The 72,089-nt window shown below is 45.5% G+C and overlaps 3 protein-coding genes and 1 non-coding gene across 4 annotated transcripts; 1 reads left to right on the top strand and 3 right to left on the bottom strand.

The window, feature by feature from the left end:
- Positions 1–15,107: 15,107 nt before the first annotated feature.
- Positions 15,108–16,394, top strand: LOC109735415 (chitinase CLP-like). Its single transcript, XM_020294656.4, has one exon. The coding sequence runs from the start codon at positions 15,144–15,146 to the stop codon at positions 16,392–16,394; it is 1,251 nt and encodes a 416-aa protein (XP_020150245.1). The 5' UTR covers positions 15,108–15,143.
- Positions 16,395–26,736: 10,342 nt separating this feature from the next.
- On the bottom strand, positions 26,737–27,993 carry LOC109735323 (chitinase CLP-like). The gene has a single exon (XM_020294566.3). It carries the CDS (start codon positions 27,991–27,993, stop codon positions 26,737–26,739), a length of 1,257 nt encoding a protein of 418 aa, XP_020150155.1.
- Positions 27,994–39,960: 11,967 nt separating this feature from the next.
- Positions 39,961–40,034, bottom strand: TRNAR-UCG (transfer RNA arginine (anticodon UCG)). Its single transcript has one exon. It is a non-coding gene; the product is annotated as a tRNA-Arg (tRNA).
- Positions 40,035–40,581: 547 nt separating this feature from the next.
- LOC109735226 (chitinase CLP) lies at positions 40,582–41,980 on the bottom strand. Its single transcript, XM_020294465.4, has one exon. It carries the CDS (start codon positions 41,920–41,922, stop codon positions 40,696–40,698), a length of 1,227 nt encoding a protein of 408 aa, XP_020150054.1. The 5' UTR covers positions 41,923–41,980; the 3' UTR covers positions 40,582–40,695.
- Positions 41,981–72,089: the final 30,109 nt, after the last annotated feature.

Genomic DNA, 72,089 nt, shown 5'->3' with positions numbered 1-72,089 from the left:
ATATATTCAATGCTGAAATCAGCGGAGGTGGAAATCAGAAAAGAACATCAAGTGTTGATGGTGAATAAAACCACTAAGTTCAAGAAGGGCAAGGGTAAGAAGAACTTCAAGAAGGACGGGAAGGGAGTTGCCGCGCCCGGTAAGCCAGTTGCCGGGAAGAAGTCGAAGAATGGACCCAAGCCGAGACTGAGTGCTTTTATTGCAAGGGAAGTGGTCACTGGAAGCGGAAATGCCCCAAATACTTAGCGGACAAGAAGGCCGGCAACACCAAAGGTATATGTGATATACATGTAATTGATGTGTACCTTACCAGTACTCGTAGTAGCTCCTGGGTATTTGATACCGGTGCGGTTGCTCATATTTGTAACTCAAAACAGGAACTACGGAATAAACGGAGACTGGCGAAGGACGAGGTGACGATGCGCGTCGGGAATGGTTCCAAGGTCGATGTGATCGCCGTCGGCACGCTACCTCTGCATCTACCTACGGGATTAGTTTTAAACCTTAATAATTGTTATTTAGTGCCAGCTTTGAGCATGAACATTGTATCTGGGTCTCGTTTAATTCGAGATGGCTACTCATTTAAATCCGAGAATAATGGTTGTTCTATTTATTTAAGAGATATGTTTTATGGTCATGCCCCGCTGGTCAATGGTTTATTCTTGATGAATCTCGAACGTGATGCTACACATATTCATAGTGTGAATACCAAAAGATGTAAAGTTGATAACGATAGTCCCACATACTTGTGGCACTGCCGCCTTGGTCACATTGGTGTCAAGCGCATGAAGAAGCTCCATGCAGATGGACTTTTGGAGTCTCTTGATTACGAATCATTTGACACATGCGAACCATGCCTCATGGGTAAGATGACCAAGACTCCGTTCTCCGGAACAATGGAGCGAGCAACCAACTTATTGGAAATCATACATACCGATGTGTGCGGTCCAATGAGTGTTGAGGCTCGCGGAGGATATCGTTATGTTCTCACTCTCACTGATGACTTAAGTAGATATGGGTATGTCTACCTAATGAAACACAAGTCTGAAACCTTTGAAAAGTTCAAGGAATTTCAGAGTGAGGTTGAGAATCAACGTGACAGGAGAATAAAATTCTTACGATCAGATCGTGGTGGAGAATATTTAAGTCACGAATTTGGTGCGCACTTAAGGAAATGTGGAATAGTTTCACAACTCACGCCGCCTGGAACACCTCAGAGAAACGGTGTGTCCGAACATCGTAATCGCACTCTATTGGATATGGTGCGATCTATGATGTCTCTTACCGATTTACCGCTCTCATTTTGGGGCTATTCTTTAGAGACTGCCGCATTCACTTTAAATAGGGCTCCGTCGAAATCTGTTGAGACGACACCGTATGAATTATGGTTTGGGAAGAAACCTAAGCTGTCGTTTCTAAAAGTTTGGGGATGCGATGCTTATGTCAAGAAACTTCAACCTGAAAAGCTCGAACCCAAGTCGGAAAAATGCGTCTTCATAGGATACCCTAAGGAAACTATTGGGTATACCTTCTATCTCAGATCCGAAGGCAAGATCTTCGTTGCCAAGAACGGGTCCTTTCTCTGGAGAAGGAGTTTCTCTCGAAAGAATTGAGTGGGAGGAAAGTGGAACTTGATGAGGTGATAGTCACCCCTTCCGTGCCGGAAAGTAGCGCAGCGCGGGAAGATGTCCCTGTGGTGCCTACACCGACTGGAGAGGAAGTTAATGATGATGATCATGAAGCTTCGGATCAAGTTGCCACCGAACTTCGTAGGTCCACAAGGACACGTTCCGCACCAGAGTGGTATGGCAACCCTGTCCTGGAAATCATGTTGTTAGACAACGGTGAACCTTTGAACTATGAAGAAGCGATGGCGGGCCCGGATTCCGACAAATGGCTAGAAGCCATGAAATCCGAGATAGGATCCATGTATGGAAACGAAGTATGGACTTTGACTGACTTGCCCGATGATCGGCGAGCCATAGAAAATAAATGGATCTTTAAGAAGAAGACGGACGAGGATGGTAATGTGACCATCTACAAAGCTCGACTTGTCGCTAAGGGTTATCGACAAGTTCAAGGGGTTGACTATGATGAGACTTTCTCACCCGTAGCGAAGCTGAAGTCCGTCCGAATCATGTTAGCAATTGCCGCATACTATGATTATGAGATATGGCAGATGGACGTCAAAACGGCATTCCTTAACGGCTTCCTTAAGGAAGAGTTGTATATGATGCAGCCGGAAGGTTTTGTCGATCCTAAGAATGCTAACAAAGTATGCAAGCTCCAGCGCTCAATCTATGGGCTGGTGCAAGCATCTCGGAGTTGGAGCATTCGCTTTGATGAGATGATCAAAGCGTTTGGGTTTACACAGACTTATGGAGAAGCCTGTGTTTACAAGAAAGTGAGTGGGAGCTCTGTAGCATTTCTCTTATTATATGTGGATGACATATTATTGATGGGAAATGATATAGAATTCTTGGAAGGTATAAAGGCCTATTTGAATAAGTGTTTTTCAATGAAGGACCTTGGAGAAGCTGCTTATATATTAGGCATCAAGATCTATAGAGATAGATCAAGACGCCTCATTGGTCTTTCACAGAGTACATACCTTGACAAGATATTGAAGAAGTTCAATATGGATCAGTCCAAGAAGGGGTTCTTGCCTGTATTGCAAGGTGTGCAATTGAGCACAGCTCAGTGCCCGACCACGGCAGAAGATATAGAAAAGATGAGTGTCATCCCCTATGCCTCGGCCATAGGGTCTATTATGTATGCCATGCTGTGTACCAGACCTGATGTAAACCTTGTCGTAAGTTTGGTAGGAAGGTACCAAAGTAATCCCGGCATGGAACACTGGACAGCGGTCAAGAATATCCTGAAGTACCTGAAGAGGACTAAGGATATGTTTCTCGTTTATGGAGGTGACGAAGAGCTCGTCGTAAAGGGTTACGTCGACGCTAGCTTCGACACAGATCTGGATGACTCGAAGTCACAAACCGGATACGTGTATATTTTGAATGGAGGAGCAGTAAACTGGTGCAGTTGCAAGCAAAGCGTCGTGGCGGGATCTACATGTGAAGTGGAGTACATGGCAGCCTCGGAGGCAGCACAGGAAGCAGTCTGGATGAAGGAGTTCATTACCGACCTAGGGGTGATTCCCAATGCGTCGGGCCCGATGACTCTCTTCTGTGACAACACTGGAGCCATTGCCCTTGCGAAGGAGCCCAGGTTTCACAGGAAGACCAGGCATATCAAGCGACGCTTCAACTCCATTCGTGAAAGTGTTCAAAATGGACACATAAATATTTGTAAAGTACATACGGACCTGAATGTAGCAGATCCGTTGACTAAACCTCTCCCTAGAGCAAAACATGATCAACACCAGGACGCAATGGGTGTTCGATTCATCACAATGTAACTAGATTATTGACTCTAGTGCAAGTGGGTGACTGTTGGAAATATGCCCTAGAGGCAATAATAAATGGTTATTATTATATTTCTTTGTTCATGGTAATTATCTATTGTTCATGCTATAATTGTATTGTCCGGAAATCGTAATACATGTGTGAATACATAGACCACAACGTGTCCCTAGTAAGCCTCTAGTTGACTAGCTCGTTGATCAACAGATAGTCATGGTTTCCTGACTATGGACATTGGATGTCGTTGATAACGGGATCACATCATTAGGAGAATGATGTGATGGACAAGACCCAATCCTAAAGCATAGCATAAAAGATCGTGTAGTTTCGTTTGCTAGAGCTTTTCCAATGTCAGGTATCTATTCCTTAGACCATGAGATCGTGCAACTCCCGGATACCGTAGGAGTGCTTTGGGTGTGCCAAACGTCACAACGTAACTGGGTGACTATAAAGGTGCACTACGGGTATCTCCGAAAGTGTCTGTTGGGTTGGCACGGATCGAGACTGGGATTTGTCACTCCGTGTGACGGAGAGGTATCTCTGGGCCCACTCGGTAATGCATCATCATAATGAGCTCTATGTGACTAAGGCGTTAGTCGCGGGATCATGCATTGCGGTACGAGTAAAGAGACTTGCCGGTAACGAGATTGAACAAAGGTATTGGGATACCGACGATCGAATCTCGGGCAAGTAACATACCGATTGACAAAGGGAATTGTATACGGGATTAATTGAATCCTCGACATCGTGGTTCATCCGATGAGATTATCGTGGAACATGTGGGAGCCAACATGGGTATCCAGATCCCGCTGTTGGTTATTGACCGGAGAGGCGTCTCGGTCATGTCTGCATGTCTCCCGAACCTGTAGGGTCTACACACTTAAGGTTCGGTGATGCTAGGGTTATAGAGATATGTGTATGCGGAAACCCGAAAGTTGTTCGGAGTCCCGGATGAGATCCCGGACGTCACGAGGAGTTCCGGAATGGTCCGGAGGTAAAGAATTATATATAGGAAGTCAAGTTTCGGCCACCGGGAAAGTTTCGGGGGTCACCGGTATTGTACCGGGACCACCGGAAGGGTCCCGGGGGTCCACCAGGTGGGGCCACCTATCCCGGAGGGCCCCATGGGCTGAAGTGGGAGGGCAACCAGCCCTTAGTGGGCTGGGGCGCCCCCCATGGGCCTCCCCCCTGCGCCTAGGGTTGGAAACCCTAGGGTGGGAGGGCGCCCCACTTGCCTTGGGGGGCAAGGCACCCCCTTGGCCGCCCCCCCCCCCCATCTAGATGGGGTTTGGCCGGCGCCCCCCCCCCCCTCCCAGGGGGCCTATATAAAGGGGGGGAGGGAGGGCAGCAATATTACAGCCTTGGGCGCCTCCCTCCTCCCCTGCTACACCCCTCTCTCTCGTAGAAGCTCGGCGAAGCCCTGCCGGCATCCCGCTACATCCACCACCACGCCGTCGTGCTGATGGATCTCCATCAACCTCTCCTTCCCCCTTGCTGGATCAAGAAGGAGGAGACGTCGCTGCACCGTACGTGTGTTGAACGCGGAGGTGCCGTCCGTTCAGCACTCGGTCATCGGTGATTTGGATCACGGCGAGTACGACTCCGTCATCCACGTTCATTGGAACGCTTCCGCTCGCGATCTACAAGGGTATGTAGATGCACTCCTTTCCCCTCGTTGCTAGTATACTCCATAGATGCATCTTGGTGAGCGTAGGAAAATTTTGAAATTATGCTACGATTCCCAACACAAAGTGGGTCTCATCCGGCATGGTGGGTATGCCCGAGCGCGTCTGGGCGTCCCTATATCCGCCACATATGGGCTAGATGGGAATGTCGTCCAGTCCAGGCGTTTGGGCTAAATATGCATCGTCCGGTTGGGTGCCTTTTTTTTGTCCGGGCGCTATCGGGTAGCCCATCCAAGCATTAAAGGCGGGTATGAGGGGTCCGGTTGTAGATGTTCTTAACATTTGTTGTATATTGTATACTTGATCTTTTTTTCGTACGTATGCTATTTGTTTCGGAAACATTTTCATATACATGAGAAATATTTTGCTATACACATTTAATATCTTACAAATGCTAGATTAACAACTTTGAAATGCTACATAAAACATTGTTAAGAAAAGTGTTTTTATGTACACGAAAAAATTACAATATGAATAAATCAAACTAGAATATTGTTGATTCTGTGTAAGAAAAAATGTTAATCATGTGTCAGAAAATTATTTATACATTGTAAAAGTTAGTTTTACTCGGAAATTATGTATGTTAGCTTGAAAAAATGTTCCCAAGTTTCAAAATATTTGGTGTGAACATTTTCCAAAAATGTTTGTGTAATGTAAAAAATGTTTACTTAGTTAAAGAAAGTTCATCCTATTTAGAAAATGTTTAACATGTATTTGATAAGAAATCCTTGCATACTTTCTAAAAAATGTAAATAATGTATTTGAAAATTGTGAAACATTCATAAAATGTTTATTAGTATAATAAAAATACACAACATGTATGAGTAATAGTAGACATCAAAACATAAATTAATTTTTTTTAATAATGTCACAAAAAATGCGAACTTGTATAAAAAAGTTCTAAATTTATACAACAAAATTTACAATACGTATGAAAACTGTAGACATGTGTTGGAGAAAATAAAACGAAAACACAACAAGAAAACAAACAAAAACCGACAAACAAACAAAAGAAATGCTAAAAGCCGAAGAAAGAAATAAAAACAAGAACGAAAGAAAAGAGAAAAAGAGTATAACAAACAAAGAAAGAAAAACACAATAAGAAAACAGAAAAAACAAAAGTAAAATGAATAAAAAAGCAAAAAAAGAGTAAATAAAAGAAATAAATTAAATTAAAAACGAAAAGAAAACCAAACTACGCTGGTAGAAATGGACCAGCTTGCTATTGTCACATGTAGGCGATTCTTACTCGGAATCAGTTCAAGGGCTAATTCTTTTGGCGGCTTAAAAAAATAAGTTGCCTCTTCCCCAGCTTTTTTCATCAGCCATCTTCCTCATTCATTGGGGCTTCTGGACAAGTTATGGGATCACAAATATAAAAGGCTCAACAAATTTTGGGAGCAGCTTACTTTTTAAGCTGGGGAGAGGCAGCTTATTATTTAAGCCGTCAAAAAAACTGGCCCGAAGGGACGTATAACTGTGGCGGACATAGGCCTGCTCCGTAGGGACCCCGTTTGACACTTCGCACAAGAACGTGTGCTCAATTGGGCCACTTTATGTAACAACCCACTGTAGTAATGAGCGAGCGCCAACTCTGATTTCTTATGCCTAAAAAAACTCCGATTTCTTCGTTTATTATTATTTGCCTCAGATTTTTTGGTTTTTATATTATTTTTTCACATCAATAAATTCACTTATTTTCAAAATTTTAAAATTTAAACAGCCGTATGTTACTTTTTAAGAAAACAATTTTATTTTTTGAACATTTATTAAACATAGATATTGTTTTTCGAAAGTTCAGTAATATTTTGTAAAACTGTGGATAATTTCTGAAATTACGAAAAAAAATTAAGCATGGAAACCTTATAAAATTCCACACGATTTTCTTAATTTCTAAACATCTAAAATTGAAAAGAAAAGGTAAAGACCCTCTAGAATGTTCCCTAAATGGGCTGGCCTAGTCATAGGTTCGGCCGGCTATGTTCAACACGTTGACAATTTACCGCAACTAACTGCAAGTAGGGAACTGCCATTATGAGACATTCTACTATTAATAAAGAGGCAAATCAACCAGGTGTGAATGATGGATGGGTGTCGCCCTAAGATTTTGGACTAATATATACTTCAACGATAAAGTAAAACTTATATACATCGCAGGAACCTCAAATTTTATATCTCGTTTAGTGCAAGATAGAGCACCGCATCGCCTCAAGAGTTTGTTGCTACCACGTCCTACTCGACCAGCCCAATAAAGCCTTTCCAGCGGTGCTCCAACTAGCGGTTTGGGAAACCTCCCATACTCTGTTTTAGGAAGGATACACTCTGGTTTCCCCCCTTCTTTTATGGGGTTTCTTCACGGATTTCTATTTTCTGTATTTTCCATATTCATTTTATTATTATGTTTTCCTGTCTTTTTTTTACCTTTTTAGTACACGTTGAAAATTTTCCTATACAGGTTCAACTTTTTAAGATAGACACTGAACATTTTTTTGAAAACATGTTAAACATCTATAGGAATAAATGTTGAATAATAAACAAATGCATATTCAGTCTTTTTAAAATATGTTGTGAACATCTTTAAACACACATTGAACATTTTTTGAAAATTTAATGATCAAGTTTTAATATGGGCAAACATTTTGAAGCATTACAAATATATTTTAAATGTCACCAACATATTTTTGAATGGTATGACATTTATTTTCAGAAATTACACAAATAAATTTTTACATTACATGAACATATCTTTACACATGTGAACAATTTTCTAAATGCGATGATTATTTTGCATTGTATGAACTTATTTGTATAAATTATGTGAACTAATTTTACATTTCATGAACATTTATTTAAAACTTGTGTATTTTACACTAGGGAATAGAGAAAATGTAATGGAAAAAAGAAAGTAAAAAGGAGAGGAAATGAGCACTTGTTCGTGCATGTTGCTAGCGTTCTTTTTTTTTCTTATCGAAGACTTTTTCTAAGCGAAGCATGTCACTACCTATTTTTTAGCATGTCGCTACCTCAGAGGGGAGACACGTGGACTCAGGTCGTGCTGCTTGCCTGGCCCAGTACACTCGCGGTGCAGGCGATGCGTCGTTAGAAATCGCTAGGAGCAAGAATTAGACATTCCCATATGAACTTGGTCTTCTTCAAATAACAATCAGGGAAAATAAACCCAACTACAATCAAATAGTCTCTCTGTTTCTTTTTAGTCCACATGTAAGTTTTGTCTAAATTCAAACGTAGTAAAGTTTGACCAAAATTATAGGGAAAATATCAACGTTCACAATATAAATTTGATATCATTGAATTAACTTTCATATTGTATATCTCTAGTATTGTAGATTTTGATAGTTTTGTATTGAAATTTGGTACAAGTTTATGGTGTTTGACTTAAGACAAATCTTATATGCGATGTAAAAAGAAATGGAGGGAGTAGTTATGCTCGATTCCTAAGACCATTATTGATCACATGATGGGGACGACTCCTCATCGGCGCGATGTGCATCGAAGCATGCACCTTCACCTGCACCTTCATCAGATACTCCCTCTGTCCAGTGCATACGGCGTTTAACATTATTAGGGAAAACCTTATACACAGCATCTTAGCAGTAGCGCTGGACAAAACAGGGCGCTACTGCTACTTAGTAGTAGCGTTTTTAAATAGACCCCACTACTACTACTACTTTAGCAGTAGCGCGTTCTACGAAACCATGCTGCTGCTATATTTGTACTGGGCGCAGATGGCTAGCCCCACTTAGCAGTAGCGCGTACCACTGACCAGCGCTACTGCTACGGCCCGTAGCAGTAGCGCGTTTCTCTGAAACGCGTTTCTCTGAAACGCGCTACTACTTACTTACCTTATCCTGGAGCGATTCATCCTCTCACACTCACTCCCTCTCACTCGCTCTCGCCGGCGCCGAACCCGTACGCCGTCCCCCGCCGCCGCACTGCTCCTCGCAGAGGTACTCCCTCCTCCCTCCTCCTCCCCCCTCCTCCTCCGGCCGCCCTCCTCCCACCGCCCCTCTCCCTCCTTCTCCTCCGGCCGCCCCCTCCCTCCTCCTCCTCCGACCGCCCCCTCCCCCTCCACCCCTCCCTCCTCCTCCTCCGGCCGCCCCTTCCCCCTCCTCCCCCGCCCCTCCCTCCTCCGATCCCACCGGCCTCCTCCCCTTCCTCCTCCCTTCCCCTCCTCCCTCCATCTCTTTTTTTTTCTGTTTTTCACTGCAGTTTTTTACTATTGTATAATGTAGTTTTTTTTACTGTTTTTAGTAAGTGTTTAAAATAATTAGTAAGTAAATTAATAAACTAGTTGAACTAGTTTAGTTTTAGTAAGAACTAGTTGAATTAATATAACTAATGTATTTTTAGTAAGAAAATTAATATAACTAGTTGAACTAGTTTATTTTTAGAAAGAACTAGTTTATTTCTATTTATAGTAAGTTTTTATATTTAGTAAGAACTAGTTGAATTAATAGAACTAGTTGAACATGTCACATTTGTTGTTATTTTTTTAGTTTAAGCAATTATTCCCGCATCGACGTCGACGATGCCTATCCCACATCCTCGTCGTCGATACCCGTCGTTCGCTAGGGTTTTGGTTGTATTAGTTATGTTATATGTATGATACTATTCGGGATGTATTAGTGATAACTTATAGGGTTTTTGTTTTTGCAGAAATCAAGGAGCCCCTCCATCATCCCCGCCGTCGTCCCCGTCACCGACCCCCTCCAACCTCGAGGTGAGACCAGCCAAATCTCCATGTCAATACGAGTCCTATAAGATATGATGTAGATAAAAACATGTATATCTTGTGTTGCTCAAATAGGATATGTGGTTGCCCAAGTGGGCGGTCATGTTCAGGTTACACCTCCGAGTGGCCTATGTTTTGCCGGAGTGTTGATTAATTTCCGTTCCGGCAAATTTCAGGCGCTCGATATGTCCTGTTTTAGCAAAGGTCATGCCGGAATTTTCCGTGAATTTCGACATGACTTGTGCTAGAATATGTAGGAAATATCGAGTGGCCTGGATTTTCTAGAAAGATAGTTAAACGATATTTCGGGTTGACTTTAAGTCTGTCGAGGCCGAAGAATCCCGACTGTTGTCGTGGGGGTCGTTTCTCCTTCTTCTCCGGGTGCTAGACCTTTGTTATGCACTAGGGGAAGGAGGAGTAACGACCATCACCGACGGTCGCAAATGTCAGAGAGGAATCAGTGAGGGAGAGTCTCCACCATATATAAGAGGACGAAGAATCCCGACTGTTGTCGTGGGGGTAGCTTCTCCTTCGTTCCCGTGTGCTAGACAATTTGGTGTAATGCACTCGGAAACGAAAGGAGGAGCTACCATCACCGACGGTTGAATATATACACCACGTGAGCTGAGAGTTTTCAAGAAAAGACTCGACAGACCGATAGTCAACCCGTGATGAATAATGAACAAGCGGAGATTTTTAATTGTACAAGTTTAATCTTTGAATTATGAACATAGGAAATGTCGTCGGACGAAGAAGGTCCCGGGGAGTGCTCCTGGTGCGGCGACAACCGGGGTTTCTGCGACAGGCCTCACCTGGACGAAGGTCGGCGCTTAAGCATTAAGCTCGAGGAGGCCTTCGATTGTGATATGGTAAGCTACGACGCAAAGTGTTTTTTCGTAATTAAGCTCGACTTCTACTACTTCAACGTGTATTTTTCATCTTTTACAATTCGACTAGCTTATCCCATGCCACGCAAGACGCTATGTCTTGGAGAGGATGGGTTTTGAAGATCATGAGAGGAATGAAACAAAGAAAATTAACCTAAGGACCCATCATGGTATGGATTTTGAGGTAAATCTACACAATTCTGAGAGCGTATCCCATTTTGGTTGCCCGGGTTGGGAAGCACTTTGCAAGATGTATGATTTTCAAGAGGGTATGTTTGTCACCATGGATCTTGGTGATCCTGACATCGACCAAGACAATTTGGACATTTGGGTCCTTGTTGATACGCTTCCAATTCTACCGCTATGTGAGGTCCTCAAACATAGTTATTAAGTAATTTATATTGTTTATTTCAAAATAGTTGACAACTTATTTCCATTGATAGCTTACTTTCATTCTTCAAAGAATGTGCGGAAGATGGTAGACAGAACGAACTACACCGATGGCTCTGAGTTAACTTATCAGGAGAAAAGTCATCTGGTCGCATATTGTACTGATCTTGAGAATTACAATGCCTTTTATCGAACTCCTCCAAATTATGGTCAATACGTGCCACTAGTGCACGTGTTGAACCACGATAACTTCCATGGAGATATCCTGGTAAGATTTTTTACTATTACGACATCCGTGCATCTTTTGCATACTTCTAAAACTGAACTACATTGCTAACTACGAAGTTATTACTATGTTTTTCAACAGAAAATCCTGATGGATTGTGTGCCTCATTTGATGTATCAGAATGGTCGCCTTGATGTTTTGAACATACATCCAGGTCGTCCTACGAATCTCACCTGTCCATACTGGATTTCTAAAACCGGTGAACACATGATAATCAAAGAATAGAAAAAATGTATGGACAGTCGTAAGGAGGTTCTTGGAAGCAACATTGTGCGGAAGGCAAGAATTGGAGACAGGATAATCTCCATTCTCCATAATGGAGAGTCAGGGGCTATCTTGTTTTATGCTATTTTACCTAAGATAATATAGTAGGTCCTAAGAGAATGTAGTAGGTCCTATGAGGTACAATATGTTTATGAGAGTTGATGATGATGAGTAGTTGTGTTTATGTCCAGTGACCAACTTGTATGTGATGTCTCATTGATGAAAACGATGATCATGAGGAGATGTTATATGACAATGATGTATTATGATGATAAGTTGTTAATGATATGATGACGATGATATATTATATCATTGGGTGAAAGAACCGCGGATTAGTTTCAAGTGGATGTCCATCCACTTGAAACTAGTCCATGGTTCTTTCTCCCAGTGATGTAATAACTCATTATGATGTAAAATCATTCTATAAATTGCTGCGGTATGAAAGCTTGTATAAAGGTGTATGAATACAACATGAAATAAAAAAGAAATACGGAATAATAGTAGTAGTGCGTGCTAGGAGAAGCGCTACTACTAATTACCAGTAGCACTCATAGTACAAAGCGCTGCTACTAAGTCGATATAGCCGTAGCATGGTCCAACCCACGCTACTGCTAACCTTTAGCTGTAGTGCCTTACTAGTAGCGCTGCACCCCGCGCTACTGATAGGCTTTAAACACGCGCTACTGCTAGGGTTTTCCCTAGTTGTGTAAGGTGCTGCACCGCGACCAAGACGCACTATCAAAGGCCAATGTTATGCTTGAGGTTGTGGAAACAAGCCGATCATGTGCTCTCAAAAAACACAATGAAATAACCATTAAAGTGTGCATGCATGGGAATGAGAGGATTGACATGTGAATGCATGAAAAAGTCCAAAAAAAACCTTGAACTTGAAGATGAAAATTAAATTGAACCATGAACTTCCAATCTCTGAAATTAGCACACCAAACTCTTTTATATTGGTCTATTTTAAACCTTGAGAGCGTTCCCAAATAGGGATTGTCGACGTGGCTAGTTGAATCCCAGGATTGTTGACAGAGGACGCGAATTGGCCCGCCCAACACGCGCGAAGCGAGATTTTTCTCTCTTCCATTTTAGTCCATTTTTTCTTTTTCGTAATACATGACGTAAATATACCAAAAAAAATATGACAACCGTCGATTGCGGACACGACTGGGCCAGCCCACCACGTGAGAAATGAGGTTTTTTTTTCTGTTCCATAAGGCGCAACGTAAAAATACATAGAAAATAGACAATCCTAAGGAGTCAAACTTGCGACCTGGTGCTGCTGAACTCCTCGCACAAGCCACTAGAACAATTGGATGTTACTGATATAATGGGAGGCCCGAAACATTTAAACACACACCACAAAATCAAGATTGAAAAAACAACATTTTGTAGGGCAAACAAATATGAAAATTGTAATCAATTTGTGAAATCTCTGAAAAATTAAAGTGCCAATACTTTTTGAAAATCCGGAATACTTTTCAAAAAACGAGCAACTTTTTGAAAATAGAATCAACCTTGAAAAAGTGAACACATTTTTTAAGATAAACATTTTTTGAAAAATACTGGGAACAAATTTGGAACCAGAACAAAATTTCAAAGTGGAAACACTTTTTAAAAAATTAAAAAAGGGAGCAACTTTTGAAACCTGAACAAATGTGTGAGAAAAACGTTGAGTACTTTAAAAAACAAACAACTATTTGAAAAGGAAATCTATTTTGAAAAGTGAATACTTTTTGAAATATAAATATTTTTGGAAAATATGGGAACAAAATTTAAAACCGGACAAAATTTAAAAGTTGGAACACTTTCTGAATTGTTTTTAAAATGGCAGCTACATATTAAACATTGCAAAAAAATGTTTGTATAGTTTTGCAAAAACATTATTGTCATGTTTTTAGCATCCATGTTTATTGTCATTTAGAAAATATTAAACGTTTATTTGGCAAAACGTTACCATGTATTAAAAAAATTGAAAAAATGTGTTTTTAAAAAAGTACATAATGTGTTTGAAAAATGTCAAAAATGTATCAGAAAAATGTTTCATGTGCGTGAAATGTACTTAAGTACTGAGAAAATTAGACATGTGTAAGAAAAATCAGTTAAAACCGCAAAGAAACAAAAAGAAAAGAAAAAAATGCTATGAAAAATTGAAGAAAGAAACAAAAGGAAACCAAAAGTATAACAAAGAAAGAAAAACCAAAGAAAACTAGTGAGAAAACAAAATATAACGAAGGTAAAAAGGAAAATCAAAGAAAAGTAAAGAAAACCCAAAGGAAAAAACCAAAGAAAACTAGTGAGAAAAAAATATAACGAAGGAAAAGGAAAACCGAAGAAAAGTAAAGAAAACCCAAAAGGAAGAAACCATAGCAGAGCGCGAAAGAAACCATAGCAGAGCGGGCGTGCGACCGACTGCTGGTTTGACTTGCCACGTCAGAGAATACCAGCAAAACACTCTCAAGGTTCAAAATAGATCGGGATCGGAGAGTTTGATGTGCTGATTTCAGAGATTGAAACTTCAGGGTTTGATTTAGTTTTCCTCTAGAAGTTCAAGATTTGTTTTGGACTTTTTCCGTGAATGCATGGAGAAGGGAGCATGAGGGATATTAGTTACAATTGCGACTTGGTCTTAAATAGTTTTTGCAGGCACACTGTACATGCCTCGCGCGCATGCATTTTGATCTTCCTGTCCTGTGTACTACGCCACATAGGACAAGAATTTAACTATGAGCAGCACAACGGTGACCGTCGAGTCCACGGAGATCGCCATTAAATCCGGTGTGCAGAGATCGCACATATATGCTCCGGAACCCAGCATATAAAGAGACACGTCGATCCAGAATCCACACATGCAGTTCCAGAAACCAATCCACAGCCCCACCTGATCGACCGTTGGCGCAAGGATGATATTTTCCGAGAAGTCAAGCAATGGAGCCTAGCTAGGTTTGGAGTTGGTAGTTTAACGCATTTTGTGAGAGAGTAGCCCTAGAGTTTTTGTGTCGGGTGTAAAGGGCGTAAAGGGTGTTGGCCTAGCTGGGATGCTTTCATCTAGCTAGTGCCGTTTTTTTACATTCACTCATTTTCTTTTATAAAAATATGATACGCCTTTGACGTACTCTTGAAAAAAAAGATTGTTTTGGACTTTTTCGGTGAATGCATCGAGTTACAACTGCGACTTGGTCTTAAACAGTTTTTCCAGGCACACTGTACATGACTCGCGCGCATAGGACAAGAATTTAACTATGAGCAGCACACTGGTCACCGTCGAGTCCGCGGAGATCGCCATTAAATCCGGTGTGCAGAGATCGCCCATACATGGTAACATGCTCCGGAACCCATCATATAAAGAGCTACGTCGATCCAGAGTCCACACATGCAGTTCCAACTTACAAACCAATCCACAACCCCACCTGATCGACCTTCTAATCTCTGACCGTTGGCGCAAGGAAGATGTCACTAGTAGCCCTCCTCGTCCTGGCAGCCTCGCTTGCCTGGCCGGCGTCGAGCCAGGGTCTGCCGGTGCTTGTTCCAGTGACCAAGGACCCCGCCACCTCCCTCTACACGCTCCCGTTCCACAGCGGCGCCAACCTCGTCGTCGACATCACCGGCCCGCTCGTCTGGTCCACGTGCCAGCCCGGCCATCTGCCGGCCAAGTTCCCCTGCACGTTCCCCACCTGCCGCCTCGCCAATGCCTACCCCGTCCCGGGCTGCCACGAGCCAGGCTGCGAGCAGGAGAGGCGCAAGGACGGCACGTGCACGGCGTACACGTACAACCCGGTCACCGGAGTGTGCGCCTCCGGGAGCCTCGACCATACCAGGTTCGTGGCCAACACCACCGACGGGAGTAACCCGGTGAGGCAGGTGAACGTGAGGGCAGTGGCGGCGTGCGCGCCGGAGACGCTGCTGGCGTCCCTGCCCCGTAGCTCCACGGGCGTGGCCGGGCTCGCCGGCTCCGGCCTGGCGCTGCCGGCGCAGGTGGCGTCCGCGCAGAAGGTCGCCAACAAGTTCCTGCTCTGCCTCCGCCTCGGCGAAGGCAACGGCGTGGCCATCTTCGGCGGCGGCCCGCTCCAGCTCACCGCGCAGCCGGGGGTGGACTACACGCAGGAGCTGGTCTACACGCCGCTGGTCGCCAAGCACGGCAACCCCGCGCACTACGTCTCGGTGGAGTCCATAGCCGTGGAGGGCGCCCGCGTGCCCGTCCCTGCGCGCGCGCTCGCCACCGGCGGCGTGGTACTCAGCAGCATAAAGGCGCACTTCACCTTGCTCCGACGCGACGTGTACCGCCCGTTCGTGGACGCGTTCGCCAAGGCCCTGGTGCAGCAGGGTGCGCAGGGCGGCCCCGTGGCGCGCGCGGTGAAGCCCGTGGCGCCGTTCGAGCTGTGCTACGACACGCGGTCGCTCGCCAACACGCGGACCGGGTACTGGGTGCCGGACATCAGTCTGGCGCTCGAGGGCGGGATGAACTATTCGATGAACGGCTTGCTCTCGATGGTGAATGTGCCGGGGGGCGCGGCGTGCCTTGCGTTCGCGGAGATGAAGGGGGTGAAGGCCGGGGACGGCAGCGCGCCGGCGGTGATCATCGGAGGGTTCCAGATGGAGAACGTCCTGCTGGAGTTCGACATGGAGAAGAAGCGGCTCGGGTTCTTCAGGCTGCCGTTCTTCACGCGGTGTGGCCACTTCAACTTCACCCGGACCGGCTAGACTTCCTCTTCTATGTGATTGATAAAATAAAATTTGTATCTCTAGTTCTCTACTGCTGAACTAGTACTACGGGATATATGCTACATTTGTCGTGAGGTTCTATGCAAGTCCATTTGTCATGGTTAATTTTCTCGAACTTGTTTGTGTGTTGTTCAGACAAATAACAGGTAGGATAACGCGAACCAACCTGTGGTTGGATGGTTAAAGGGACTGTGTGGTATCCCCAGCCCACCAGGGTTAAAGTCCTGATGCTCGAATTCAATGGAAGGAGACGTTTTCGTCGATGACGAAATGCCTACGGTGACTTCGTAAATTTCAAGATGATATGCCGGCTCAGTCTTTAGAAGAACTATTACTCTGCCGTGCCCTGTGTGCCATTGGGCACCTGACATGTGGGCCAGGTTCTCAACGGACCCACATGTCAGTGAAAGAACGGTAGGGTGCCGAACGTTAGAGGATCCTCCTCCACTGCATGGTGTGTTATGTTGGAATATTAGGCAAGTTCATGATTAATTCCAGTAAATAATTCATGACTAGAAGAGATACTAGCATCCAATAATCTAGTAAACTAGAAGTACAACAAGACATGCATAACAGCAGCAACCACGTAACAATAGCTGTAGAGACAGACATGAACAGAGGATGTTGGACGTAGTGATTGTTAGCTATTATGGGTGCGACGGTGTTGATGACGATGTTGGCGACGATCTGCTGCTGACGGCGATGAATACGACGATGAGTAGCACCGCCCGACTTGGACGGAAGACGACCCGTGATGACGAATTTGAGCAGTCGCGCACAGCGCTTCCCAAAAACCTAATTCGTCCTCTCCCAGTGTAGGATCGCAAAGACGAACGGTTCCGGAGACCTGCTCTCCCACGCGCCGATGCACGCCGGCGTTAGGGATGGAGTAGACTACGACGGCGGCGCAAGTTGTGAGATGAGGCAAAACCCTAGGTGTTTTTCGGTGCGTCTCTGGCCGCAGCCGGTAGCTGTATATATATTAGGACCAGAGGCGGTATTGTGTCGCGATCACAATCCCAAACCGACTCGGTTTCTAATTCGTATACTTACCGGACAAGAAATCAAAAACTTGTTTGCCAAGACATAAAAATAAAACGGCAAAAGGAAGCTGCGCTCCGCCGCCTCGCCACGCCACGCCGAGGCGAGGCGAGCGAGCGCGCGCGTGTGGTTTTCCCTTTCTCTTCTCACACACCACTTAGAGTGGTGGAGAGAACCCACTATATAAAGAGGTCCAACTCTTCTTCAACTTCCGGGGTGGGACTAAACTTAGCACCACCACTTGCCATTTTACACATGGGCTTTGAGATTTCAGAAATTGCTATGGGCCTAGCCCATTAATTCTAACAATCCCCCACCAGATCTCAAATACCCATTTAGAGATTTGCCTTCTCTCACCACTTGTTTAATATACCAGTGTTTCAGCAGAGACTGTTAAGTTGAACTTCTGCCTAGAACTTTAAGCTACATCCATTCACAACTTGACAATGGACTATGCCTTGAATTGCTAGTTTTGTGTGAACAGGTTTCACTCAAAGTCTTAACCAGTACCTGACCGCCAGTAGGCTACCCCGCGGTTTGGAGCTTATACGTCATACTCCCTGGTCTCTTCGTGAGCTTACTAGAGATCACCCAAATATCATAGACTGCGACGTTTACAGTCAGAACTCATATAGGTGTGTTCTTTCAAGACTGATCTATAGGAAAGCATCTTTGCTAATTATAGCCAATAGAACCACGTTAAGGCATGTTGCCAACCTGCCTTACAGATCTGAGCCTTACAGCTCTGAGAGTTTTGCATCTTCACTTGAAGACGATCATTAGTTATTACTCTCCTCAGTTAACCAATAGCTTGTTCTTACCAGATCCTAATTCACGGGATCTCCGATCACAAAGGTTGGGTTACTACTATGGTGTAACATCTATGGCTCTCATACCCATCTCCCTCGATGCAATATCTATCACATTTCGTGATAGTCCCTTTGTAAAGGGATCTGCCAGGTTTTTGTCTGTTTGTATATACGTAACAGTTATTACTCCGGAGTTTCTCAACTTCCTGACAGACTTCAAACGCCTCTTCACGTGTCTTGATGACTTTGCACTATCTTTAGAATTGTTCACTTTAGCGATAACCGTTTGGTTATCACAATTCATAAGAATAGCCGGTACAGGTTTTTCAACAACCGGCAAGTCCATCAAGAGCTCACGCAGTCATTCTGCCTCAACAGTAGCTGTGTCCAAAGCAGTTAATTCTGCTTCCATAGTTGACCTCGTCAATATGGTTTGCTTGCAAGACCTCCATGACACTGCGCCAGCACCATGAGTAAATACATACCCACTTGTTGCGTAGAGTACATCAACATCGGAGATCCACTTTAATCACTGTATCCTTCTAGCACAGCAGGATGCCCTGAATAAGTAATTCCGTAACTCATAGTACCTCTCAGATAGCGCAAGACCCTTTCTAGTGCATGCCAATGATCATCACCCGGGTTGGAGATGAACCTACTCAGTTTGCTCACAGGAAAAGAGATATCTGGTCTTGTAGCGCTAGCTAAGTACATGAGTGAACCGACAATTTGAGAGTATCTTAATTGATCTCTCGTTTCTTTCTTGTTCTTTCTGAGTGTCACGCTGGGATCATAAGGTGTTGGAGAAGGCTTGCTATCCATAAAACCGAATCGGTTGAAGACCTTCTCAACATAGTGAGATTGCGTTAATGTAATCCCACTCTCATCCTTAATAAGTTTGATGTTTAGAATTACATCGGCTTCTCCCAGATCTTTCATGTCAAAACTCTTTGATAGAAAAGACTTGACCTCATTAATTGCATTAATGTTTGTACCAAAGATCAGTATGTCGTCCACATACAAACATAATATGACACTATTGCCCCCACCATGGCGATAGTAAACACACCTATCAGCCTCATTAATGACAAATCCTGCAGAAGTCAGAGTTCTTTCAAACTTCTCATGCCATTGCTTAGGTGCCTGTTTCAGACCATACAAAGATTTTAACAACTTGCACACCTTTCTCTCTTCACCCTTTACCACAAACCCGTCAGGCTGATCCATATAGATCTCCTCTTCCAACTCTCCATTGAGAAAAGCTGTCTTTACATCCATTTGATGAATGATAAGACCATAAGAGGCAGCCAAGGAAAGTAACACTCGAATGGTGGTCATTCTAGCAACGGGTGAATAGGTGTCAAAGTAATCTTCGCCTTCTTTCTGAGTGTAGCCCTTGGCCACTAGCCGCGCCTTGTACTTATCAATAGTACCATCAGGCTTTAGCTTCTTTTTGAACACCCACTTACAGGCCACAGGTTTACAACCATATGGTCTATCAGTTAGTTCCCAAGTTCCATTAGAAAGAATTGAGTCCATCTCATTATGAACAGCTTCTTTCCAATCATCTACATGCATATGCTTCTGCAATCGTCTTGGGTGTGTCGTCCACAAGGTATACAATGAAATCATCACCAAAGGATTTTGCAATCCTTTGTCTCTTGTTCCTTATAGGAACTTCATTGTTATCCTTCTCAAGGACTTCCTCATGTGATAGTTCAAAATATTCATCAGTTGTACTAGATTCAGGAATTATCTCAGAAGAAAATCTAGCAATGCTATGCATATCTTTCATAGGAAATATGTTCTCAAAAAATGTTGCATCACGAGATTCCATTATAGTGTCAACATGCATATCAGGTACTTCAGATTTTACCACTAAAAACCTATAAGCAATGCTCCGTTGAGCATACCCTAGAAAGACACAATCCACTGTCTTTGGTCCAAGTTTGCGTTTCTTAGGAATAGGAAGATTGACCTTTGCCAAACATCCCCAAATGCGTAAATAAGAAAGTGATGGTTTTCTCCCAACCCACTCCTCATAAGGGGTTTTCTCCTTATTATTGTTGGGAACTCTATTCAGGACATGACATGAAGTCAATAGAGCCTCCCCCCACCATGCCTTAGATAAACCAGCAGTGTCTAACATGGCATTCACCAAGTCAGTCAATGTGCGGTTTTTCCTCTCGGCCACTCCATTCGATTGAGGTGAATAGGGAGGCGTCCTCTCATGAATAATACCATGTTCCTCACAAAATTCATCAAAAACTTTGGGAAAATACTCTCCACCACGATCGGACCTAAGACGCTTGATCTTTCTTTCTAGTTGATTTTCAACTTCAGCTTTATAGATTTTAAAGTAGTCTAATGCTTCATCTTTAGTTTGCAACAAATAAACATAGCAAAATCTAGTCGCATCATCAATCAAAGTCATGAAATATCTCTTTCCACCTTTTGTCAACACACCATTCATCTCACAAAGATCAGAATGTATGAGTTCTAGAGGTGCCAAGTTTCTCTCCTCGGCAGCCTTATGAGGCTTTCGAGGTTGCTTCGATTGCACACAACTATGGCACTTAGAACCTTTGGCAACTGTGAAGTTCGGAATTAAACTCATGCTGGATAGCCGAGACATTAAACCAAAATTAATATGACATAAACGAGAGTGTCAAATACTTGCATCATCATTAACACTAGCACAAATTTGGTTTATTGACTTATTGCAAAAATCTGAAAGGGAAAAGCGGAACAAGCCTCCGCACTCATAGCCTTTTCCTATAAATTGTCCAAATCTTGACACGATTACTTTATTGGACTCTAAAACTACCTTAAACCCATCTCGACATTGAAGGGAGCCGCTAACTAGATTCTTGTTCATAGTAGGGATATGTTGCACGTTCTTTAGTTGCACGATCTTTCCCGAAGTAAACTTCAGATCCACCGTGCCAATGCCACGAACAGAAGCATGTGACCCTTCCCCATTAGGACGGAAGAATCCCTTGCGACCTGATAAGAAGTAAACAGGGAGATGTCAGCACACACATGAACGTTAGCACCCGAATCAATCCACCACGAAGATGATTGAAATACTGAAAGCACAATAGGTAAATTACCATACCCATCAGTATTGCTAGCGGTCACCATGTTGACAGTCTTGGAACTTGTTTTCCCTCTACGGTCTGCACGTTCAGGGCATTCCTTGGAAAAGTGTCCGGGCTTCCTACAGGCGTAGCACTCTAGCTCAGCCTTGTTGAACTTCTTCTTCTTGAAGGTAGTAGTCTTGGTAGGCTTGTTGAAAACAAGTTTGTTCTTCCCTTTGTTCTTGTTCTGTGGGTACCTCTGCACCATGTTAGCAGTAGGCTGAACCTCACCTCCTTTTTCAGTAGTATCTTTAGCCCGAGCTTTTTCTTCAACATCAAGAGATGCAATCAGATTTTCAACTGATATCTCCTGTCTCTTATGCTTCAGAGTTGTGGCGAAATTCCTCCATGAAGGAGGCAACTTTGCAATCATGCACCCATCCACGAATTTGTCGGGTAGAACACATTTAAGGAGTTCAAGTTCCTTCACAATGCACTGTATCTCATGAGCTTGTTCAACCACAGAACGGTTATTCACCATCTTGTAGTCATGAAAACTCTCCATGATGTACAGTTCACTGCCTGCATCTGTTGCACCGAATTTTGCATTCAGTGCATCCCACAGAATCTTTCCGTCATTTATGTGCATGTACACATCACACAGACGGTCAGCAAGAACACTCAGAATGCATCCCACAAACATAGTATTGGCTTCCTGGAATTTTCTCCGATCTTCGTCGGTCATTCCCTCTGGAGCACCAACACTAGCGTGGAAAACTTTCAGAGCAGTAAGCCAGAGCGTGGTCTTCACCTGCCACCTCTTAAAGTGCACACCGATAAACTTATCCGGCCTCAGTGCATCAGCGAATCCAGCCATAGTTAACTCAGGAAATTGCCTATAATTAGGTTTTTGGATTGTTGGAATATTAGGCAAGTTCATGATTAATTTCAGTAAATAATTCATGACTAGAAGAGATACTAGCATCCAATAATCTAGTAAACTAGAAGTACAACAAGACATGCATAACAGCAGCAACCACGTAACAATAGCTGTAGAGACAGACATGGACAGAGGATGTTGGACGTACTGATCGTTAGCTATTATGGGTGCGACGGTGTTGATGACGATGTTGGCGACGATCTGCTGCTGACGGCGATGAATACGACGATGAGTAGCACCGCCCGACTTGGACGGAAGACGACCCGTGATGACGAATTTGAGCAGTCGCGCACAGCGCTTCCCAAAAACCTAATTTGTCCTCTCCCAGTGCAGGATCGTAAAGACGAACGGTTCTGGAGACATGCTCTCCCACGCGCCGATGCACGCCGGCGTTAGGGATGGAGTAGACTACGACGGCGGCGCAAGTTGTGAGATGAGGCAAAACCCTAGGTGTTTTTCGGTGCGTCTCTGGCCGCAGCCGGTAGCTGTATATATATTAGGACCAGAGGCGGTATTGTGTCGCGATCACAATCCCAAACCGACTCGGTTCTAATTCGTATACTTACCGGACAAGAAATCAAAAACTTGTCTGCCAAGACATAAAAATAAAACGGCAAAAGGAAGTTGCGCTCCTGCAAGGAGACGGACCGGATTTCGGCGGACCATTCACGCGCATGTCGCATGTACGCCTCGCCTCGCCTCGCCTCACCTCGCGTGGTTTTCCCTTTCTCTTCTCACACACCACTTAGAGTGGTGGAGAGAACCCACTATATAAAGAGGTCCAACTCTTCTTCAACTTCCGGGGTGGGACTAAACTTAGCACCACCACTTGCCATTTTACACATGGGCTTTGAGATTTCAGAAATTGCTATGGGCCTAGCCCATTAATTCTAACATGTTACTGCAGAGGGTTCACATGTTTCAGCTCTTGTTCCATCTTGTACTCCCGAGTTGCAAAAATGAAGTTACTTGGGTGAGTTCTCTACGCGCTCGCATGTGCTGCGAAGTCTGTAGGGCGCCAACATGATCTTGAGGTGACGTTCACCTGAGAGTGATGACAGTGTGAGGTAATGGCATTCACCCTCCCAACCAGCGGATCAACTATTTACATAGTGCACCTCTTGTGAACCTGGGCTGCATAAAAGAAAACATCTACCGGCCATCACGTGCCTCACAATTTGGGAACTTGTGGAAGCACCGAAACGCCATTATTTTCGGCAACGCAAATCTCGCAGAGCGGCTAGCTAGTCTTACATACTAGGATCTTGGAGGAAGGCAAGGCACGCGGTTCATTAGGGCTTTTAAAGGGGACATGCAACCTTTCTTCCACCATTTGTATATGTTGTGTAGGCAGGATATGGATGAGTAGACATCGCATTTAATCGTGGACGGCCTATTTGGTCAAGTTGTAACTCGGTGGATGGGTATCTTTAGCCTTTCTTCTATAAAGTTATAAAACGTGCAGCTTCGCTTTGTGTGTCAACAATAGGAAAATTGATCAATTGAAGGAAATGTGGAAGATATTGCAATTCCAAAACATGCACTCCCTTCATTTTCTTATACAGGACCTCTGTGAAAAATATGGTGTGCATCTATACAAGACCACCAACAGCAATCGAGGCAAAAATTAATCATATTTTCTCATACTAGCAACCTGTTTAATACTTGCATGCATGAGGTCATAATGGCACTCAACTATTTCCTCACGCTCAACATCCACTCAGGTTACTATTTCTTTCTTGCATGAATGCAGCGTATTAATGATTCCAGTAAATGAAAATCAAAGCTAGCCTGCAAAGTAGACATTAAATTTTATGTTAATACATGTAATACTCCCTCCGTTTCCTTTTATATAAAAATGGAGGGAGTACTAGCAATTTATTATTTACTCCATCTGTTTCCTTTTAATTTTGATGTAATGTTTTGTCCAAAGTTAAACTTTATAAGGTTTAACAATTTTATATTTAAAAATGTTAACATCTACTCCCTCCGTTCCGTATTAAGTGTCAGTTGTGTCACTGATTATATTTCCATATTAAGTAATTGAGGCTGGAGAAATAGAACTCCAAAGCAATCGAGGAAGTAGTACACTTTCCATTTCGTCTTTACTACTTGGTTAGGTTTTTTGGTGCGTGTAGACTAAGGCCAATATTTTTTTTAGTGAAGCGCATAGTGATATCTTTATTTTATTCAACGATTCTAAGCATAAGGATACCCCATGCTTAATCCAACACCATAATAAGAAAAAAATAGGATAAATATTAACTGAAGGAAATATCATATCTTTTATTATACTTATCAATCAAAATTAAGTTACGTATGGGACATTGGGTTATATCTTGAGTGCCTACAGATGTTGTTTTATTTGTTGCAGAGGAAATATAAACATTTCCTGAAAGTTATAGAACAAGCTAATGCGTGTTAAATAAATAAACTTCAAGATTTTATTGATCTGTTTTCATATTGATCATCCATGCAATGTTCTGCACACAACAAGTGTATCTAGTGGCTGTAGACAACAAATGTTCATTAAAAGTTTTCAACTAATGTACCATTTGAATAACTATCATGTGCAGATGCATGGGTTGATGACTAGTTTATCAAACACAAATTGACCCTAATCAAACACAAAAATGCTTCAAATTCTTTCCATGCATTTTACGAGATAATTATAAAGTGTTGAAGGAATATTATTTATGTTTCCCATATGTCATGGGACCTATTACACGATATTAAGAATTTTTAGTACACTTAATTTTTCGGAAACACTAACGCCCACACGTGTGGGCGTTCTCCAACTCGCCCACACGCCTCGATCGTCGTCCACTGCCTTTTGCATGAATCTTGGCACGAAAAGGTTGATTTTGTGTGCCACGTAGGACAAGTCGCGTGTGTGGCGTGTAAGGGAGTTCGTCCGCACGCCGGTTTCCCCTTCGAGGTCAGCGGTTGCGTGTCGGGGCGTGCGGTTGAACTGCCGCCGCGCCCGCACGCCGCGCACGACTTCTGTTCCCCGTCTCCCACGACTTCTTCGAGGTCAATTGCCACGTTTTTTTAGGGTACATGGCAACTGCCCTATATGTGATTGTAAGCAGATGGCAACTCTCTCTTTACTCGAACATGTTATTGTTGCCATGTCTTTTTTGTAGTGCTACGTGGCAACTGCCTAATGTTAGTAGGTGCCATGTGTTTTGCAGGGTACATGGCAACTGCCCTATTTTGTGATTGTAAGCAGATGGCAACTCTCTCTTTTACCCGAACATGTTATTGTTGCCATGTCTTTTTGTAGTGCCACATGGCAACTGCCTAATGTTAGTATGTGGCAACTCATAAAGATACCACCGTCGCCCACACGCCCGTCTCCTCTCCCACACCCAAAGCTGTCAGTTGCCATGTGTTTTTACAGGGTACATGGCAACTACCCTAGTGTGCTAGTAAGCAGATGGCAACTCTCTATTTACCCGAACATGTTCTTTTGCCATGTCTTCTTGTAGTGTTACATGGCAACTGTTCTAGTGTTAGTAGGTGGCAACTCCTAAAGTTTTCAAATCATGGCAACTGTAATAGGCCAGACCATACATGACAACAGCTACAGTTGTCCAAAAATGGCATCTGGCAGTTGACCTGAGATGGCAACTGCAGTTGAGCAACCATGGCAACTGTAGTTTAGCAACATGGCAACTGCAGTTAAACGGACCAAGGCAATCGTGGGGGACACGTGGTGACTGCCACGCGGGGCGTGTGGCTCGCAGGCGGGGAGGGGCGTGGCTCAGGCGGGGAGGGGCGACGGTCGTGCGGGCCGCATGGTCGCTCGCGCGGACGCGCAGGGCGATCGTGCAGCACACCGAACGTGCGGGCTGTGGCTGCATGCGCCTAGACGCCGTCCTGCGGGCGGGGTTGTCTCCGTGCCACACAAGGCGTGCGGCACAACCCCCCAGATGCCACACGTGTGGTAGTTATCGTCGTCCTAATTTTTCTGTCAATATTTCACGTTGCTAAAAATGCAAGTACAATAAATGTTTTTCATAAACTACTAAGTATAACTATGTATAATGCTAGACCGTGCAGATGCACCGGTTGATGACTAGTATAATAGAATGGCAAATCAATTGCTTGAGGAATGTCAAATACCCGTCTCGGTCTCAAAGCTCCGCAACGCATTGGCAAGAAATTGATTGTCCGAAGAATAATCGATTGCTTGCAGGAATAGCAAATCCGTTAAAAAGTAAATTACAATAAAAACTTTAGGAAAATTTGATGAACCTTTTTTAGGGAATATGAACCGTTTGTAACAGGTGGCATGTGCTTTTATTTTACTCGTATACTAAACAAGATGGAACAGCTCACACGTGTTTCAGGCTACTACATAATCTACAGCATATGTTGGGTATGTAGTAGTCCAGTAATACACTTGTAGATAGACAGATTTATTATTACAGGCAGAGGCAGTAGGTCTAGGCGCTTCGAGTGAAATTGAAGTGGCTGCACTGCATATAGTAGGGCATCGTGCGCAACCCGAGCCGCTTCTTCTCCATGTCGAACTCCAGCACGATGTTCTCCATCTGGAGCCCTCCCACGATCACCGCCGGCGCCCTGCCGTCCCCGGCCTTCACCGCCTTCATCTCCACGAACGCAAGGCACGCCGTCCCCGGCTCGACGTCCACCATCGAGTTCACCCCGGGCATCCTCCAGCCCCTCCCGCCGTCGAGCGCCAGCGTGACGCTCGGCACCCAGTACCCGAACCTCGTGTTGCCCAGCGTCTGCGCGTCGTAGCACAGCTCGAACGGCGCCACAGGCCTCACCGCGCGCGCGACGGGCCCTCCCGGCGCAGCCTGCGCCGCCAGGGCCTTGACGAACGCGTCCACGAACGGGCGGTACACGTCGCGGCGGAGCAATGCGTAGGGCACCCTCGTGCTGAGCATCACGCCGCCCGTGGCGAGCGCGCGCTCGGAGACGGGGACGCGGGTGTTGTCCATGCTGATGGACTTGACGGAGATGTAGTGCGCCGGGCTGCCCTGCTTGGCCACGAGCGGGGTGTAGTCCATCGACTGCGTGTAGTCCGACGCGTCCACCCAGAAGTGAAGCGGGCCGCCGCCGAAGATGGCCACGCCGTTGCCGTAGGCGCCGCTGCGGGGGAGGCAGAGTAGGAACTTATTGGCGACCTTCTGCGTGGACGCGACCTGCGCCGGAAGCGCCAGGCCGGAGCCCGCGAGCCCGGCCACGCCCGTGGAGCCCCCGGGCAGCGACGCCAGGAGCTTCCTCGGCGCGCACGCCGCCACGGCCCTGACGTTCACCTGGCTCACCGGGTTCCTCCCGTCGGTGGTGTTGGCGACAAACCTCGTGTGAACGAGGCTCCCGGCAGCGCACACGCCGGTGACCGGGTTGTACGGGTACGCCGTGCACGTCTTGTCGCCGCGCCAATCGCGGGCGCAGCCGGGCGCGTGGCAGCCCGGGACGGGGTAGGCGTTGGCGAGGCGGCAGGTCGGGCTCTTGCACGGGAGCTCTGCCGGCAGGTGGCCACGCTGGCAGGTGGACCAGACGAGCGGGCCGGCGATGTCTAGGACGAGATTGGCGCCGTCGTGGAAGGGGATGGTGTAGAGGGAGGTGGCGAGATCCTTGGTGACCGGAGCGAGCACCGGAAGACGTTGGCACCACGCCGGCCACGCCAGTGCGACCAGCGAGGCGGCCACGACGAGGAGGACTCGTGCCATCTTTCTTGCGCCAATGGCCAGTGAAGATCGATCGGGACGACGGATTGATTTGTCAGTGTGGAACTGATGACTGATTCGACATGCATGTATGTGCGTCTCTTTTATACGCACCGTGTGGGTTCTGGTATTGAGCATCCGAGCATGTGCCATCTCTGCACACCGGATTAATTGGCGACCACCGTCGACGGTGACCAGTGTGCTGCTCACAGTTAAATTGGTTTGGCGTGCGGCCGACGCACAGTGTCGGTTCCTGTCCAAATGTGGCTTGCGTACACAGGAAGATGCATGCAATGTGCGTATGCAGAGCCCTAGACAGACCATGCTCTGTGATATACATTCACCGAGGCTGTCCGGAACGGGAGTATCACAGCTACTATCATGCATGCCAACTGGCAATTTTGTTGAGATAAGAATGAAAGACTTGCGTATCATAACAAATGCTATGCCACTATATGTCATGCATGACAATATATAACGTTATCTAACAGGAAATTCAAATTTTGGCTCCCGAGAGCACGTGCTCTCTGGCCCAAAAATAATTTTTGAAATGTCAAGAAAATCAAGACAAAATTTTTATGTTCTCTTCGTCATATCCGAATGCTACCTGCAAATTTTGAGGCAAGAAGGTTAAGCATTTTGGCCTATGAAAAAAAAATCAAACACCAAAGGTCACCCCAATTTTGTCTTTTTCACCGACAAAACACTGCTGCTTTATTTCACATGAAATTTGTCAGGCATGCTTGCGACACTAACACGACCACCCACAAAAAATTTCAGATTCTTTTTGAAAATATTTAATATTTTATTTTGCGTTACTGTTCACCCGGGAGCTAAAACGCCCCTCCTGTTATCTAACATACTAATCTATGATACTATGCATTACGAAGACAGTATCATACGCATGATAGTTTATGATACTATCCAGTACGGGCAGTTCAAGCCATCAATCAACCAGATCGAGACTCAAGACTCCAGACTCGGCTTGTTAATGCATAGTGAGCCGTATATAATAAGAAAAAATCAATTACATGGGTGATCATTGCACGTTACCCCATGTTTTAAACCTAATTGCACTTTCCCTGTACGAGCGAGAGAGTATCCTGTCGAAATCAATGCACAAATAAAACTCTGTGAATATTATGTTTGAAAGTACAAAAAATATCTAAAAACTAAAGTATGTTTCTTTTGCGAGGAAAAAATAAAGTATATTAATAGGGCATGCAAAATTCCGATTTCAGACACACAATAATTTGCGAGGCAAAATTTTCTTTTGAGCACTTACGTGTTTATCAAAAACCCTGTCTTCAAGATATTTTTTTTAACTTTAAAAAATGTTTTCATGTGGATTCACTTTTATCCACTGTAATTTGGTTTCCACGGGATATTCTATCTACATAGACATTACATGCACCCGCACACCGGTAATAGCAATAAAGTCCTTAGTGCAAAGTTAAGGTGCGACTAAAAAGGAACTCCTAAAATAAATCATTAGTATAATAATTAATTCGCACAACACTTTTGAAGAGTACATACCATAGACCTATAGACTATATAAGACCATCACCAAACTTATATGACTTTACTTTGGATATCGAAATAAACATCTTAAAATGTGAGGCTTGGAGTCGTGAAACTTGCTCTCCAAAAGTACAAAAGGGGGACACACAAGGCACGAGCAGAAAGGCTCAAGGGACATTACTTGGATATTAATTTCTATGTTAGATCTCATTTGTAAATTTGTAATGTATGGTTTAAGAATATGTTTGAAGTACACCTTTACGCAAATAGGTTCACATTTAACAATAAAAGATGGTGAAAAAGGCTACCTTGACCGATAAATATGATAGAAATAGGATTTAATAATTGAGACTTATCTGCAATCCCAGTGAAATGTTTGTGAAGTTCGTTGAAATATGACTTAAATAATTTATCTATTTATACATTCATGTTTCTTATTCATTTATTTTTCAATTTTTATAATTTCACCACTTCAAAATGATTCATTATATCAATTTAGAAAATATTTAACATATACTTTAATTATTGCACTAAATTTGGAAAATATATAGCAGATATTCTGGTTGCCTGAAATATAATTGAAACAATGAAATTTGAATAGTCATATTTTTACTCAAAGTTTTCCATTTGTTCACTTATTTTTCATTGCTCCAAAAATAGTTCGTAGCTGGAATTGTTAAAACGTTTGCACATGTTTTACTATTTTCAGTCACAATTTTGATCAATTCCAGGAGAAATTAACACACATGGTCATTACTTCTCTTAGTTACAAAGAATATTAAAACATATTCAAGTTCAATTCGGTTTTAGGCCAGTTTTCCTTATAATTTGGTCAATTTTCTTCTTCTTAGTGCAAAGGCAGAGCTCCTGTAGTTCCTCATATTCCAGTTCATTGAAATATGATTGTAACAATGAAATATAAACTATCATACATTTAACTTCTTCAAAATTTTCATTGCTTTTCTTCCCAACATCTTTTGACTATTTCAATGAAATATTGACCAATTTCACACCAAAAAAACGTTTGACATACATTTTACCTTTTTCTCTCGATCAAAAAATATTTATTAAATGTTTCAATTGATAGAGATGTGGATAAAAGAATGAAATTTAAACTGGCCATACTGTTCATTTAAATTTTTTTGTTTTTCATTGGGTTTTGATTGTTTCAAAACATTTCCCAACTATAGTTCATAAACATTAGTATGCCTTTCTTTCATTTCAAACGATTTCAAGAAACATTTAACACATATTTATCTCAATATTAGAAAATATTTGAAGCATATCCTATTTGATTGAAATATAATTGAAAGGGTGAAACCAAAAGTAGTCATAATTTTTATTCACTTTCCGTTGTTTCCAAAAAGTTTCCATTGTAGTTCATAAATACTCACATATCTTTCTATTGTTTCAGCTCTATTTCAACTAATTCCGAAAAACATTTAACACATACTTCAATTATTTTACTCAACTTCGGAAATTTTTTCACACTTATTTCAGTTGATTGAAATATGATTTGAAAAAGATAAAAATTAAACTAATTTTAAATTCATACAAGATTAGTCTAGTTCTTTTTTTAAGATATCAATCATCAAAATTATCAAAATGAAATAAACTACATGTTTTTTGTTTGGGGGGAAGGAGCCTGAATCCAAGAGTCATGCATGGAGTGCTTGAGTGGGACCTAATATCAGAAAAGAGAAATGAATACATGCTGGAGTAATAGTGAGGCGTCGACACAAGTGAGTAGGAACCAATGCACTTGTCTCACCTGATTGTTTGGCATAGCTCCACCAGTAGGATTGCTTTTGCAATGGTTGACAATGTGTATTGCCGTCCTGGTCGATAGATTGGTCAGAGAGAAGCCGGGCATCCCAAGGGTGATCTCACATGACATGGAAATTGTGGAGTCATGAATATAGAATACTCTTATGCAATTTCAGTTTCCTCATTGGTTTGTGTGTAATATAAGCTGGTATTAAAGTACACTCTTGTTGCAAAATACTGCATATTTTGTTTATCCAACAAGTATCAACTTTGACTATAAACTTTTGTATATTTTTTTATAAAAGATACGATGAATTTTTTTTGGAAATTATTATGGGATTTGGATTTTGAATAACAGAGCACATATGTCCCTGAATTAGTTATTAATTAGATGTAGAACTTGCATATGTAGTCGTACCAGGTGTCGCGACGAAGAAAGTAGTAGAAGATTGCGGCTATGGTGGCACAAGTGACGGCACGTGGTGTATCTTCTTAGGGTCGGGGGCCATGCAAAAGTTGACCAACGATTCACATCAGCGATGAAGGTGTGGGGCTGTCCGAGCGTCCCGATGTGAGATTTTTGCGGTACGCGTGAACTCTCTCTCTCTCTCTCTCTCTCTCTCTCTCTCTCTACGCCATGTGTGTGTTAACGGGTGTCCATGATTCCGCGGTGACTCATGTTAAATTGTACATGTACACATTGTATATTTTCTGTTGTAATTGGCTGCGTCCACTCCTACTTTGTAGGATCGGCAGCGCTCGTGGCCTGCGTGCCTCAATTCTAGAAGCGCTAGCCCTTATATGCTGTACATTGTAACTGAATCAATCAAGGACAGAAACATTCAGTCCAACTTGGTATCAGACTCCAGGTTTCTCCATGGCCGCACCCGACTCCTCCGCCGCCACAAGCTCCGCCACTTCGCCGGGCTCCCTTTCCTCCCCCACGGCGCCTGCTGCGGTCACAAACTCCTCCTCCTCCGCTGCCTCCTCCCCGCCGTTCGTTTTCGGCACTACACCCTTCCTTCTGAGTGGATCTTCCGTTGCCTCGGGCACCCAGTTTGCCCCCCTCTTCAACTCCGGCGCCACCGCTCCTCCCACTGTCCCTGCGCCACGTCTGCTGATCTACGGCGACCACATCACCAATCACATCAAGTTCCTTCTTAACCCCGCCGATCACAATTACCACAAATGGAAGACATTCTTCCTCATGGTCCTCATTCGCTACGGCGTGTCCTACCTCATCGAGCACCCACCCCCTCCCAACGCCACCTCCGCCTATCTCGAGCTGGACGCCCACGTCGTCCTCTGGATCTACGCCACCCTCTCTGACACGATGTGTGACCATGTCGTCGGCGCCACCACCACCTTCGCTCTCTGGCACAAGATCAAGGATTTCTTCCTCGCCAATCACGCTGCCCGATACATGATTCTCAATCGCCAGTATCGTAACCTCAAGCAAGGTGATCTCTCAGTTTCCGAGTACGCGCGCCGCATGAAGCTCCTCACCGATGGCTTGGCCGACATCGATCACGCCGCCACTGAGGTGGATCTCACCACCCAATTTCTCCATGGCCTCGACAAGCGGCTCGACACCATCCGCATCGTCCTCGGCGATCAGGGCCTCTCCTTCGACACCGTCCTCTCCCGGGTCATCCTCGCCGAAGAGTCCCAAGAGCAGCGCGCGGCCGAGGAGAGCGCCTCGGCCTTCGCCCTGATCGGTGGTGGATCCACTGGTGGCAGCTCCAGCACGGGCGCCCGCGCCGCCAACGATCGGGGTGATCGCCCCTCCGACCACTCCAACGACCGTGACGGTGGTGACCGTGGTGGCCGTGGCGCTCCTCATCCGCCCACTCCACCAGCTGGTCGTGGCCGCGGTGGCCGTGGCCGTGGCGACAACTCCGGGCGCAACCCGCCCCCTCCTGCAGCGCCCTTCACCGGCTACTTCGCCCCTTACGGCATGGCGCTGCCGCCCCTGCGCTTTGGATGGGTTCCGCCCAACGCCGCTGGCGTGCTCGGGCCGCACCCTAGATCCCATGCACATGCGTACCCCGTGTACCAGCATGGGCCCATGGCTCCATCACCCTTCTACTCCACCCAGCAGCCATCTTGGGAGCACGCTGCGATGCTCAATGCCGCGTACAGCAATGGCGGCTTCCCCTCCAACCCCGCGCCCGAGTGGTACCTCGACAGTGGTGCTTCCTCCCACGTGATAGGCAATCCAAGTAACATTACCAAGTATGGTTCATTAAAGCATGTTCCTTCTTCCATTCTTGTCGGCAATGGGCATCATATTCCAGTCACAGCCACCGGATCCACCACTCTCCCACCCTCTAACTTTCGTCTTACTGACGTGCTCGTCTCTCCCAACGTCGTCACTAGCCTTATTTTCCTTCGTCGTTTTACTAAAGACAACTCTTGTTCCATTGAATTTTACCCTTGTGGTTTTCTTGTGAAGGATCTTCGAACACGGAAGGTGCTCCTGATCTCCGTTAGCGACGGCGATCTCTACCCATTTCTTGGCAATAACAGCGCTCCACCAGCAGCCCTCACCATATCCACGTCGGACTTGTGGCATCGCCGACTTGGGCACCCCGGCGCGCACTCTCTGTCCACCTTGGCCAAGGATTTTCTTAGCTCTTGTAATAATGCAGCCCACTCTCCATGTAATGCTTGTCAGTTAGGCCGACAACCACGCCTTCCCTTTCCCTCTTCCTTTAGCAAAACATTTGTCCTGTTCAATTTGATACATTGTGACTTGTGGACGTCACCCGTTGTAAGCTTTTCCGGATTCCAATATTATTTAGTTGTGCTTGATGATTTCACACACTACTCTTGGACTTTTCCCATGCGCCACAAATCGGACACCTCTGTTATTCTACAACGGTTCTTTACCTTTGTCCACACACAATACAATGTCATCATTAAGGCTATGCAATGTGATAATGGTGGAGAATTCATCAACTCCTCACTCCCCTCCTTCTTCTCCTCCAACGGCGTCGTCTATCGCTTCTCTTGCCCACACACTTCTCCCCGAAATGGCAAGGCCGAACGCCTTATACACACCACTAACGACGTCATCCGCACCCTTCTTCTCCAAGCAAACCTCACTCCTCCATTTTGGGTAGAAGCACTACACACGGCCACCTATCTCCTCAACCGACGCCCTTCTCGAGCCATTGAGGATCATACACCTTTTTATCTTCTCCACGGTACTCATCCCACCTATGACCATCTTCGCGTATTTGGTTGTTTGTGTTTTCCCAACACATCCGCTACCATGCCACACAAACTCTCCCACCGCTCCTCCCGCTGCATTTTCTTGGGTTACCCTCTAGAGCATAAGGGCTACAGATGTTTTGATCTGACTACTCGTCGCGTCATTGTTTCTTGCCACGTCATTTTCGACGAATCCTCCTTTCCCTACGTACCACCCCCTGCATGGCCACACAGCACCCCAGCCACACCCGATCCTGTGCGCCCCACCAACCCAGCCGAATCCTCCTCGGATCTGCCGCTCACCTCGGACTGCCCCCCCCCAGCCACCTGCTCCCGCACGCGCCGCTCCGCCCCCCGCAAGCCTCCACTCACCGCCCGGTCCCACCACTCCTCCCGACCCAGTCTCGCCCACTACCTCGCACGGATCCCGCGGCGCATCGCCCTTGTTCCACGCGCCTGCCTCCCCCGTCCCTCCTGCGCGATCCACCTCGCCTTCCGCGCCGGTCGGCTCTGCAGGCCCTGCCTCCGCGGAGTCCGCGCCCGCTCCCTCTGCGCCATCAGCCGCGGGCCCAACAGAATCTACCTCGGACTCCGAGGCATGCACAGCCAGTACCCCCTCGCCACATCTCCCTTGCCATGCACAACCTACTGCGCTACCACGTAACTCCCACAAGATGATCACCCGGGCCAAACGTGGCTACTGTATGCCTAAGAAGTTGTTTCTCGCTGACTCCTCCACACCAGCCATTTCTCCCATACCTCCCACCTACAAATCTGCTCTCCGTGATCCCAATTGGCGCCATGCTATGCAAGAGGAATTTAATTCTTTAATCAACAATTCTACTTGGTCTTTGGTGCCTAAGCCTGCAGGTGTGAATATTGTCACGGGGAAGTGGATCTACCGGCACAAGTTTCATCCGGATGGCTCCTTGGCACGGCACAAGGCTCATTGGGTTGTCCGCGGCTTCACTCAGCGAGAGGGCATTGACTATGATGAAACATTTAGCCCGGTGGTCAAGCCATCCACCATTCGCGTTGTGCTCTCTCTTGCCACATCCAGCTCCTGGCCAATTCACCAATTGGATGTCAAAAACGCCTTCCTCCATGATGATCTCAAGGAGACGGTGTACTGCTCGCAACCGGCTGGATTTGTTGATCCCACTCATCCCGACCACGTATGTCTCCTGCGTAAGTCTCTCTATGGCTTGAAACAAGCCCCCCGCACGTGGTTTGTTCGTTTCAAGGCATTCCTGTTGTCTCTTGGCTTCTCTGCCGCCAAGAGTGACTGCTCCTTGTTCATACTTCATCGTGGCTCGTCCCTTGCTTACCTGCTTGTGTACGTCGACGATATCATCCTTACCGCCAGCAACACACACACCTTAACCACCATCATTAATGCTCTCAAACCGGAGTTATCCATGTCGGATCTTGGTCCCGTACATCATTTCCTAGGCATCAATGTCACACCCAACTCCTCCGGCCTCTTTCTCCACAAACAACAGTACACCCTTGAAATTCTTGAATGGGCTAACATGCTAAATTGCAAGCCAGTGTCCACTCCTATCGACACCACTTCCAAACTATCTTCTCATGACGGTCGCCTCCTCTCCAATCCCACATACTACCGCAGCTTAGCCGGAGCGCTCCAATACCTCACTCTCACTCGCCCAGATATTGCCTATGCGGTACAACAAGTTTGCTCGTTCATGCATGAACCTCGTGACACACACATGCAGCTCATCAAACGGATTCTCCGGTACCTCCAAGGCACTTCGCACTATGGCATTCAGTTCTTCAAGTCCTCCTCCACGGACCTCCTCGCATATATTGATGCTGACTGGGCGGGCTGCCCCGATACTCGCAAGTCCACCTCGGGTTTTTGCGTTTTCCTTGGCGCCAACATCATCTCTTGGTCCTCCAAGCGCCAACCGACCGTGTCACGCTCGAGTGCGGAGGCGGAATACCGCGGTGTTGCAAACTGCGTGGCTGAATCTTGCTGGCTCCGTCAACTCCTACATGAGCTCAAGCGTCCGCCTACGCGTGCCACCGTCATCTATTGTGACAACATCAGCGCCTCCTACCTAGCCTGGAATCCGGTGCAGCATCAGCGGACTAAGCACATCGAGATTGATCTCCACTTTGTTCGTGATCGTGTTGCCTTGGGCGAAGCTCGCGTGCTCCATGTCCCCTCCAGTTCTCAGTTCGCGGATCTCTTCACCAAGGGGCTACCGTCACTGGTTTTTCATGAGTTTCGTGCCAGCCTGAACGTCCTGCCAAACGGCGTTCCGGCTGAGGGGGGTGTTAAACTGTACATGTACACGTTGTATACTTTCTGTTGTAAGTGGCTGCGTCCACTCCTACTTTGTAGGATCGGCAGCGCTCGTGGCCTGCGTGCCTCAATTCTAGGAGCGCTAGCCCTTCATATATGCTGTACATTGTAACTGAATCAATCAAGGACAGAAACATTCAGTCCAACTACTCATGCTGGTTGGTTATCTGCTTTCTATGGGTACAATTATTTGTCACGTGTCTTTGTCCACATCAAGATCATCCACATCCATATTGTCTTCGTTGGGCCAGCAACTGGTGGAGGCAACACATATGGACTTTGTTTAGGGATGCTTGCTCGAGTATCCAGCCTCAAGCTCTACGTGAAAAACCCAAGGTATGACCTTGATTGGTTCTAGTTGGCAATGATGGTTTTTTTTTCTCATTGTTACCTTGTTGATGGCGTTGCATGAAGGTTGTTCGGACTTGATCCATGGGGTGAAAACTCATGGTCCGGCATTTACTAGTTGGATTCGTCAAAGGTGGCTCAGGCGCGTGGGCGTTGCTTTTGATGAATCATCCTCATAGTCTTGATTTTTTTTCCAGGGATGGTGTGATTGCTTGGCATGGATCTTAGTTGTTTTTCTTTCTTCTTCTTTTGATAATTTAGTTGCGTGTGTCCTCAGTGTCTTCACTAGCTATTGATATCAAGTAGTTGCAGGAGCCATGTGTAATCAGTATCTTCTTGATATTTATTTATTTTCTTCGTTGAGAAAATATGATTTGTACGGGATACTAGCTTCCCATTGTTCTTCCATCTAGGCTGCGGCCAGTTTTATTTGACTGTGCTGAATTCTGGATGGCTGTGGAAGCACGTGACTTGCTTTGATTGTTGACTTTTGAGTTTTGACTTGGAGCAGCGCCTCTCTGTATTTAGCCCACAGGACGTGCATGAACTCACTGTTCACACAGCAAAGAAGTTGACTGCTACCAATAGCTACACGCCTAACTTATAAAAGATTAATTGATGTCGGAGCAGTGGTACGGTCACGGTACACAGCTTCGACCATACAATGTGCGTACATGTGCTGGCCTGCTGGAGAGTTGACTACATTCTTAGAGCACAATCAACCAACTTGGAATAGCTGTCGCTTGCAATAAAAAAAATGATCATTGACCATGCTGATTGTCTTATCGCATAAAATAAAAAGGACAAAAATACCCCCTCTGTTTATATTTAGTCGGCATATTAGATTTGATTGAAGTCAAAGTTTGCTAAGTTTGACCAAGATTATAAAAAATAATATAAACATTTACCAGAACAAATCTATATAATGTGAACGTACATTCAATAATGAATCTAATGGTATTGATTTGTTATTATATATGTTAATATTTTTGTTTCAAAAATTTGTCAAAGTTTACAAAGCTTGACTTTGACCAAAGCTAATACGCGGAGTAAATAAAAACGGAGGGAATACTTGAGATGCAAATATACATATTATGAAGATAGTGATATGCGTAGAAAATCCCATTGAAAAAGATATTGCAGTTGGTTACATAATCAACTGCAATTAGAAAACTACAACCTGTGGCTTAATTTGTAATCCCATGATAGTCAACTTTATCGAACCAGCTTTTTCATTAGTTTTATATTGGAAACAAACATATTTTAAACAAACTTTAAGATAAGTCGAGAACAACATAACTCAGCAATCACGGACCTGCCTAAACGCATCTATCGACTGCATCTACCACCGCGAATGGTGATTGTACTGTTCTGGCACCCTTGAAATCTATGAATGTCTTACTGCATTTGTCTGTTTCACGGTTTGCAATTATTACTACTATGTATAGTTTCAGTTCAGCTGTCAACCGTTTTGGATACACGCTTCATGCGAGTGTTTGTGAACGCATATGGTAGATTCAGATGTTTTTTTTTTGACCGCACATATTATATTAATCATTAAAACAGAGTACAATTGCACAGCAGAAACAATCAGAATGACCGGGACATGATAGATACCCAGGAAACTTTGCAGAAAGGACACCACATAATAGAATATTACAAATAAGTCCATTGAAGTCCATGCAAACAACCATTGAAATTACCATCGACTGTTAGCGTCGTTGAGACGCACATTAAGGAAAGAGGCGGAGCACCAACAAACCAAAATCTAGGCCAGCGCCATAGCCTTATAGGCGTTGTGAGCCAAAGACCAGACCTGCAGAACAGGCGCTTGACGATGTGGCATGTCAGCCGAGGATGTTCCCCGCACCGATCTGAATCCAGATCTGAAGCAATCCACCGATATTGTTCAAATCTGCCTCTAACGGGCCACCAACCTTGTACCAGTATCAATTTGTCCCACTTATCGGTGTCATGGGAGACGACAACTGCCAGACATAGAAAACATAACGTTTAACGATCGAACGAATGGCATCCAGACGAGACAGATGTTAATAAACTGGTACTATACGCCACCGTGGTGAGAAAGGGGCCGAGGCCACCTTATTCGACGCAGCACCAATCTCAATAAACTGGTACTATTAGACCAATCGAAGCCCTAAATCGGTGGAACAGCCTCAAGAGAAACGTGAGCCCACCCCTGTCCACCAGCCGCCGGAGCAGCGAACGGAAAGGGGTGGAGATTTACGCCTCATCGGTGTTCAAAGAAAGGGCAGGAACTGTCGCCTCTGTCGTCTCGAACAGAGCGAAGCGGTTGGCTTGGAGTCCCTCTGGCGTGTGGATTGGTAGATTCAGATGTTAACATATTTCTTCCGGGCAGGTGGTGTACTTCACAGTCACCATATCCTGTTAAGAGCATGCATACATCATTGACAGACACTAGTGAAAGCACTGGTCGTATTATCTCCTTGCGCGGTTGGAGCAGTTTGGCTGAGCCCTGTACGTCCCTTACTCTGATTTCTTTTTTTTTGCGAATTGTCCCTTACTCTGAACTTGATAAACCAGCGATTTTGGCCGAGCCTGAAGTTTAATGGAAATCCAGTGCTGTGCTACTGTTTCTGCACTTGCTGCAAGTTGGTTCTGTGTGTGTATTTATTTTTTGCGATTTTGCCTGTGTTTCATGAGTCAAACTGTTGAAAGAAAAAAGGTACAAACCGTGGTCTAATAAGAGTTGTCTTTCCGTACTGTTGTCCTGAAGCGAAGTTTGACAGTAGAAAGGAAAAAAAAAACGACCACAGTGGGAGTCGAACCCACGACCTTCTGATCCGAAGTCAGACGCGCTAATCCACTGCGCTATGCGGTCACTATGCTGATAAATGTTCCCACCGACATGTTGCTCAGTTCAAAAAAAAAAAAAGATGACATGTTCCCTCTCGAAACCATAATCTTTCCTCGAAGATTGTCTGATTTCAAAGTAATGTACACCACAATTTTTGCGAAATCTTCTCAAACTTTTACCATAGCCTCTAGGTGTCATATGTGAGGATCATGCCAAATTTCATTCTTTTCGGACTTTGTTTGCATTTTTCATAACTAAAAAGAAAACTTAATGTTCGGGGTCGTGTCTTGGCACCCTCTTGTTTGGAATTCATTTTAATTTCTTTGATAAGGACTAGACATGGACTCGAGAACACAAATATGAATTTTTTTACTTATATTTTCTATTTTTATGCATTAAATTTTAAAATTTTATTATAATAAGTAAATGCGTAGAAATATATTTAATGTTTAAAAATGTAGCGAACAGGTCTAAAAAAAGGGAAATGTTGACATGCGTCATTTAACGGTTAATTTTAAGTGAACAAAAAAAAAATCCAAAGTCAACAGATGAAGTAATTTGGTCTTGAATGTCCAAATGAATTTTGCATTTTATTGAATGTCCAAAAGAACTTATTTATTACACGTGCAGTAGTCGACAAATACAGTGTAGATAAACAGACTTATTATTTCAGGCAGTGAGAGCTCTAGGTGCTTCCAGCGAAATTGAAGCTGCTGCAACCCGTAAATTGCGGCAGCCTGCTAAACCCGAGCCGCTTCTTCTCCATGTCGAAGTCGAGCACGAAGTCCTCCATCTGGGCTCCTCCGAGGATCGCCGCCGGCGCCCTGCCGTCGCCGGCCTCCACCCCCTTCATCTCCACGAACGCAACGCACGCCGTCCCCGGCTTGACGTCCACCATCGAGTTCTTCCCGGTCATCGCCCAGTCACTCCCGCCGTCGACTGCCAGCCCAACGTTCGGCACCCAGTACCCGCCGAGGTTGTTGCCCAGTGACTTCGTGTCGTAGCAGAGCTCGAACGGCGCCACAGGCTTCACGGCGCGCGCCACGGGCGCTCCGTTGGCAGGCTGCGCCGCCAGGGCCTTGGTGAACGCGTCCACCAACGGGCGGTACACGTCGCGGCGGAGCAAGACGTAGGGCAGCCTCGTGCTGAGCATAACGCCGCCGGTGGCGAGCGCCCGCTCCGATACGGGGACGCGGGTGTTCTCCACTTTGATGGACTTGAGGGAGATGTAGTGCGCGGGGCTACCTCCCTTGGCGACGAGCGGGGTGTAGTCCATGGACTGTGTGAATTGCGGCCACGGGAGCGGGCCGCCGCCGAAGATGGCCACGCCAAGTCCGCCGGTGGGGAGGCAGAGGAGGAACCTGTTGGCGACCTTCTGCGCGGACGCCACCTGCGCCGGCAGCGCTAGGCCGGAGTCCGCGAGCCCGGCCACGCCCGTGGAGCCCCGGGGCAGCGACGCCAGGAGCTTGCTCGGCGCGCACGCCGCCACGACCCCGACGTTCACCTTGCTCACCGGTTTATTCCCGTCGGTGGTGTTGGCCACGAACTTCGTGTGGAAGAGGCTCCCGGCGGCGCACGCGCCGGTGACCGGGTTGTATGGGTAGGCCGTGCACGGCTTGTCGTGCCTGTCGCTGCCGCAGCTGGGCGCGGGGCAGCCCGGGGCAGGGTAGGCGTTGGCGAGGAGGCAGGTGGGGCTGCTGCACGGGATCTCCGCCGGCGGCTGGCCGCCGTCGCACGTGGACCAGACGAGCGGGCCGGCGACGTCGAGGACGAGGTTGGCGCCGTCGTGGAAGGGGATTGTGTAGAGGGAGGTAGCGGTGTCCTTGGTGACCGGAGCGAGCACCGGAAGACCTTTGGACGACGCCAGCGCAGCGAGCGAGGCGGCCAGGACGAGGAGGAGGACTCGTGCCATCTTTGCTGGCACCAATGGACCGTGGAATTATTTGCCGATGTCTGGGTCGACATGCGCGTCTGCGTCTCTTTATAGGGTGGGCTCCGGAGCATGTTGGGGTGCGACCTCAGCAGTCAGCACACGGTTTTCAATGGCGACGCGTACACGGGATGACGACGGGGAGATATGCATGCATGTGGATAGACAAACCAAGCTGATCCTACGCGTCAACATGATCCCACAAGTTGCGTGCAGAAAGGACTCGCATCCAGTCCACGCATGTGGGGGCCGCTACCCCACCACATTGTTCTTTCTCGTGTTTGGCGCCGAACTCTCACTCACGCTCTCGTCCCTTCCTATGTGCGGCGGCCGAGCAAAAGTAGGGCCACCAGAAATTGACTAGCACTTCTCTCCTGCTGCGAGTAAAATTCGGCGGGCCACCGACTAGGAAAACTTTACAACATTAGTTTACGAGTCAGTTACATCGGTGGTGCTGGAACTTGACGTAAATGATCACTTTGGTGTTAAAAGTTGCGGTGTACATTGAAGTGATTCAAAAACTTCATTCGTGCAAATATAATGCTTATCCCTTTTTATATACAGAATCTGTGTTGCCTAGGCGCATGGTGTCCGCGGTCAGCCAGGACAGAATATTTTTTTGACAAAAAAGGACCCTATGGACGTAGCATTTTTTTTTCTCTATGCCGAATGGGTCCCGTCTGTCAATATTTACAGAAAAACATTTCGTGCAGGTTTCGAACCACGACCAGGGGCTACCAAAACAAACAAGCTAACCACTCAACCCTACTCATTGATAGAGTCAGTACTGATAACAACCATATAAATTTTTTTGAGTGTAATAACAACCATATAAATATTTAGCAAGGACTCATGTCGAGCTTAAATGGGCTGCAGATATTGCGGCCCATTTTACACAAGCTATATTTATAAGATATTTTAACAATGTATGTAATAAAAATCATGTTCCAATATATATGTGTTATCAATATTATGTAAATAAAATCATTGACATATATACCCATATATTATATATAAAATATTTAGTTAATATGAACAATTAAATGTATATTAGATACAATGTTTAATGAATACAAAAGAATTATACACACGCGGATATTTAAACTTTGAAGTGGTGAATACAAACATTAACTTAATATCTATAAATATTCACATCTGTATATTATTTACTCACGACTTATATTCAAAAACATTATCTATTTTGCATATTATACATGGTTAACTATTCATGAAGAGTTAAAATAGAGTCAAGTATTTGGAGCGTATATCTATTATATACTACTCCCTCCGTTCCAAAATATAGTGATTCCTCTATTTCCGTGCTTCAACTTTGACCATAAATTTAAGTATTTAACCAACGAGACTTACTGCGGCGGGAGCAAAAGTTATACCAGTGAATTCGTATCCAAAAGAAGTTTTCAATTATATAATTTTTTCTCCCGCCGCAGTCGGTCTCGTTGGTTAAATTTATGGTCAAAGTTGGACCTCCGAAAGTGCGGGCGCACTATATTTTGGAATGAAGGGAGTATATAAAAGAAAATTACGGTTCAAAAATAGGGAAATAGAAATTCTCGCGTTAATCAGAAACATCCGGACCTCGATTTAATATCTTAAAAAACCGCAGCTGTTGGATCTCAACCACTATCTATTTACATTAAAGATGAAATAAATTACCCATCTATGACATACACTATTTTTTTCTCACGTGCATCTTATCTTATTTATATGAGGTTTTTTAATATGCTCCCTCTTATTGCGTGATTGCAAACAAGAAAGAACGATCTGGCCGAGCTGTAAATCCTCACGCCTCTATCATAACCGATCTGGATTCTCGAGGCAGGAATGTTCATCATTCTCCATGAGCTTGATCTGCATCTCTCCATGAAATTTGTTGGCAAACAGACAATCGGAGATAGACATAGTGTGGCGACCAGATTGATATGATCTAGGCAAACGGAGATAGACAGAGCGTGGAGATCAGATTGATCTGTCCTCGCTTGTCGACCAGCCGCGGCCAGGCGGTGCATTTTCCTTTCCTCCTTCGTGTCTTCTATATTCGACGCTCTGATCTTATTTTTGCCGTCGATATCATTTCGTGAGATTGCTGCCCCAAGCCTGTTCCGCCACTTCCTCCTCCTTTCTCCTTCCATCGACGGTAGGGGAGGAGAAGACGCTGCGACGGATGTAGGGACCGCCGCCAGGCAGGGGAGCGGGGCGGAGGAGGAGCACGGGAGATCGGGGGATGATGCACTGGAGGGGGAGGAGATGCGGCGGCAGCGGCTCGCGCTAGATCTCCTTATCCATCGTCGTCGGTTGCTCGCCAAGACTTGATCGTCGGCAGTAGGATCCCGTGGGGAGGAGCAGAGAGGTGGTGGCTCAGCCTAAAGGGAGGGAAGGCAGAGGAACGATGTTGTGGGCTAGGGTTTCTTCGATACAATCACTCTGTCGCCTTTACGCATGGACCAGCCACACACGAAGCGCCACATGAACGAAATATGCCCTAGAGGCAATAATAAAGTTATTATTTATTTCCTTATTTCATGATAAATGTTTATTATTTATGCTAGAATTGTATTAACCGGAAACTTGATACATGTGTGAATACATAGACAAACAGAGTGTCACTAGTATGCCTCTACTTGACTAGCTCGTTGAATCAAAGATGGTTAAGTTTCCTAGCCATAGACATGAGTTGTCATTTGATTAACGGGATCACATCATTAGAGAATGATGTGATTGACTTGACCCATTCCGTTAGCTTAGCACTTGATCGTTTAGTATGTTGCTATTGCTTTCTTCATGACTTATACATGTTCCTATGACTATGAGATTATACAACTTCCGATTACCAGAGGAACACTTTGTATGCTACCAAACGTCACAACGTAACTGGGTGATTATAAAGGTGCTCTACAGGTGTCTCTGAAGGTACTTGTTGAGTTGGTGTATTTCAAGATTATGATTTGTCACTCCGATTGTCGGAGAGGTATCTCTGGGCCCTCTCGGTAATGCACATCACTATAAGCCTTGCAAGCAATGTGACTAATAAGTTAGTTGCGGGATGATGCATTACAGAACGAGTAAAGAGACTTGCCGGTAACGAGATTGAACTAGGTATTGAGATACCGACGATCGAATCTCGGGCAAGTAACATACTGATGACAAAGGGAACAATGTATGTTGTTATGCGGTTTGACCGATAAAGATCTTCGTAGAATATGTGGGAGCCAATATGAGCATCCAGGTTCCGCTATTGGTTATTGACCGGAAACGTGTCTCGGTCATGTCTACATAGTACTCGAACCCGTAGGGTCCGCACGCTTAACGTTCGGTGACGATCGGTATTATGAGTTTATGTGTTTTGATGTACCGAAGGTAGTTCGGAGTCCCGGATGAGATCGGGGACATGACGAGGAGTCTCGAAATGGTCGAGATGTAAAGATCGATATATTGGACGACTATATTCGGACATCAGAAAGGTTCCGAGTGATTCGGGTATTTTTCGGAGTACCGGAGAGTTACGGGAATTCGCCAGGGAGTATATGGGCCTTATTGGGCTTTAGGGGAAAGAGAGAGGAGAGGCTGCGCGGCCCCCCAAGGCCTAGTCCGAATTGGACTAGGGGGAGGGGCTGCGCCCTCTCCTTCCTTCTCTTCTCTCTTCCCTTTCCTTGACTCCTACTCCTACTACTTGGAAGGGGGGGAATCCTACTCCCGGTGGGAGTAGGACTCCTCCAGGGCGCGCCATAGGGGCCGGCCCTCTCCCCCTCCTCCACTCCTTTATATACGTGGCCAGGGGGCACCCCATAGACACAACAATTGATCTCTTGATCTCTTAGCCGTGTGCGGTGCCCCCTCCACCATATTCCACCTCGGTCATATCGTAGCGGTGCTTAGGCGAAGCCCTGCGTCGGTAGCATCATCAACACCGTCATCACGCCGTCGTGCTGACGGAACTTTCCTGCAAAGCTCTGCTGGATCGCAGTTCGTGGGACGTCATCGAGTTGAACGTGTGCAGAACTCGGAGGTGCCGTGCGTTCGGTACTTGGATCGGTCGGATCGTGAAGACGTACGACTACATCAATTGAGTTGACATAACGCTTCCACTTTCGGTCTACGAGGGTACGTGGACACACTCTCCCCTCTCATTGCTATGCATCACCATGATCCTGTGTGTGCGTAGGAAAATTTTGAAATTACTACGTTCCCGAACAATGGCATCCGAGCCAGGTTTATGCGTAGATGTTATATGCACGAGTAGAACACAAGTGAGTTATGGGCGATACAAGTCATACTGCTTACCAACATGTCATACTTTGGTTCGGCGGTATTGTTGGATGAAGCGGCCCGGACCGACATTACGCGTACGCTTACGCGAGACTGGTTCTACCGACGTGCTTTGCACACAGGTGGCTGGCGGGTGTCAGTTTCTCCAACTTTAGTTGAACTGAGTGTGGCTACGCCCGGTCCTTGAGAAGGTTAAAACATCACTAACTTGACGAACTATCGTTGTGGTTTTGATGCGTAGGTAAGAACGGTTCTTGCTCAGCCCGTAGCAGCCACGTAAAACTTGCAACTACAAAGTAGAGGATGTCTAACTTGTTTTTGCAGGGCATGTTGTGATGTGATATGGTCAAGACATGATGCTATATTTTATTGTATGAGATGATCACGTTTTGTAACCGAGTTATCGGCAACTGGCAGGAGCCATATGGTTGTCGCTTTATTGTATGCAATGCAATCGCCCTGTAATTGCTTTACTTTATCACTAAGCGGTAGCAATAGTCGTAGAAGCAATAGTTGGCGAGACGACAACGATGCTACGATGGAGATCAAGGTGTCGCGCCGGTGACGATGGTGATCATGACGGTGCCTCGGAGATGGAGATCACAAGCACAAGATGATGATGGCCATATCATATCACTTATATTGATTGCATGTGATGTTTATCCTTTATGCATCTTATTTTGCTTTGATTGACGGTAGCATTATAAGATGATCCCTCACTAAATTATCAAAGTATAAGTGTTCTCCCTGAGTATGCACCGTTGCGAAAGTTCTTCGTGCTGAGACACCACGTGATGATCGGGTGTGATAAGCTCTACGTCCATCTACAACGGGTGCAAGCCAGTTTTGCACATGCAGAATACTCAGGTTAAACTTGACGAGCCTAGCATATGCAGATATGGCCTCGGAACACTGAGACCGAAAGGTCGAGCGTGAATCATATAGTAGATATGATCAACAGAGTGATGTTCACCATTGAAAGCTACTCCATTTCACGTGATGATCGGTTATGGTTTAGTTGATTTGGATCACGTGATCACTTAGATGATCAGAGAGATGTCTATCTAAGTGGGAGTTCTTTAATAATTTGATTAACTGAACTTTAATTTATCATGAACTTAGTCCTGGTAGTATTAGCATATCTATGTTGTAGATCAATAGCTCACGATGTTGCTCCCCGTTTATTTTTTATATGTTCCTAGAGAAAACTAAGTTGAAAGATGTTAGTAGCAATGATGCGGATTGGATCCGTGATCTGAGGTTTATCCTCATTGTTGCATAGAAGAATAATGTCCTTGATGCACCGCTAGGTGACAGACCTATTGCAGGAGCAGATGCAGACGTCATAAACGTTTGGCTAGCTCAATATGATGACTACTTGATAGTTTAGTGCACCATGCTTAACGGCTTGGAATCGGGATTTCAAAGACGTGATATGGTCAAGACATGATGCTATATTTTATTGTATGAGATGATCATGTTTTGTAACCGAGTTATCGGCAACTGGCAGGAGCCATATGGTTGTCGCTTTATTGTATGCAATGCAATCGCCCTGTAATTGCTTTACTTTATCACTAAGCGGTAGCGATAGTCGTAGAAGCAATAGTTGGCGAGACGACAACGATGCTACGATGGAGATCAAGGTGTCGCGCCGGTGACGATGGTGATCATGACGGTGCTTCGGAGATGGAGATCACAAGCACAAGATGATGATGGCCATATCATATCACTTATATTGATTGCATGTGATGTTTATCTTTTATGCATCATCGATGGTAGCATTATAAGATGATCTCTCACTAAATTTCAAGGTATAAGTGTTCTCCCTGAGTATGCACCATTGCGAAAGTTCTTCGTGCTGAGACACCACGTGATGATCGGGTGTGATAAGCTCTATGTTCAAATACAACGGGTGCAAGACATTTTTGCACACGCGGAATACTCAGGTTAAACTTGACGAGCCTAGCATATGCAGATATGGCCTCGGAATACTGAGACCGAAAGGTCGAGCATGAATCACATAGTAGATATGATCAACATAGTGATGTTCACCATTGAAAACTACTCCATCTCACGTGATGATCGGACATGGTTTAGTTGATTTGGATCACGTGATCACTTAGATGATAAGAGAGATGTCTATCTAAGCGGGAGTTCTTAAGTAATATGATTAATTGTACTTTAATTTATCATGAATTTAGTCCTGATAATATTAGCATATCTATGTTGTAGATCAATAGCTCGCATTAGCTCCCCTGATTTATTTTTGATATGTTCCTAGAGAAAACTAAGTTGAAAAATGTTAGTAGCAATGATGCGGATTGGATCCATGATCCGAGGATTATCCTCATTGCTGCACAGAAGAATTATGTCCTTGATGCACCGCTAGGTGACAGACTGATTGCAGGAGTAGATGCAGACGTTATGAACGTTTGGCAAGCTCGATATGATGACTACTTGATAGTTTAGTGCACCATGCTTTACGGCTTAGAATCGGGGCTTCAAAGACGTTTTGAACGCCACGGAGCATATGAGATGTTCCAAGAGTTGAAATTAATATTTCAGACTCATGCCCATGTAGAAAGGTATGAGACCTTTGACAAGTACTTTGCCTACAAGATGAAGGAGACTAGCTCATATAGTGAGCATGTGCTCGGAATGTCTGAGTACTACAAGTGGGAGTTAATCTTTCAGATAAGATAGTGATTGACAGAGTTCTCTAGTCACTATCACCAAGTTACTAGAACTTCTTGATAAACTATAATATGCAAGGGATAACAGAAACGATTCCCAAGCTCTTCGTGATTCTAAAATCGATTTAGGTAGAAATCAAGAAAAGTATCAAGTGTTGATGGTTGACAAGACCACTAGTTTTAAGAAAAGGGCAAAGGGTAGAAAGGGGAACTTCAAAAGAACGGCAAGCAAGTTGCCGCTCCCGTGAAGAAGCCCATAGCTAGACCCAAGCCTGAAACTGACTGCTTCTACTGCAAAAGAAATAGTCACTGGAAGTGGAACTGCCCCTAGATACATGGCGGATAAGAAGGATGGCAAAGTTTTAAAGGTATATTTGATATACATGTTATTGATGTGTAATTTACTAGTGTTTATAGCAACCCCTCGGCATTTGATACTAGTTCAGTTGCTAAGAGTAGTAACTCGAAACGGGAGTTGCAGAATGAACAGAAACTAGTTAAGGGCGAGGTGACGATGTGTGTTGGAAGTAGTTCCAAGATTGATATGATCATCATCGCACACTCCCTATACTTTAGGGATTAGTGTTGAACCTAAATAAATGTTATTTGGTGTTTGCGTTGAGCATGAATATGATTTGATCAAGTTTATTGCAATATGGTTATTCATTTAAAGTCAGAGAATAATTATTGTTCTGTTTACATGAATAAAACCTTCGATGGTCATACACCCAATGAAAATAGTTTGTTGGATCTCGATTGTAGTGATACACATATTCATAATATTGAAGCCAAAATATGCAAAGTTAATAATGATAGTGCAACTTATTTGTGGCACTGCCGTTTAGGTCATATTGGTGTAAAGCACGTGAAGAAAATACATGTTGATGGGTTTTTGGAATCACTTGATTATGAATCAGTTGATGCTTGCGAACCATGCCTCATGGACAAGATGACTAAGACTCCGTTCTCCGGAACAATGGAGCGAGCCACTAAGTTGTTGGAAATAATACATATCGATGTATGCGGTCCAATGAGTGTTGAGGCTCACGGCGGGTATCATTGTTTTCTGACCTTCACAGATGATTTGAGCAGATATGGGTATATCTACTTGATGAAACATAAGTCTGAAACATTTGAAAAGTTCAAAGAATTTCAGTGTGAAGTAGAGAATCATCATAACAAGAAAATAAAGTTTCTACGATGTGAACGTAGAGGCAAATATTTGAGTTACGAGTTTGGCCTTCAATTAAAACAATGTGGAATAGTTTCACAAACTCATGCCACCTGGAACACCACAGCATAATGGTGTGTCCGAACGTCATAACCATACTTTATTAGATATGGTGTGATCTATGATGTCTCTTACCGATCTACCACTATCGTTTTGGGGTTATGCATTAGAGACAGCTACATTCACGGTAAATAGGGCACCATCTAAATCCGTGGGGATGACACCATATGAATTGTGGTTTGGCAAGAAACCTAAGCTGTCGTTTCTTAAAGTTTGGGACTGCGATGCTTATATGAAAAAGTTTCAACATGATAAGCTCGAACCGAAATCGGAGAAGTGAATCTTCATAGGATACCCAAAAAAAACTATTGGGTACACCTTCTATCATAGATCCGAAGGCAAGATATTCGTTGCTGAGAATGGATCCTTTCTAGAGAAGGAGTTTCTCCCGAAAGAAGTGAGTGGGAGGAAAGTAGAACTTGATGAGGTAACTGTACCTGCTCCCTTATTGGAAAGTAGTTCATCACAGAAATCTGTTCCTGTGACTCCTACACCAATTAGTGAGGAAGCTAATGATGATGATCATTTAACTTCAGATCATGTTACTACCGAACCTCGTAGGTCAACCAGAGTGAGATCCGCATCAGAGTGGTACGGTAATCCTATTCTGAAGGTCATGTTACTTGACCATGACGAACCTACAACCTATGAGGAAGCGATGATGAGCCCAGATTCCGCGAAATGGCTTGAGGCCATGAAATTTGAGATGGGATCCATGTATGAGAACAAAGTGTGGACTTTGGTTGACTTGCCCGATGATCGGCAAGCCATAGAAAATAAATGGATCTTCAAGAGGAAGACGAACGCTGATAGTAGTGTTACTATCTACAAAGCTAGACTTGTCGAAAAAAGGTTTTGACAAAGTTCAAGGTGTTGACTACGATGAGATTTTCTCACTCGTAGCGATGCTTAAGTCTGTCCGAATCATGTTAGCAAATTGCCACATTTTATGAAATCTGGCAAATGGATGTCAAAACTACATTCCTTAATGGATTTCTTAAAGAAGAGTTGTATATGATGCAACCAGAAGGTTTTGTCGATCCTAAAGGTGCTAACAAAATGTGCAAGCTCCAGCGATCCATCTATGGACCGGTGCAAGCATCTCGGAGTTGGAATATACGCTTTGATGAGTTGATCAAAGCATATAGTTTTATACAGACTTGCGGTAAAGCCTGCATTTACAAGAAAGTGAGTGGGAGCACTACAACATTTCTGATAAGTATATGTGAATCGGAAATAATGTAGAATTTTCTGGAAAGCATAAAGGAGTATTTGAAAGGAGTTTTTCAAATAAAGACCTCGGTGAAGCTGCTTACATATTGAGCATCAAGATCTATAGAGATAGATCAAGATGCTTGATAAATTTTTCCAATGAGTACATACCTTGAAAAGTTTTTGAAGTAGTTCAAAATGGAACAGCCAAAGAAAGAGTTCTTGCCTGTGTTGCAAGGTGTGAAGTTGAGTAAGACTCAAAACCCGACCACGGCAGAAGATAGAGAGAGAATCAAAGTCATTCCCTATGCCTCAGCTATAGGTTCTATAAAGTATGCCATGCTGTGTACCAGACCTATTGTATACCCTGCCCTGAGTTTGGCAAGGGAGTACAATAGTGATCTAGGAGTAGATCATTGGACATTGGTCAAAATTATCATTAGTGGAATAAGGATATGTTTTTCGGTTATGGAGGTGACAAAAAGTTCATCGTAAAGGGTTACGTCGATGCAAATTTTGGCACTGATCCGGATGACTCTAAATCTCAGTCTGGATACATATTGAAAGTGGGAGCAATTAGCTAGAGTAGCTCCATGCAGAGCATTGTTGACATAGAAATTTGCAAGATACATACGGATCTGAATTTGGCAGACCCATTGACTAAACTTCTCTCACAAACAAAACATGATCACACCTTAGTACTCTTTGGGTGTTAATCACATAGCGATGTGAACTAGATTATTGACTCTAGTAAACCCTTTGGGTCTTGGTCACATGACAATGTGAACTATGGGCGTTAATCACATGGTGATGTGAACTATTGGTGTTAGATCACATGGCGATGTGAACTAGATTATTGACTCTAGTGCAAGTGGGAGACTGAAGGAAATATGCCCTAGAGGCAATAATAAAGTTATTATTTATTTCCTTATTTCATGATAAATGTTTATTATTCATGCTAGAATTGTATTAACCGGAAACTTGATACATTTGTGAATACATAGACAAACAGAGTGTCACTAGTATGCCTCTACTTGACTAGCTCGTTGAATCAAAGATGGTTAAGTTTCCCAGCCATAGAAATGAGTTGTCATTTGATTAACAGGATCATATCATTAGAGAATAATGTGATTGACTTGACCCATTCCGTTAGCTTAGCACTTGATCGTTTAGTATGTTGCTATTGCTTTCTTCATGACTTATACATGTTCCTATGGCTATGAGATTATACAACTCCCGATTTCCGGAGGAACACTTTGTGTGCTACCAAACGTCACAACGTAACTGGGTGATTATAAAGGTGCTCTACAGGTGTCTCCGAAGGTACTTGTTGAGTTGGTGTATTTCGAGATTAGGATTTGTCACTCCGATTGTCGGAGAGGTATCTCTGGGCCCTCTCGGTAATGCACATCACTATAAGCCTTGCAAGCAATGTGACTAATAAGTTAGTTGCGGGATGATGCATTACGGAACGAGTAAAGAGACTTGCCGGTAACGAGATTGAACTAGGTATTGAGATACCGACGATCGAATCTCGGGCAAGTAACATACCGATGACAAAGGGAACAACGTATGTTGTTATGCGGTTTGACCGATAAAGATCTTCGTGGAATATGTGGGAGCCAATATGAGCATCCAGGTTCCGCTATTGGTAATTGACCGGAAACGTGTCTCGGTCATGTCTATATAGTTCTCGAACCCGTAGGGTCCGCACGCTTAACGTTCGGTGACGATCGGTATTATGAGTTTATGTGTTTTGATGTACCGAAGGTAGTTCGGAGTCCCATATGAGATCGGGGACATGATGAGGATTCTCGAAATGGTCGAGACATAAAGATCGATATATTGGACGACTATATTCGGACATCGGAAAGGTTCCAATTGATTCGGGTATTTTTCGGAGTACCGGAGAGTTACGGGAGTTCGCTGGGGAGTATATGGGCCTTATTGGGCTTTAGGGGAAAGAGAGAGAGGAGTGGCTGCGCGCCCCCCCAAGGCCTAGTCCGAATTGGACTAGGGGAGGGGCTGCGCCCCCTCCTTCCTTCTCTTCTCTCTTCCCTTTCCTTAACTCCTACTCCTACTACTTGGAAGGGGGGGAATCCTACTCCCGGTGGGATTAGGACTCCTCCAGGGTGCGCCATAGGGGCCGGCCCTCTCCCCCCTCCTCCACTCCTTTATATACGTGGCCAGGGGGCACCCCATAGACACAACAATTGTTCTCTTGATCTCTTAGCCGTGTGCGGTGCCCCCCTCCATCATATTCCACCTCGGTCATATCGTAGTGGTGCTTAGGCGAAGCCCTGCGTCGGTAGCATCATCAACACCGTCATCACGCCGTCGTGTTGACGGAACTCTCCTGCAAAGCTCTGCTGGATCGGAGTTCATGGGACGTCATCGAGCTGAACGTGTGCAGAACTCGGAGGTGCCGTGCGTTCAGTACTTGGATCGGTCGGATCGTGAAGACGTACGACTACATCAACCGCGTTGTCATAACGCTTCCGCTTTCGTTCTACGAGGGTACGTGGACACACACTCCCCTCTCGTTGCATGGATCACCATGATCCTGTGTGTGCGTAGGAAAATTTTGAAATTACTACATTCTCCAACACCACACGAGGACAATAACATGGAGTGACGAAATTGCCCTCGGAGGCCACCCAATTTTACAGGCGGTGGCATGAACCCGCGCCCATTTGAACCCCCACCGGTCGCAGAGGGCTCCCGAGTCACTGATCGTGGTGGACCACCCAGGGCGCGGCTCACCAGTCAGCGAGATAAGGAAAAAAACCAGAAGTAAGAAAGAAGCAACAGTATTAATTGGTTGTAACATCAGTTTCGAGACAACGGCGAGGATCGATCCATCAAGAATCCAACGGCCTGGATTTGTTTAGACAGCCAATCCAATGGCTCAGAGTGCAAACATCCTGAGAAGGCTCCTTTTTGCTCCACAATCTAACAATAGGATTCTTGTTTCGATGACCTTTCGGGCTGAAGGGGCTACTGATTGTGTTGATGCTACAGTTACCAAGTCGTTTTACTTTTTTTTTGCGAGAACACTTGTATTACTCAAATATCAATGTCTTTACAATCATCAAGGGATATACCCAATACCTCCTCTGGCCCAGATCCCAGCCAAGTCATAGTTCGCCCCTCAAATCGAGCAAACCTAGCCAAACTATCACTAGCTTTATTCTGGACTCTCATAATATGAGTAACACAAGTTTGTCTAAGACGCATCAGCAGTCTTATTTCATTAACCAAAGCAGCATAAATTGAACGATCAACTTCGCCAGAGGATACCATAGACACTGCCAAGCTGGAATCCGATTCGATAACAATAGGCAAATCGGAGCGTTGTATAGCCAGCGATAAACCTTCCATGATTGCACCTAGTTTAACTTCAACCACATCTCTGCAAGAAAATAGCGATCTGCATGCCGAAAAAATAATCCCTCCACTGGAGTTTCGGAGAATCATACCAGTGCTCGCAAGATCACTATCAACAAAGGACCTGTCCGTGTTTAGTTTTACCCAGCCCTCGGCGGGGGGTTGCCACTTACACACTGGGCCAACACTCTGAATCTCCCTCACTTCTCTAGTGTGATCAAAAGTCAGGTATCCCTTACCTTTAGCCACATCCATACCATGGTTCATTTTGATCCCCACTAATTCATCCAAATATCTTCTCAGGAAATTCACGGATACATCCATGTCCGGGGCTGGTTTATGATGTATGATTTCATTCCGCACGTACCAACTTCTCCAGAAAATGAGCAAAACCTTGCACCGATCAAGCTCACTTAGGGAGTCCAGCGCATGGAGAAGCCATTCCCTCCCATTGGGCACAAAGGATTCGATCACCGGCAACCTCCATACCTTCGCCATCTCCTTATACAGATCCCTCCCCCGCTGACATCTCAGAAAAGGGTGGAAATTGTCCTCTATCTCTATACCGCAAATCGGACAGCCGCTCACAAGCTCAAGCCCTCTTTTGTTCTTGTTCTTCCACGTAGGAAGAGCATCCGTTGCCAGACGCCATGCAAAGTTACGGATCGTTGGAGGAACTGCACTGTTCCAAATAAGCTTCCAACAACTCCTTCCTCCTGAAGCCGAGTTACTGGACGAGGCTGTGCTCGCTCCGTACAATTCCTGAAGCGCAAACTGATATGCCGACTTTACAGAAAAAAAACTCCATGTCTCCCAGGGGCCCATGCAATCACATCCTCATCCAACCTTGGTGAAGCTCGAATCTTCAAAATCTCAATCAAATCCGCTGGTAGAAAATACTTTTGTAATAGCTCCACTTTCCAAGACCGATTTGCATTAAGAAAATCTGACACGAAGCGAATTCGGCATCTGCCCTGCAACGAGACCGGCTTGAAGGAGAACGGCCTCGGGATCCAGTTGGCCCTCCACACTCTGATATTTCTCCCGTTTCCCACCCTCCAAATCAATCCTCTCTTCAACGGGTCAAGCTAGGCCATGACTAATAGCTTGCCACAACGACGATGCGTTCCCTGTGAAGACCGTATCCTCTAGCTTGCCATATGGATAGTACTTTGCCTTAGGAACCTGGGCACATAGACTATCCGGATTGGACAAAAGCCGCCAAGCTTGCCGAGCTAGCAATGCTTGGTTAAATAACCGGAAGTCTCGAAAGCCCACACCTCCCCTGTCTTTTGGTTGGAGAAGATAGTCCCATTTTTTCCAATGAACCTTCCGCTTCCCTTTTGCAGATCCCCAATAAAAATTCCGCACCATTCTCGTCAAATCATCACATACTAAAAACGGAAGTTTGAATACACCCATAATATAAGTAGGTAATGCTTGGGCCACTAATTTAATCAACACCTCTCTACCTGGCTGAGCCAATAGGCCACCCCCCATTGCATCAGACGTTTTGTTAGGCTGGCCTGAAGGTTCTAAAATTTGCCTTTGGACATTCGGCCATCTGGGGTCGGGAGGCCAAGATACCTTTCATCAAAAGCTGCACTAGTGACCTGCAGGGCATTTCGGATCTGCTCTTGGCTTGTGGTTGGGCATGAATTACCAAAGAATATTGAGCATTTATCATAGTTTAGCTTTTGCCCAGTAGCTGCAGCATACTCTTGTAGTGCTGCCCTCACACACTCTGCTTGCCTCCTAGAAGCCTCGAAAAACAGCAACGTATCGTCAGTGAACAAAAGGTGGGAAATACCCGGGGCTCTTCTACACACTTTCACCGGTGAGAGCTCTCCCCTATTCACCTTATTTTTCAAAATAGTTGAAAGTCCATCCGCCACAAACAGAAATAAAAATGGTGAGAGTGGGTCACCTTGCCGAAGGCCACACGACGGTGCAAATGAATCCAAGAGGGTTCCATTGAACTTGACTGAATACCTCACCGATGTAACACACGTCATTACCCAATCAATCCATCGATGAGAGAAACCCAACTTTTGCATCACCTGCCTCAAGTAGACCCAATCCACTCGATCATATGCTTTTGACAAATCTAGTTTATAAGGACAGAAGCTTTTTGTGGGGTCCTTTTCTTGCTTGATGTAATGAATACACTCAAAGGCTATCAAGGCATTATCTGTAATCATCCTTCCTGGGATGAAAGCACTTTGTTCCGGAGAAATAAGGTCATCCAATAAAGGCCTCAACCGGTTAACCAAACACTTAGAGATGACCTTATAAATAACATTACATAAGCTGATAGGCCTGTAATCAGACAACTTTGATGGATTAGCAATTTTAGGGATAAGAACAATAGAAGTTGAGTTTACCCCTTCTGGCATAATGCCTGTCTGAAAGAAATCCTTTACCGAAGCAATAACATCATCCTTGAGTGTACTCCAATTTCTCTGGAAAAAACGAGCCGGAAAACCATCCGGTCTCGGGGCCTTCAAAGGGCCAATTTGGAAAAGAGCATCTGATATCTCCTTATCAGAAAAAGGAGCAACCAGCCTGGCATTATCACCCTCAGTTACTTTGACCTCCACATGGTCCAGTATTGGAGACGGGTTTATGGTTGGATCAGCCTTAAATATATTTTGCAAATACTCATTCGCCATCTCCCCCATCACCACACTATCTGTATGCACCACCCCAATGCTATCAGTAAGCTCCCGAATTTTATTCTTCCTCGCTCTCCACCCTGCCTTGCTTTGGAAATATTTGGTATTCCTATCGCCTTCTTTCAACCATGTTATTCTTGACCGTTGTAGCCATAACATTTCCTCCTGGTAAAGGAGTTCGTTCATCTTGTCTGTTACAACCCTGATCTCTGCTCTGTCTGCGTTCATGTTCATCAGTTCCTCTAACTGAGTCCGAGACTTTGCTAACTCTCTCCTGAACCAAATTTTTTACTCCATAATCCCAATGAGCTCATGGTCTTGGATAGTGCATCGCGCAACTGAGCCAGGTTCTGAACGCCGCCTACAGCCTCCCATGCTTCCTTTATTATGTTCGGCAACATAGGGTCCCGTTCCCAAAAAAGCTCGTATCTTCTGTTGCTCTTCCCTGTCGGACCCGGGTCAGCTGATCCCTTGACCAAAATGGCTATATGATCCGAGCAAGGAGAAGGGATATGAACAACCGACGAGTACGCGAACAAATTCCTCCAATCATTGGATGCCACCGCTCTGTCCAACCGGACTTTGACATTACTTGCACCACTACGTTTATTTTCATATGTGAATGGAACTCCAATAAAGCCTAGATCAACCAACTCACACACCTCCAACACGTCTTTGAAGGCCACCATTTGTGCTTCGGGTCTTGGCGTGGTAGACATGTGCTCAAAGTTCCACATAGCCTCGTTAAAATCACCGACAACTAAACTGGCCGGTCAATGACAGTTTTCAGGTTTTGTAACGCCGACCACATTGCCGGTCTATTTTCCACTATGGGTTCTCCATACACGCAAGTTACTCTCCATTGCTCAGCATCCGGATGAATTCGCACCAAGGCATCAATGTATCTTTCCTTCTTGTCTAGAATTTGGACGTCATAAGATTCATGCCAATATAGAGCCAGACCGCCGCTCATACCATTACTATCCACGCCGCAAAAACCCTTCAAGCCCAACCTCGCTCGGATTCTTTTCAACATGTCCGCCTTCTTCCTTGTTTCACACAAAAACACCAAAGTGGGGGAATGCGACTGACAAAGAGTCGCCAGCTCTTGAACTGTCCGGGTATTCCCCCCTCCCCGGCAGTTCCAACTTAGGAGATTCATTGGGCTCGGCGGTCCTCCGAGCCGGAGGCCGCCACATTTGTCATTTGATCTTCACCCTCTTCCTCCCCTACTCCTTGCTTCCTTCCCTTGACGACAGGGTGTTTCCCCGGAGTACTATTTGAAGGGCCCGGTACCACTGTCTCCACCGTTTCTCCTCCACTCTCAATCATAAGAACTGTATTATTGACCTTCTCGACCAGATTTGGCACCGGTTGACCCCTCACTGTGATGGTGCCATCTTCACTAACTAACCTCTTACGGGCTCCCCTGCCATCCTCCCCCGACAACAATTGATTCCCAACTGATATGTCCATGTCAACTGAACCAAGGTTCCCCTCACCCGCCATGCTCCCTCCCACAACTCCTGCTCCTCCACCTACAACTCCTGCTTCTCCCCCTCTGACCCCTCTACCTCCATCTCCACTTCTTCCCCCTCTGGGAGGGCCATTAAAGGGACCACCCCCTCTCCCAACGCCTATTCTTCCACCACCACCTCCCCTTCCACCTCTAGCACCACCTCCAGCCGGTTCATTTGCCCAATGTAGCCAATCACTCCACTCACAGGAGGCCAAATCATGAGTACCATCCCCGCACTCCTCAAGCACATGGCCCATACAGCCGCAATAGAAGCAGAAGTCCGGCAGTTTTTCATAGCTGACCGGGTACTTCTTCCTCTCTTTGAGCATGATTGGGACAAACCTAACCAGAGGCTGATTGACATTAACAAACACTTTGACTCGTAGATGATTTGAGGGATTTATCCTACCCTCATTAACGATAACCGTGAACGGTGGATTGCCTACTTTCTTCGCCACCTTCTCTGCTAACTCCTTCTTCCTCGTTAAACCATCCGGTAACCCTTTAACTCTCGCCCATAATGGATACATGTCTAGGGCATACTCGTCCACGTTTGTAAATCCATCATACTCCACCAGGATCACCGGATCTCTTCTGGATTGCCACGGCCCACCGTCCATCACACGCTTCCAGTCAGCCAGACAATGAACCTGAGCCAAAAATAGGTTTGGCCCCTTAATGTTGAAAGTTACGCCTTGCGCACAAGCCCATGCGTTCCTCATAGAATTCAAGAGAGCCGCATGGCTAAAGGGCCTCATGGTATGAACCCTAAAAAGCGCGAGCCACCGAACCTCCCTGATCAGATCCTCAACCTCACCTGATAAATCTAGGTCTTCTTCCTCTTCTCCATGCAAATTCATACCATCAAAAGCATCTTCCAGGGTTGGCCCAGATCCGCGGTGAACCCAGTCCTCCTCATCATCAACCTCCAGATCGCCCTCCTGCAAGCCCTCCGGCGCCGCCGCCGAAGTTTCAACCCCCAAGGTTGCCGCCTGGTAGCTCCCCGATCCATCTCCTTCCTGCCTCTCTACTCCCACCTGCATCTTCTCTTTCGCTTCCTTTAGTCCCCCCGTCTCCTTATGGCCTTCGCGTTCCTCCATGCAAACGCGTGTCAGCGTGGCGCGGGCGTCTGTTGTTCTGCCCGCGATCGAGTTCCGATGAGATCGACGTAGAAACTATGTGGACTCCGGCGGCGCCGTCGGAGGATGGGTAGACCCTACGGAAACCCTAGAGGAAACGGCCAACTCCAAGTCGTTTTACTTTGCTCCTGAAATATTTGCCAATCCGCATTATGGTCTTCTCTGTACTTGATATTTAGCAATCTTTATGCCTCATATCACTACTTGCTTTACTGGAGAATTGATTTGACCGCTTGGTAAGTGGTCTTTTTAATAGTCAACTTTTAGTACGTTTCCTGTTTGCACCCTTTGTTGTAGCTGACAATGAGAATATGAGGATTTTTCTCTTTGCTGCCTTGTAGAACACCTTGGGGTACTACTTTTTAAATTTAATTACTTGCATGTTGCATCGTAGTTCCAGACATGTCAATGAAGCATTCTGTTATAATTCAGTTTTCTACCGCATCTACCACCGGTAACCAGGATGGTATTGTTCTGCGCCCCCTGAAATCTGTGAATATCCTATTGCATTTATCTCTTGCACGGTTTGCAATTATTGCTACCTCCTGGAGATCATTGGTTCCGGCCTTGCGCAGTGGATTACGTGTTGTGCTTTCGACCATCTTTGTGTGGACTGACGGTGTACGTCCAGCAATCTAGCTTGATTGAAATCCAGTGCTGTGTTAATGTTTTGCAACTTATTGCGAGTTGAGTCTGTGTGTACATTCGTCAGCATAGTGACCGCATAGCGCAGTGGATTAGCGCGTCTGACTTCAGATCAAGAGGTCGTTGGTTCGACTCCCATTGTGGTCGTTGTTTTGGTTCTTTCTCCTGTCAAACTTCTCTTCAGGACAACAGTACGGAAAGACAACTCTTATTAGACCACGGGTTATACCTTTTTTTTGAGTTAAATACACCGAAGGTGCCTCAACTTATTGAAACTGGTGCTCGAACTTATCAGGCTGTGTAAATACGGTGCCTCCGTTCATATTCCGGGCGTACGTCTAGCCCGAGTGGCGTACAAACGTGGCTAAGAGGCGCTGGGTTCTTTCTCCTGTCAAACTTCTCTTCAGGACAACAGTACGGAGAGACAACTCTCATTAGACCACGGGTTGTACCTTTTTTTTGAGTTAAATACACCGAAGGTGCCTCAACTTATTGAAACTGGTGCTCGAACTTATCAGGCGGTGTAAATACGGTGCCTCCGTTCATATTCCGGGCGTACGTCTAGCCCGAGTGGCGTACAAACGTGGCTAAGAGGCGCTGGGTTCTTTCTCCTGTCAAACTTCTCTTCAGGACAACAGTACGGAAAGACAACTCTCATTAGACCACGGGTTGTACCTTTTTTTTTAGTTAAATACACCAAAGGTGCCTCAACTTATTGAAACTGGTGCTCGAACTTATCAGGCTGTGTAAATACGGTGCCTCCGTTCATACTCCGGGCGTACGTCTAGCCCGAGTGGCGTACAAATGTGGCTAAGAGGTGCTGGGTGGCCCGCACGTGGGGATATTTTTTACAAAAACCGCCCTCACGTTTTATTTAATCAATCAAAAAGCCACCTGGCACGTCATGTTCAACAACGGCACGATCTGGCCAGCCGGCCGGAGTATTCTTCGAGTTAAACTCTAAGCTACGAAGCTCTGTTATTACAATCCACGTATCACTCTGCAATTTTCATCTTTTTTTATTTTTTCAAAGTTCCTGTTTTGTTTCATAACACATAAATTTTCCCATATGAAAAATACGATTATCAATATTTTATATTTTATATTTTAAATCTTTTTTCATTTTCATTATTGTGTACTTCGAAGAGTTAGACAAGAACTTAATTTATGTGGATTTAAATATTCAACTGATATTAGAAATTATTGTCTAAATTTATGATTCTTCATTCGAGACCACAAACACACACAATTATTGTTTATCTTCATTGTATTTCTATAATACCCAATTAGTAACAAATTGACAACATTGTATTTTATAAATTATTCAACTGTATTGAAAAATTATTGTGGAATAATATTAAATTCTAGAAATGAATCAAACATGTGAACTGTGTTTGTAGAAATGTAAGGATAATTTACACAATATTTTTTAACTCACGTTGAACTCTTTTGAAAATACATGTTGTAAACTTTTTTAATGGACGCCGAACATTTTTCAAAAATGCATTATAATTTTTGAGTACATGTGAAACATTTTCCAGAAACATGTTGAACATTTTTCAAATGCACTAACACTTTCTTTAAGTTTATGGCAATTGTAATTTGTTATTACATTTCTTTTTCCAAATGGTAAAAATAATATGAAAAATAAAAATAAATAACTTGAAAATTAAGTGTGCAGACCCATATGAGAGGTACATAGCAACCAAAGCAGAAATTTGGAGCAAGGTGGCCACTGAGCACGTTTTTTCTTGAAAGTTTAAAAACTGGCTAAAAGTTTCATAAATTTTTTTATAAATTTCACACAAAAACGTATGCATGTGCTCTAAGTGAATTTCAAGTTTTGTTTGAGATTTTGTTATATTATACCCTGCAAAAAAACAAAAATCCGGCCAAAAATTAGCTGATTTTTGGATGTATTTGTCCTTTTTGTATCTCTCACATACAAATACAGATTTTGAAAAAAAAAACCTGGATATATTACACTTCTATGTGTGCATGAACAAAAAATGTCAGAAGTTCTGTAGCTGTAAAAATCCATTTCTTTGACCTTCGGAAAAATGGGCAGAATGTGCCGCTGCTTCAAAATTACATTTTGCATAGCAACGCAATATATAAAGTTCGACCTGGTCTATATCTACTAAGCACATTATGGCCTGGTGAACACCCTGTGCGTCCAACACAGTCCGTAAATTTGAGGACTTTCCTACGTGATTAAATAAAATTTAAGGTTTTCTTTAAAATTCCTAATGTGCGGGCCACCCAGCGACTTCCCCGCTCTTAGCCACCGACTGTTGGCCACCGCCATGTTGGGCACGCCACACGGACTAGACGTACGTCTGGATATGAATGGAGGCACCGTATTTGCACGACTGGACAAGTTCGAGCATCAGTTTTATGTATTTTGCAACTTTAGGCACCAAACTGACCGTGCAAGACAAGTTGAGGCACCTCTAGCGTATTTAACTCTTTTTTTTCAACAGTTTGACTCACGCAAACACATGCAAAATCAGGTTCTCAAGGAGCACGGTTTTCGGAGGCATGCTCTCTCGGACGAGCAATGCAACATGCACGGGCGTTTTACAGGGCTGGACTGACGTGGGTTTCGTTAATTGGGCATTAGGGGACGCTGGCCCCCCTGAAAATCAGGGGGGGGGGGGGGCAAGATTAGTGAAAGGGGGGAAGGAAAGTCCGTTGATTAAGAAAAACGAGTCCGTGAGTCTAGAAATTTTGCTCTCGGACGGTTTTGCGCGCAGTCATTGAGATGGGGGCACCGGAGAAACAGCTCAGCACAAATGAAAATCGCATGTGTGTGTATTCATCTCTCCTCTATATCTCCTCTCTACATAGAGGGAACGCTCCCCGGAGTGAAATGATGCAACTGACACGTAGAGGTACAAAACGTGTCAACAACAAACTCAAGATATGATACATACACCGAGAGCTTGCCCGTGCGCTGCCATGCAAAAAATTCAAGGCCAGCGGATAAAGCAGCAGCCGCTTTGCCTTCAAAGATGACATGTTCCATGTCGAAACCATGATCTTTCCTTGAAGATTGTCTGCTTTCTAAGTAATGTACGGCACAACTTTTGAGAACCTTCTCAAACATTTACCTTAGCCTCTAGGTGTGATATGTGGGTATCATGCCAAGTTTCATTCTTTTCTGACTTCGTTTGCATTTTCCACAACTAAAAAACACTTAATGTTCGGGGTCGTCTCCTGGCACCCTCATGTTTGGAATTCATTTTCATTCTTTGATAAGGACTAAACATGGACACAAGAACACAAATATGAATATTTAACTCAACTGTTTCTTTTTTTCATGCATTTACAATTTAAATTTTTATCAACATAACTAAATTTGTAGATATGTTCGAGGTCCCAATCGCCAGGCGAGAAAAATACACCGGAGGTCCTAAAAGTTTCTCGGCAGTGTCACTTTAGTCCTGCATCTTTCAAAATGCATGTTTAGATCCTAATTCTATAGTAAGTGGTTCACATGAGGTCCTTTTTTGCACGATCTTGCGCTGACCTGCTTGCGTGACGCGTTGACCCAGGCCACGTCAACTTAGAGGCCATTGTGGTTGCTCTTTTTTTACAGAAAGCCCCTTGTAACCCTCCCTCTTGACATTTCCCAACCCCTACCGAATCTCTCTCTCTCTCTCTCTCTCTCTCTCTCTCTCTCTCTCTCTCTCGCCCACACCATCACCATGGCTGGGCAGCAAGCTCCTCGTTAAGGAAACGGGTGACGAAGAGGAGTGTTGCAGCAGCGTCGGCAACGCTGCCTCCTCCACAAGCTCCTACCGAGGGAGTCCTGGAGTAAGGGGTCCTCGGGCGTCCGACCTGTTACATGGGCCGGACTGATGGGCTGTGAAGATACAAAGACCGAAGACTCTACCCATGTCCGGATGGGACTCTCCTTGGTGTGGAAGGCAAGCCTGGTGGCCAAATATGAAGATTCCTTTTTCTATAACCGACCTCGTGTAACCCTAGATCCCTCCGGTGTCTATATAAACCGGAGGGCTTAGTACGGATAGAGATACAGTCATACAGGCTAGACTTCTAGGGTTTTAGCCATTATGATCTCGTGGTAGATCAACTCTTGTAATACTCATATTCATCAAGATCAATCAAGCAGGAAGTAGGGTATTACCTCCATAGAGAGGGCCCGAACCTGGGTAAACATTGTGTCCCCCGTCTCCTGTTACCATCATCCTTAGATGCACAGTTCGGGCCCCCTACCCGAGATCCGCCGGTTTTGACACCGACATTGGTGCTTTCATTGAGAGTTCCACTGTGCCGTCCTCAAAAGGTTAATGGCTGCTTCAATCATCAACGACGATGGTGTCCAAGGGGAAGCCTTCCTCCCTGGACAGATCTTCGTGTTCGGTAGCTTCGCACTGCGGGCCAACTCGTTTGGCCATCTGGAGCAGATTGACAGCTACGCCCCTGGCCATCAGGTCAGGATTTGGGAGCTTGAACTACGTCGCAGATATCCGCGGAGACCTGATCTTCGACGGATTCGAGACTGCGGCAGTCTCTCCCCGTTGCCACGATGAACATGACTTAAATCTATCATCGGACCACACTCAGGAAATTGCACCTGTAACCGCTCGGGCCTTAGATCCGGAGCAGAAGGCGCCATCCGAGGATGGGAAGCTCTACCTCGCCACGGAGTCCGCAGACTCCGCGGCGTTGGAGCCGCACACAGACCTAACTTCGGGTGATGTCTGTGTCACCGGAACCTCGGACTCGTTTCCGGCTATAAGTTTCGAGCCATGTACGTCCGCATATGTCGAGCAGGATCGGTCATCTATCGCCGAATTCAGCGCCGCAGACATATTTCGGCACTCACCTTTAGGCGATGTGCTGAACTCGTTAAAGAATCTATCCCTAGCGGAGGACTCGCAGCCGAATTATATCCGATTTGAACTGGAGACTCCGAAGACATCGACGGTATGGACGACGATGCCGGAGAAGAGGAGGCCCAAAACCCGTCATTCACCGGATGATGGACGGCCACTTCCTCATATGACGTATACATGGTGGATGCACCAAAAGATAATAGCGGCGACAACAAGGAGAACCCAGCGAAGGATGACCCTCCTAAGACACAACCAAAGCGCCGTCGTTAGTGGCGCCGCTCTAAATCACGCCGCAGCAAGGACAGCAACACCGGCACAGGAGACGATAACACTCTGGATGGTGCCGAAGACACAGAAGACCCCGACCAACAAACTGCCGAACAAGACAATCGGGAAGACGAGCAAGTTAGCCCTGATGAACAGGCCATAGAAGAAGACTCGGAGGACGGTAGTTATCATCCGCTCTCCGAAGAGGAGGTGAGCCTCGGCAACGAGGATTTCATCGTGCCTGAGGAACCTCTCGAGCAGGAGCGCTTTAAGCTTCAACTAATAGCCACTGCGAGGAGCCTGAAAAAGAAGCAGCAGCAGCTTCAAGCTGACCAAGACCTGCTCAATGACAGATGGACCGATGTCCTGGCAGCCGAGGAATACTGCCTTAAACGCCCAGCCAAAAGTTACCCGAAGAGCAAACTGCTACCTCAGTTCGATGACGAGGCACCAGAGCCCGCACCAGCATCGCGCAATGCGGCTGACTGACCACCATGCGGTCGGGATAAAACGGCAATCCAAGCCAAACACCATACTGCCCCACCTCGTCGTAAAGGCAGGGATAAGACAGCTCGGGGTTATACATATGACCTTCGTCAAGACCTGGACAGTAGAGCAGGACATACAAGATATCTATTCGGACGTCACAAACCTAGTCACGCCCGGGCCGAAAACCGCAGACGGACTCCATCGGAGGTACATCGCGATGCGGCCCGATATAGAGGCGCCGCACACCCTCTTTGCTTCACTGACGAAGTAATGGATCGAGGATTTTATTCTCCACATCCACATGGCCCGCGGGGATGACCTTCACGCCATAAAATACCTCCCACTAAAACTCAAAGGGCCAGTTCGGCACTGGCTAAACATTCTACCTAAAAATTCTATTGGCAACTGGGAGGACTTGGAAGAAGCTTTCCTTGACAACTTCCAAGGTACATATGTCCGCCCACCAGATGCCGATGACTTAAGTCACATATTCCAACAGCCTGGAGAGTCGGCCAGGAAATTCTGGACCAGATTCCTAACTAAAAAGAACCAGATCATCGACTGTCCGGATGCCGAAGCCCTAGCGGCCTTTAAACAAAGCATCCATGACGAATGGCTCGCTCGCCACCTCGGCCAGGAAAAGCCGAAGTCCATGGCAGCCCTCACGGCACTCATGACCCGCTTCTGTGCGAGGGAGGATAGTTGGCTGGCCCGTAGCAAAAACACAACAAGCGAAATAGGAGCCTTCGAGGGCAAAAATAGCAACGGCAAGCTCCGACGCAACACACAAACATCGAAACAATGGCGACAACACCGATGACACGATAGTCAACGCCGGATTCAGTGGCTCCAAGTCCGGTCAGCGGAAGAAGCCATATAAAAGAAACAATTAGGGACCATCCAGCTTGGACCGCATACTTGATTGTCCGTGCCAAATCCACGACACCCCGAAAAAACCAGCCAATCATACCAACAGAGATTGTTGGGTTTTTAAACAGGCCAGCAAGTTAAATGCAGAGAACAAGGAAAAGGGATCGCAAAGCGAGCACGATGACGAGGAGCCCCGGCAACCGAACACAGGGGGACAAAAGAAGTTTCCCCCTCAGGTCAAAACAGTGAACATGATATATGCCACACACATCCCTAAGAGGGAGCGCAAGCGCGCGCTTCAGGACGTCTAGGCGATAGAACCAGTCGCCCCAAAATTCAATCCATGTTCGTCATGCCCGATCACCTTTGATCGCTGGGATCACCCGACCAGTATCCGTCATGGCGGTTCAGCTGCACTAGTCCTCGACCCAATCATTGATGGATTCCACCTGACACGAGTCCTCATGGACGGTGGCAGCAGCCTCAATCTGCTTTATCAGGATACAGTGCACAAAATAGGCATTGACCCATCACGGATAAAGCCCACAAAGACTACCTTTAAAGGAGTCATACCAGGTGTAGAGGCTCGCTGTACGGGCTCAATTACGCTAGAGGTTGTCTTCGGATCTCCGGACAACTTCCGAAGCGAAGATTTAATCTTTGATATCGTCCCTTTTCGCAGCGGCTATCACGCACTGCTCGGACGAACCGCATTTGCTCGATTCAATGCGGTGCCTCATTATGCTTACCTCAAGCTCAAGATGCCCGGACCACGCGGCGTCATAACAGTCAATGGAAACACGGAACGTTCCCTCCGTACCGAGGAACACACTGCTGCCTTAGCAGTAGAAGTACAGAGTGACCTTTTCAAGCAGAACCTTAATTCGGCGGCCAAGCTCCCGGACACTGTCAAGAGGGTCCTGACTATTCCGCAGCAGGATACTCGGCTCATCAAGAGATCGACTAGCAATTTTGCCTCCGCCCCAGTCCCACTCAAGTGGCGGCATTTGTACCGCGCATACATAACTACGCACTCAAAATACCATGGGCATAGACGGAGGCATAACTAGCTTGTGATCCCGCAATACGGCTCGACCACTCCCGGACACACATACTTTCACTGTTTCTCTTTTCCCTTTTTAGGTCTCTTTTCCACAGGCTTTCCCTGATGGCCTGGTCACCGGTCCTGTCAAAGGATAAACACACCAAGATGGCAAGAAGCACAAGCGTATAGGGGAATTTCTCGGTGTTTTCTTTAACGATCACTCTACCTGTTTTTGTCGGGGATCGTAGCAGAATTTTAAAATTTTCTACGCATCACCAAGATAATTCTATGGAGTTATCTAGCAACGAGAGAGAGAGAGGAGTGCATCTACATACCCTTGTAGATCGCGAGCGGAAGCGTTCAAGTGAACGGGGTTGATGGAGTCGTACTCGTCGTGATCCAAATCACCGATGACCGAGCGCCGAACGGACGACACCTCCGCGTTCAACACACGTACGGAGCAGCGATGTCTCCTCCTTCTTGATCCAGCAAGGGGGAAGGAGAGGTTGATGGAGATCCAGCAGCATGACGGCGTGGTGGTGGAAGTAGCGGGATCCCGGCAGGGCTTTGCCAAGCGCAAGCGGGGAGGAAGAGGTGTCACGGGAGGGAGGGAGGCGCCAGGGCTTGTGGTGCGGCTGCCCTCCCTCCCCTCCACTATATATAGGGGCCCTGGGGGGGGGGGGGGCGCCGGCGCCTGGGAGATCCAATCTCCAGGGGGGCGGCGGCCAAGGGGGGTGGCTTGCCCCCCAAGCCAAGTGGGGCGCCCCCACCCCTAGGGTTTCCAACCCTAGGCACAGGGGGAGGCCCAAGGGGGGCGCACCAGCCCACCAGGGGCTGGTTCCCCTCCCACTTCAGCCCATGGGGCCCTCCGGGATAGGTGGCCCCATCCGATGGACCCCCAGAACCCTTCTGGTGGTCCCGGTACAATACCGGTCACCCCCGAAACTTTCCCGTTGGCCGAAACTGGACTTCCTATATATAATTCTTCACCTCCGGACCATTCCGGAACTCCTCGTGACGTCCGGGATCTCATCCGGGACTCCGAACAACTTTCGGATTTCCGCATACTAATATCTCTACAACCCTAGCGTCACCGAACCTTAAGTGTGTAGACCCTACGGGTTCGGGAGACATGCAGACATGACCGAGATGACTCTCCGGTCAATAACCAACAGCGGGATCTGGATACCCATGTTGGCTCCCACATGTTCCACGATGGTCTCATCAGATGAACCACGATGTCGAGGATTCAATCAATCCAGTATACAATTCCCTTTGTCAATCGGTAAGTTACTTGCCCGAGATTCGATCGTCGGTATCCCAATACCTCGTTCAATCTCGTTACCGGCAAGTCACTTTACTCGTACCGTAATGCATGATCCCGTGACCAACCACTTGGTCACTTTGAGTTCATTTTGATGATGCATTACCGAGTGGGCCCAGAGATACCTCTCCGTCATACGGAGTGACAAATCCCAGTCTCGATCCGTGTCAACCCAACAGACACTTTCAAAGATACCTGTAGTGTACCTTTATAGTCACCCAGTTACGTTGTGACGTTTGGTACACCCAAAGCACTCCTACGGCATCCGGGAGTTACACGACCTCATGGTCTAAGGAAATGATACTTGACATTGGAAAAGCTCTAGCAAACGAACTACACGATCTTTGTGCTATGCATAGGATTGGGTCTTGTCCATCACATCATTCTCCTAATGATGTGATCCCGTTATCAATGAAATCCAATGTCCATAGTCAGGAAACCATGACTATCTGTTGATCAACGAGCTAGTCAACTAGAGGCTCACTAGGGACATGTTGTGGTCTATGTATTCACACATGTATTACGATTTCCGGATAACACAATTATAGCATGAAAAATAGACAATTATCATGAACAAGGAAATATAATAATAACCATTTTATTATTGCCTCTAGGGCATATTTCCAACAGTCTCCCACTTGCACTAGAGTCAATAATCTAGTTACATTGTGATGAATCGAACACCCATAGAGTTCTGGTGTTGATCATGTTTTGCTCTAGGGAGAGGTTTAGTCAACGGATCTGCTACATTCAGGTCCGTATGTACTTTACAAATATCTATGTTTCCATTTTGAACATTTTCACGAATGGAGTTGAAGCGACGCTTGATATGCCTAGTCTTCCTGTGAAACCTGGGCTCCTTAGCAAGGGCAATAGCTCCAGTGTTGTCACAGAAGAGAGTCATCGGGCCCGACGCATTGGGAATCACCCCTAGGTCGGTAATGAACTCCTTTATCCAGATTGCTTCTTGTGCTGCCTCTGAGGCCGCCATGTACTCTGCTTCACATGTAGATCCTGCCACGACACTTTGCTTGCAACTGCACCAGCTTACTGCCCCACCATTCAAAATATACACGTATCTGGTTTGTGACTTAGAGTCATCCAGATCGGTGTCGAAGCTAGCGTCGATGTAACCCTTTACGACGAGCTCTTCGTCACCTCCATAAACGAGAAACATATCCTTAGTCCTTTTCAGGTACTTCAGGATATTCTTGACCGCTGTCCAGTGTTCCATGTCGGGATTACTTTAGTACCTTCCTACCAAACTTACGGCAAGGTTTACATCAGGTCTGGTACACAGCATGGCATACATAATAGACCCTAAGGCCGAGGCATAGGGGACGACACTCATCTTTTCTCTATCTTCTGCCGTGGTCGGGCATTGAGCCGTGCTCAATTGCACACCTTGCAATACAGGCAAGAACCCCTTCTTGGACTGATCCATATTGAACTTCTTCAATATCTTGTCAAGGTACGTACTCTGTGAAAGACCAATAAGGCGTCTCGATCTATCTCTATAGATCTTGATGCCTAATATATAAGCAGCTTCTCCAAGGTCCTTCATTGAAAAACACTTATTCAAATAGGCCTTTATACTTTCCAAGAATTCTATATCATTTCCCATCAACAGTATGTCATCCACATATAATATGAGAAATGCTACAGAGCTCCCACTCACTTTCTTGTAAACACAGGCTTCTCCATAAGTCTGTGTAAACCCAAACGCTTTGATCATCTCATCAAATCGAATGTTCCAACTCCGAGATGCTTGCACCAACCCATAGATTGAGCGCTGGAGCTTGCATACTTTGTTAACATTCTTAGGATCGACAAAACCTTCCGGCTGCATCATATACAATTCTTCCTTAAGAAAGCGGTTAAGGAATGCCGTTTTGACGTCCATTTGCCATATCTCATAATCATAGAATGCGGCAATTGCTAACATGATTCGGACGGACTTCAGCTTCGCTACGGGTGAGAAAGTCTCATCGTAGTCAACCCCTTGAACTTGTCGATAACCCTTAGCGACAAGTCGAGCCTTATAGATGGTCACATTACCATCCGCGTCTGTCTTCATCTTAAAGATCCATTTATTTTCTATGGCTCACCGATCATCGGGCAAGTCAGTCAAAGTCCATACCTCGTTTTCATACATGGATCCTATCTCGGATTTCATGGCTTCTAGCCATTTGTCGGAATCTGGGCCCGCCATTGCTTCTTCATAGTTCGAAGGTTCACCGTTGTCTAACAACATGATTTCCAAGACAGGGTTGCCGTACCACTCTGGCGCGGAACGTGTCCTTGTGGACCTACGAAGTTCAGTAGGAGCTTGATCCGAAGTACCTTGATCATCATCATCATTAACTTCCTCTCTAGTCGGTGCATGCACCACAGGAACATTTTCCTGAGCTGCGCTACTTTCCTCTTCAAGAGGTAGTACTTCA

The sequence above is a fragment of the Aegilops tauschii genome, chromosome 3 (genome assembly GCF_002575655.3).
Source record: "Aegilops tauschii subsp. strangulata cultivar AL8/78 chromosome 3, Aet v6.0, whole genome shotgun sequence".
Taxonomy (NCBI): domain Eukaryota; kingdom Viridiplantae; phylum Streptophyta; class Magnoliopsida; order Poales; family Poaceae; genus Aegilops; species Aegilops tauschii.
The sequence above is the reverse complement of the archived record's forward strand: the minus strand, read 5'-3'. Positions and strand labels throughout refer to the sequence as shown.

What these genes read in the sequence shown, in the direction of transcription:
- LOC109735415 (XM_020294656.4), top strand. Translation starts at nt 15,144, where the DNA reads ATGTCACTAGTAGCCCTCCTCGTCCTGGCAGCCTCGCTTGCCTGGCCG.
- LOC109735323 (XM_020294566.3), bottom strand. Translation starts at nt 27,993, where the DNA reads ATGGCACGAGTCCTCCTCGTCGTGGCCGCCTCGCTGGTCGCACTGGCG.
- LOC109735226 (XM_020294465.4), bottom strand. Translation starts at nt 41,922, where the DNA reads ATGGCACGAGTCCTCCTCCTCGTCCTGGCCGCCTCGCTCGCTGCGCTG.